This window comes from Falco peregrinus, chromosome 9, assembly GCF_023634155.1.
Source record: "Falco peregrinus isolate bFalPer1 chromosome 9, bFalPer1.pri, whole genome shotgun sequence".
NCBI lineage: Eukaryota > Metazoa > Chordata > Aves > Falconiformes > Falconidae > Falco > Falco peregrinus.
In genome coordinates this window covers 30,209,201-30,281,289 of record NC_073729.1, presented here as the reverse complement: position 1 = coordinate 30,281,289, position 72,089 = coordinate 30,209,201, and the positions used below count along the sequence as shown (strand labels likewise).

Sequence of the window (72,089 nt, the reverse complement as noted above, 5' to 3'; positions counted from 1 at the left end):
GGCAACAGTACCAAAGCTTACTGCTAATGAGTTGCAGATCTGCATCATAATTGAACATCCAGATTTCCATTTACAAAAGAAGGATGTGGTCAACAAGAACAAATAACATCACAGAGCCAAAAAAATAATAATTAGGAAGAAATTTGCGGAGTCAAGAGTACAGTAACTGACATAAATATCAGCCTAATTGCTGAAGACACGGTGCGTGAAAAGACTAATCAATAGGGCCAATGTTTCACTCTGTGTCTGACTCCAGAAATGATACGTGGTAATATCAGCTTAAATTGTACAATCCCCGAGAAATATTTACAATGGGGTTTTCATGCTTCTTTCCCCCTTTAAAAGGCAGAGTGCTTGGGAAGTTATTTTCACTCTCTCAAGAAATAATGCATGCACACACACACAAGCAAACAAAGAAGACAGAAAAAAAAATGACACAAATAAAAGAAATTAAGCTTGCCATAATGTCTGTGTTTCATGTTAACAGGCTCACTGTCCTGCTGGGTTGTCCATAATACTCTATCACAAGCACTGTCAGGGGCCCATGCTGGGTGGCTAATTAAAACAATTACAAAGACAAAGAAGGTATCAATAGCATTCCAAGCAGCAAACAAAGAGATAAAGTAGTGAAGATTTAAATCATCAATGGTTGATCTCTCCAGGATAGTTTTGATGTGGGGACCAGGTCCCCAACACTCTCTCTCCCCTCTCAAAACCAGGGAGCTGGGTGGTTCACTTTGTATTATTTCATTACAAAAGGTGTAGGAACGGTTAGTTCTTTAAGAGTAGTTTCTAAAAATTGCGGTGGAGTAAGGCTTTGCTGTTTGGAAGTTCCTATCTTGCAAACTTGGGATAGTTTTGTATTTGGTTTTACAAGATGATTTGTTTAAAGCTCACTAAACAGATTACGGCTTTTACGCATAAACCCCATCTCTTTTCTACCAGCAATTACAGGCATAAAATAGAAATGCTTCAGTTTTAATTCTAGGTTTTCACAGGTGGGGAGGATAAAGATATATCACAGAGGGAATCAATAGAAGGAGAATAGATGGATGCATAAATTAGGCAAGTTTCTCAGATTCCGTTAAAGATTTTCCCAAAAGTTTTGATAAAGACAATTCCACAAAGCAGTCTATATATAGAAAAATGGTAAGCAATCTTCAAGTGTTTGCAAGCCAAGCTGTAGTAATACTTTAGACAAACACGCTTACCTTGATTGAAGAGCGTAAACAGTAACAGTTGTTTTTCTCATACACTAAAATAAAGGCAGCTTCTTGAAAAGGGCTGTTCCATTTCATACAATCTATATGCCCCAGCACAAAATGTTACTTTGCAGAAAACCACTTTTCAACAAAAAGCTTTTAAAAAGCTTTTGTTATACTGATTTAGTTATCTACAAGACAGTTTACCCAAGGCTTACTAAAACTATACAGCAACGGTAGTTTTGTATAGGCAAAAAGTTATGTGAGTTTACAGGAGTTTCATTTGCTAAATTAATCAGAGTAAACCAAAGAGCAGAGCTGGGTGTGTCAGCTCTGTAAATGCATTCTGACTTCCATTCAGCTGTTCTTTTAATCATCAGGATAAAGAGCCAAAAACTCCAATTAGCCAACAAGAAACCTTGAGGGGCAATGACAGCTTTTTCTGATTGCTTCCTCTGATGGAAGAAAAGTGATTGGGAATGCAATAGTTAGAGAGAGATCAGCCGCTGAAATAAATAAGTAAATAAGTAAATAAACTGTTAACATAGAAAACTACAAATATGGACCATCTTTCTTAAAGAAGTGTGCCCTCAAAAATGTTTTTAATAAACTTGGAATAAAAACTTGCACTAAAGTGTCTACATAAATGTGCAGTTTCCCTCCAAACAACTACTGCAGCTGTTATTATGAAGGCACAACCACTCTACCCACGTTTGTAGACTATTAAATTTAATGAAAAATTAAAGACTAAGGATGGTAAAAGAGGACTTCTGTTTTAATGGAATTTGACAACTCGGTAGATAGCCTGAAAAAGCATGATTATTTGTGAAAGTAGCATCAATTTGATTTTGACTGCAGCCTTCGGTGTGCATACATTTTTCTATGTGCAATTCTGCACCGATGCTGAAAGATCCCCATAAGAGAGAACAGAGTGTAGTTTTGCAGCTTATAAAACACATTTTTACATGGGGAAGATTGTTAGTTTTATTGCCTGAGCATGCCAAAATGTAATGGAAGTGAAAAAGACACAAGCTCTGAATTAATCTACCAGAGGAACTCTCACAATTTATTTTGAGAGAACTGAGTGACAGGTAAGATCTATTTTCTAGCACATCCAAAACTTAGTATGACATTCTGAACAGGTTTCAAGAAATGATCATTGTTATTATTCTTTCATAGCAAAAGCTCCGTGAAACCTCTGATTTCTGTTGGGAGATTTCATGCTAATTTTGTAGTGACTTCTACATGAGCAGGATATGAATAACTTGAGGATTTCATAAATTAATGACTCTCAAACATCAGAAGGATTAAGTAGACACTAAAAGTTTTGACTACAAGCTTCTTTGCCAAACAGAAAAAACATGTTACTCTTAACGCAGAAACATAATCAAATTATTAATTCATTTAAAACCTCTAAATTTTTCTTACTGAACTGAGCTGAATTTGTTATCTGGAATCCAAACCCTGGCAAAACTGGCATCATTTAGATTTTATGGCAATCATTTTGTACAGCTCCAATCCAACCTCCTTCCAGATGTGTACGAGGGTTGTTACACCAGGCTGGTCCCTTTGGAAGTTTGACAACAGAAGGCGATTTCAACAATTTCTGCCATTCTGAGGGTAGCTGAGGAGGGAGAACAGAAAATGCTCGTCCTGGCATTACTGTGGGTCCCTGGGTGCCTTGTGGTCACGGCGTGCCCAGCCCATCAGGCTAAAAGCTGCGAACGTCCTCACCTGCATGTTGTATATCTGCCCCCCTTGACCACCTATAAATCCCACCACTTTAAGCACTTCTCCCATGTCATCATGCTGACTCCTGACATTGATCTATTCATTCTGTAGCTGATATGAACAAGAGAAGCAGGTTAGGTTTAGGAGTAAACGTCAGGTCATGGAATCAAAGTGAAGAAGGAAAAAAGGGAAGATTTGTTGGCCAGGTGTGTGTTGTATATTAAAGCTGTTGCTCCCATAGCAAAATCTTTTTGCTTTATGCATTCCCCTGTGTTTTCTTCCTTTTGTCATTTTTTACAAAGCCTCTCTTGGCCATTCTGGTTGTAACATGGGAAACATGAATTAGTTTTCTTAGCCATAAGTTGCAGATATTAGCAGAATTACATGATACAGCTTTCTGAAGAGGCTCCATCGGCTCCATTTTCTGACAAAACCAAAACCTGTCCCTGAATTTTATTAACCAGTTCAATTGCTTTTAACACATCAGGAAGAAAGACAAGGACTTTAAGTCCTGTTTGTATAATAATGGAAACACTGCGGTTTCTATTGGGGCTAACTCTTAAAACATCAGATCTTTTGTCTCTGGCCACCAGCAGTAGCTATATAATCCCTGGCCCACAATAGCGCTCTGTAACACTCGCCTTGGCTGGTGTCTAAATTCTTGCCAAGCTTTTCATCATATCCACAGAAAAGAGATTAAATTCATATAACTGCTAATGGCCATTCATACAACTGCTTGTAAAAGCTCCTTCGTCAAGCACATAGGTCCATTTTGTAATAAATATCTGAATCCAGAGAAGACTGCAATCTGCCTCCTTGCCCCTGCCTGCTACAGTCAGAGGTGCAGTCACTTATCGCTCGGTGCAGGACATCTGGCTGTAAGGCTTCCCTACACAAACCTGCTCTAATTTGCTGCCCCTCATTCATTAGGAAAAACACTACAAACAACTGTGAAGACACCCAATATCGACATATATTTGTTAACTCAGATTGTTTAATCTTATAGGCAAAGGGGACTGATTCCAGAAAGGAACGAAAACCTTTTAAATGCTTAGCGTTTCAGGAACTTCTCGAAGCTTTTCTGAAAGTTTTGGGAGCGTTTACAAATTCCTTTTTTCATGTACTAAAGGAAAACAGGATACTGTAATTATGCTTTTATTACTGTGATAAAGACAGTTATGTTTTTATGGAGGTATACTTAAGAAGTATATAATACAAAGTGTGATTCTGTGCCGATTTTCAGAAGAAGCATTAGAGCTGGGTGTTCAGATCCTATAGCAAGTTCCTTGGGTATGCATGTAACTTCATGTCGACACAACTGATTTTCAAGCATGCTGTTGGGCTGGACGGAGGGTGGATGAAATGGCCGTACACCATTGCCATGGTGCGTGGCCCTTGGAGGCCCTACTCACCTTGACTTGCAAACCACACACAAGACTAGTGCACATCAAATTAAGTTCACATTATGCCTGCGTTGTATTTTTCTGAGCACCACATGCTATTTAATCTTCTAAGGATTAAAATACTCTCATTGTACGTAATCATAATTTTGCTTTGGCAAGACTGGTCAGTTACCAAATGTTCTTGGTGGCAGAAGATATCTGAACTACGTGATAGCAAGAGGTGGGGAAAAAGATGGAGCAATTCCAGGTAAAAACCTGGCACAATTAATACTTCTAATGTTTGGGAGTTCACCAGTCAGCTTTGGAGATACTCTACAGGTGGGAATGAGGGCTAGAAACCTGAGCTTCTCCAGAAGAAGAGTTCCAGATCTGGTACAGGAACCAGCTGTTAAGCTGTGCCATAGACTGTGCCAAAAGCCCCCTGAGCAGCACCCCAAACTGCGAGACCCATCCTCTGCCAGAGCTTGGCCTCTCGGGGGCTGTAACTGAAGGCTGGCTGGAGCCAGGGAGGGGGGTCGTGGCTGCCCCACAGCCACCTGAGGGGCACAAGCCCTTAGGCTCCAGCCCCTGCTTCTAGGACTGCTTCTGTGTCCTGTCTAAAGATGGTTTTACAGAAATCACATAAATAGAGCGAGGCCAGAGAGCAGTAACTGTGCTTTTTCTTGTGAGAGAAGAGGCTGCCTGGCTGTGGGACATGCACAGCACAGTGGTTACCACTCATGACGGAGGGGCTCAGATGCAGTTCCATCGAGACAGACAAGGGTAGAGGGCAAGAACTATTTTCTCAGTAAGGGCTCTTAGCAATAAGCTACAGCACAGGAGGATACAACCACACCTGGTGGCAGCAACCTTTTAAACGAAGAGCGGGACCTCTCCTTCAAAGGGGAAGACATTTGTGATGCTTCTGGGCTTTCAGTTGTAGGTGAAGACAGGTACACAACTGCTGGCCTCCACAAGGCATTTGGGGTGTCCTAAAGTTGTCTTCAGCATTTCTTAGTGGCTTGATTTAGTGCTCCATGCTCAGCACATCTTTTTCTGTCCATCTTGTTGTGGGCTGCTGAGCTTTCTCCATGCAAACAGCAAGAGTCTTGCACCTCTTAGCACCTGAAAATTCATGCCAGAGCATCATGCTAAGATCACAGCCTTAGGGAAGATTGGATCTGACCAAACATCCAAAATGGATTTTTTTCTGCAATCCCAGAACTCTACATATATTGCTGATACAGTGACAAGTTTTCTGACTGTGTAACTGCTGTGAGTTTTTGTGCCACAGGGCAGTAAGAGTTTAGCAGTGTCTGTCTCGGCACTAATTGCCTTGGATCGTTTCAAAAGTCAGAGTATCCCCCAACAGAATTTCTAGGGGAAACAAAACTAAAGTTGCTAAATAACAGAAGAACTAAAGCTGCTATGTTTTAGACAATGCTAATGGACATCAAATTAAAAATTCCCTAAGAAATAATTCCTTCTGCTTTTAATAATAGCTTCAGAGTTAGAGAGCTTTTTTTATTTAATCAACCTGCTTAAAATTCTTGCCTCCAGCAGGAAAGAATCTCAATCAGAGGGAGACAAACATTCATTAAGCTTTGTACAATAAACCTGCTCTGCAGCTGAAGTGCTATTAATATCATTTTACAGAAAGGGGAAATGGAAGAATAGTGAGATGGGAGTAACTCGCTTAGGGTCACAAAGAGGTTCATGAAACCATGGTAGAGTAGTAAACCTTGAATCGGAGACCTCTACCACAACCCAGGGCCAGCATGCCCTCCCCCAGTGTGCTCTGCCACATCGCCTGGTGTTTATCATTAATTACTTCCCCCCTCCTTTAAAGCAATAAAGTTTATAAGATATGAATACATTGTTTTCTTGAAGATCTAAACATTTAACCCTAAAAATTGAATTCCAGAACACAAAAGCAATTCTTTTAATACTCATTTATTTTCTGAATTAATGAACACTATTAAATAGTGTCCAGTTCCCCAGTCCACCCCACTGTCCATAATCTTTCTCTTTCCCACCAAAGATCACTCTGAGGAATCTGACAGACAGCAGTTTTTCCTGTCCTGCCAAGACAAGTGTGCTATGGATCCTTACCAGGTGAAAAGAGACAAAATGAGTTGTAGGACAACGGCTTTGTCAATTTGACTTATGTCACCTTAGCTGCTAGTATGTGACTTGTGGTTGTTGTGTTTGCTGCTGGGAAGATACCGTACAGGTACAACAGGTCTCTCTTGCAAAAGCTACTAGTCCACTCCTATAACCATTTAAAATAATTTTACCGGTAAGAAAGTAACATGCAGACCAGATCCTAACTAATTAAGCATCTGTAGAATTGTAAGGAAGAAAAGTTTCTGTGAGAGAGGATGGAGCAGTTGGTACAATAGAAAAAAACCAAACAAACCCCGAAACAGTGGATTAACAAATCTGGTAGATTTTGTCACAGGTTTGTACTTTTGTAAAGTATGCTTTAATCTTGGGAAGTTATACATATATTTTACCTATATCAATAAGATGTATGTAACATACTATGATACACTGGGTGGACAGGAAACAGTAGGTTAGTGCAAAGATAGCTCAGACTTCAGCATCTGACAAAATATTAAGAAAACTATAATGACTCATTTTAGAGAAATATAATAGCTATTTAACAACTGTAAATATGGACAAAGGAGGTGAAAGATAGAACATATCTCCCAGTTTAACCTTTATTTTTTGCCAGATGCTCAGGGGACAGGCAGCAGGTCTTAATGCACTAGGGTAGAAGTTCTATGTTAAGGTCTAGCATTTGCAGCGTCCAGACCCTTGCTTAACAGAAAAGAAAGTTCCGGCTCCAATCCCAGCTGTATGGACATCAGTATGATGGATGCTACAGATCTGATTTAAAGATCACTGGAAGTTGTCAGTGGTCTCTCTTACTTTGGCAAAGTTCAGGATGGCACCAACAAGATCTGAAACAGAGGTAAAGAACCAGCTGTCCAAGGCCTGGCACTGGTTATCACACATCAGCTGGCTTATCATAGTTTTATCGCACTGCAAATGGAGAGTGAAACATTCATCAGCACTGTTTACAGGGTTTTACACTTGTGAATTTTATCATAAATGTGCCGCTGCTCAGCTCCACAGTCAGCTACAGCATCTTGGTGGATAAGGAATAAGGTTGTACCGGTCTTTGGCTGAGTCTTCAAGGTTTGTCCAGACACCCAGAACCCCCCCTGCAGCATCCTGCCAGCACCAGGAGCTGCAAGCACCCACTCTGGAGCAGCTACAAACTGGCCTGGCTACAAGAGTCTTCCACCAGTCTCCAGTTGTATCTATCCATACGTTCAATGCAAATACCTCAGTACAGACATTAAAAAACTTCACAGCCCTATTGCCAAAAGAAAGGTGTTACAACCAGGACTCAGATCAGGCAAAGTGGGGGAGAATAAGCAGTCTTCAAAGCAGAGGCTAACACCGTGAGGGGCTTCAGCAGCTCGGTGCAGGGCATGGAGAGAGCATGGAGTGGTGACATGTAAGAAAACAAAAGCTTTTAAAAAAAAAAAAAAAAGTAGAGTGAAAAGCCCTGAGATGCTTAAGGTAACCCTCACAATAAAGCAAGTGTTCAGCTGGGGCCCTCACCCAGGTACTATTCGACACAGCTCATGCCCCAGGAGCAGGCGCGCGGCTGGTGTCACTCCCCAGCACAACCAGCTGCAGGTCACCTCGCCTTCTCCTCTTGCACTTCCCACTTATGTAGGTTAGCTGTCCCTGCAGAAGGAAATGGAAACTAAAAGGACTTTTAGTTGACTTAATTAATGCCTGTAACACTAGCCAATTGACATCAGCACCTTGTCTGTCACTCGCTATAGGAGGGGGGAGATTTGTTAAAAATAACAGCCTATTTCCGTTTCTCCAGCCCCAGCTCCGCCACAAACCAGTGGAAAGAGCCAGGGCCAAGTCAGTTAGTGACATCTTAAGGCTACTAACAGAACTGGCTGGGTAGTTTGTTGGATGCATTTTATATTATAGAACTGAAGGACCAGTATATTGCCATTCCTCATCAGAGTACTTACAGTCAGAAACACCTGGGCATCGCTTGGTTAACATGCTGGTTACCCAGAGACTGGTGTTGAAATACACAGCTCACGAAGAAAGTTCAACTTATTTTAAAATAATAATAAACAAAAGTAATCCACATGTCTTTCTGATGCTAAAACAGAAAAGAAGCGCCTCTAAGCAGCATGGATGAAGGAAGTGAGTCTCCAACACATCTCTTGTCTTTACAGGGAGTATTTGCAAAGCCCAACTTCAGCCTCATGGTCTTAATTTCTTTGCGTATCAATGCAGAGAAAGAAGCTGTTCCGATGGGCGAGCCAAAGCTGACACTTCTGACTCAGCCTGGAGAAAACCATTTCCCTCCACTGATACGGAGCAGGCAGGGTGTGATTAGCCTCATTAGGCAATGGCCAGCCTTTGTGACTATCCCCATTAGTCTAGATTGCAAAGTTATAAATGGTGCTTTAAAACAAAAATCTTTTTGAAGCAATTCCTTTACCTTCTATTTGTAAGCCTCTAAAAGAGTTGTAGGTGCTTTACAAATATAACAAAGCTATTTTTGTCACCCTAAAGTGATAATCCTGCAAACTTCCCATCTGCACAAGGACTCACCGATATCACCACGACTAATATTTGGCAGGATGCTCCCTCCTGGAGCCTCCCTGGCCCCAGCAAGAGCAGAGAGGCTCACCCAGGTACTTCCAAACATCACTGCTCCTGGATCTCTCCTGTTCTGTCTTAGATGCTGTAGTTTCTGGAGCAGAAAAACTTGCCCCAATCATCATGGCTTGCAGTACAGCACAATAGCTTTAACCACCACTGATAATGTTATTCGCTTTAAAAAGATGAATCAGAGCAGCAGTAGGACAACCAAATGCGCCATAAAGTAACTCCAGCTACCACCACGGCACCGTGCCTCGGAGGGTAACAGAACCTGGATGTACAGCAGGGAACCTCAGCATCTTACACGGGCATTTGCTCAGTGACTGCTGTGTGCAGCAAGGAGCAGCTGGGACTGGAGCACACACATAAAGATATGATTTCAAGAGCGGTGGGAGCTGGTGTTTATATCTAGAGAGAGGAGGAAGGTGCATGTTCTCCAGCTGTGGCCCGTTGGTCAAAGCATGCTCGCTAAGGGTGAGAAGCAGCTGGCTGGTTCTGCGGGCATTACTCAGCTTGGCCTTCAGCTGAGGACGGTATGAAAAGAAAACAAACTACTGAGTACTCCACAATTTTATCAATATAAAGTCACTGACCTAATGCCTGCAGGAATCGTTACGGCTGCAAAGAAGAGGAGGGGTCTTCCAGAGTCACCGTTTATATATCATGTATAACACAGCTACACCTCAGCAAAACAAGCAGTCAAACCCTTTGGAGAATTCCAGCATTAAATTACTTCCTCCACTCTCAGAGTACCATAATTTATGTACGATACAGCTGAGAGAATTCAAAGAGCGAGCTGTCCTGGGGGATGTTTCATTTCACAGCCTGTGAACTCACACGCAGGCAGAACAAGCTGGTGAAAACCAAGAGGTTGCCCTCACCAAACGAGCCTGGCTCCACACCTGCTGCCTGAGCACAGCTTCACTTGCGCCAAGTGCAATGAAACTTTATTCACTGTTTTTATATACAGTACTGTCTTACAACCATCTTTTCAAAAGCTTGGCTGATCTTTGGAAGCTATTATTATATCGCTTGCTTTATATGCTGCTTATTTCAGAGGTTTAGGCGAGACAAGATGTCTGAGCGGTAATATCCTGGCTACAGTCTCACACACAAAAATGTATGATACTTTTGAGTAGTTCATCCATGGAAAATGTAAGGTTTAATACTTCTCAGCGAGACACACCTTTACCTCCCGTGGTAGAGATGTTGTTTTGGGAGCAAGAGTTCACAGGCTTTATCATCACTGACATCTAGCCAACCAGTTACGAGGGCATGTACTAAATCACTGAGTATGGGAGAATATCAGCCTTCCTATGTAAGTTTGAGTAAACTTGATCCTGAATCTTTACTAGAGGTTTTATTCATTATTTGATTGATAAACTCCTATGAGAACCTCCTGCACCAGCCAGGCTGGTGACTTGTACAGCAGCCTGGGCTTCCCCACTGGCACCACGAATGGGCATCCATAATAGGTGTGCAAGTGCAGACTGTGTTAGCATTTTTGTGGTTGATACATGAAGTTTCTTATTTAAATAACTGAAATGGTTACCCTTATCAATTTACCAAACAAACAACATACCTCAGTGTCTGATCCTTTTAAGCCATGGCTAGATTTTGTCAATCAAGTCTGTTGGGACCTCTGGCACACAAATGACAAATCAGAGTGTTACTAGAACTATTGACACACATTTTTAATACATAACTACTGTTGTTATATATAATCAGAGCTGATAGAGTTTAGCATAAAAGGGTATTTTAAAGTGCCAATAAAACCACTTAGCTTTTACAACACACTGCGTTTACTCCATTCCCCCCCTTCCTCCAAAAAAGCTTTTCTTTTGAACTAAGCAATTTATATATTGGGTCGGTGTTATAAAGTAGGTATTTATAGCAGATTTCAATGGAGTGGAAGCCGGAATAAAGGCAACTTGCTTTTAAATGCATCACAGAGGCAATTTTGCATTGATAAGATTATCAGCTGTTTGTACATAGAAGATGATGTGGTCACTGAGAGGCCTCACATGCTGTTTCTGTAACTGTAACCCAAATTACTTGCTTTTCTCACAAATCATTTGTACTTCAATTTTTCTTAGACTCATTCAATGTCCGCTGAGTAACATGTTCAACAATTAGGAGCCGAACTAAAGAATTTAACTGATAATACCACACTGTCTTCTTAATTTAATCCTTTTCTTTCCAAAACCCACAACAAATGCATCACCAGACTAGTGATAAAAGCAACTCTAAGTTGTATTATCACTATAAGATGATCACACATGCAGACGGTTGGCCATAACTTGTGCTTTGTTATGCCTCAGTGTTGCATTTATTTTGGAAATCGGTTTGGCATTGATGGCGTAACTCATCAGCAATACTAACCAGCCCCTTACTGCCAAACTGCTCTCAATTACCATAGTGGTACCTTCTTCCTTCCAACAAGCCAGCTCAAACCAGCAGGACTGGGGTCACATAAAATTAGTGAACACCCAGCTTTTGCCCAAGTGTGAATACAAAAAATTATATGCAATATTTAAATGGAACATCTTTACAATTAAAAGGAACAGGGTTTCTATTTTTGGGAAGTACACTGCAAATAAATTGTGTTTTTGTAATTGTTTTCCACTGGTAAAAATGCAGAAAGAAAGAGAGGAATGTTCTTAAGTTTATGGTATACTCTGTGTCTAAATATGAATTAAAATGATAGTCTTTGTGATTTAAGGAAATTAACATATTTATAGCATGGATACATACAAGATGGAAAACCTTTGAATGAACTGGATTTTCTATATGAATTAATACTGCTTTAATGGTGAATGTGTTTATTTTCATTTTTAATACTTGCTGCTAGTTATCATTGTAAATAGAAGAATTGTGTGTGTGTGTCTAGTTTTCCTCTAAATACAAAGTATTTCTATTTAACAAATGCAAAAATTGAATGCATACAATGGAATGTGCAGATGCAGATGCATGGCCAATAATAGAAATTTGCACATGCAAATAGACTAATTATGCATGCATGTGTCAACGGCTTGCAAAACAAGTATTTGAAAACCTAACCCAAAACAGAAAACTGGCACGTCAGAAAGGCAAAAGAACAAGTAATGCAAACTTTTTTTTCTGTTTTCTTTTGTATTACTGCTACTTTCTGTACCAGTATGTGTGACCAAGCATATTTTAACTAGTAATCTAACACAAAGCCTGCTGAAGTCAATGGAACGATTCCTACAAAGTTCTGTGGCCACACGAATAATATACTCAGAGCTTAATACAGACAGGACTTTGTATTTCTGTGCATGGATTTTATAGACCATACCTTTTCATATAAACTGCATCGATAGCTGGGTTTACTCTTAAAGACTTACCTACATGGGGAGGAAAAGAGGATTAATTTAAATTTAAACATTTTGCTGCAGCCGCTCTGTACTAGCTGGTGCTTGGTAACTCTGCCAGAACCAGCTAGGATTTTGCCTCGAGGCACTGGCTCCAGTGGAGGGGTTTCCCTCAAAAAAAAGGCACCCAGCCCCTGTGGCAGGAATCCCCCCTCCTCACTGCTGCCAGGTCCTGCCCAGCTGCTCCTGCTGCCGTGACATCAGGGACATTGGATACTAGAGCATCTGGAGGGGACAGGCTCAAAAAACATCCCGCAGCTTGGGTTCTCTTATGGCGCAAGGCTTTTTGGTTTGGGCCGTTTTGGTGCTGTAGCTGAATGGGTGAGGTTTCTGGGTCTGCTGGCTCTTTGCTTTGTACATCCCGAGTAAAGAAAAAACTGACTGTGTGTCAGCTTTTGTTAAACATGCTTTATGCACTTTTCTTAATTTTATATTGGAAGGGGGATATCATTTCACTGAGGGGGAGTGTTTGCTAAATCATGGTCCTGCCCTGTAGGACTGAAGGATGAATAAAAGGCAGGTGGGCTTGCCTGAATATGATACCATTTTACTATGGCCAATGTGCTGGTCAGCACTCCTAAGTTTGGGATTTATTGCAGAGGCTTTAGAGATCTGTAAAACTTAAAAGAAAAAAAGGAAAGAAGTAAGAAGAAAAATGAAAAAGACAGGCTTAGATGACCTTTACCCTATTACAGAGGAATATTGTGCTGTTGGAGTAGAATTGAAACCTAATTTAAACAAGCATTTTCTTCTTGCAAAACACTTACTATTGAGAAGTGCAAGGTCTGCCCCGCTCACCTTCCCTATCTGAAACATTTTGGCTCCAAGCTCAATGCCCAGAGGCTGGCAGGTGTCTCTTACCCCTTCACGAGGGCACCAAACGTGGCTAACCAGCTCCAGCATGAGGATGGAGATGTAAATCCCCACCAGGCTGTTCGTTTGATCACCACATGTGGAGGAGCCGTGCCAGGCGTTAGCATGGCAGCAGCGGTACAAACCGTCTTAAGTCCATAGAGCTTATACAGAGGATTTCAGAAACTGATATGAAAAAGCAAGTAGAGGACCAGAGGTGGTTTTTTTTTGCAGAACGTGTCAGTCCCTTGTGGTGGCCCTTGCTTAGGATAAACACATTTTCTGCTACCTCTTCATCACCGATTATCCCAAACTCTTTACTTTCCTGTTTTCCTTTGAGATAGGCAGACTTTCCTTCCTTGATCTCCTGTTTCTCAGTGGCTTCTACACTGAGCGTTTTCCCTTTTTGGCCCTTATTTTTCTTTCCCTTGAAAGTCTGGAAAATGCTGGACAGTGGCTAACTGGTATTCTTGAGTGTTTGGACACGAGGACTATGCAGGAGAAAACAAGCAGTGAGTATCTGTGGCTCAGTTTCCATGGCAACAAAGATTAAAAATGAGAAAAAGGCACCTGCTCATAGTTGTTGAGATGTTTTCGAGATGAGGACTCCCTTGTCCGGCTTTTGTCCGTCTCATGGCCTGTGGAAGCATAGCACAAGGACCAGAAGCACTCGCACTGATGCTTAGCAGTGGTCAGCAGCTCAGTCGGAGATTACAGCTCCTCTACAACATATTTTAGCATGAGACAGAGAGGTAGCACTGCTCCCTGACCACAGTTTCAGAGCATTTTATGTAAACATGGGGAGCAGATGGCGAGGCTGGCGAACGGGGCCGGAGTAGCGGTTACATCTGTAACCCTGCAAGCAGTTCCTGTGGTCAAGGACTCATCGCTGACTCACACAGCGGAACAGCTCAAACACACACTTCACCACTGCCATGTAAGGAGTCCTGGAACACAGCCGAAATTAAACAAGGCAGTAATGAAGTAAGAAACTCGAGCTGCTTTTGGACAACCTTTTATTTCAGTAGTTTTCTGTGGTGAAGAGCCTTTTCCAGAGCTCCTACCAGTAGGATGGCATCAACCACTTGCTCCATCCTCAGTGAGTGCTCTTCTCTCTCCACATGGTGTAGTTGGCATGTGAATATATCGCAGCCAGAGACTCTTGGAGAGTTTTGGGCAGTTCAAGCAATGAAGCCAATGAAGATGCTAACTATGATCTGATGGTAATGTGCAAGGAAAGGATAAGGCTCAGGGAAAGGGTGAAAGAGGCGAAGTAACAGTGGCCAAGCCTGTGGGCTGCCTCCGCAGGGTCCTCCATTTGTTCTGTGCTAAATTCAGTCATTCTATGGCAAAGATGACAAGCACATCATCGCTGAAGGAGCCCTCAACTATGCAACCCTCAGTGTCCTGCTGTTGCCTCACCTGCTTCCAAGATGAACGGTAGGTTGAAGCCTGTGTCCCTCCCACCGTGCCACAACCCCAGCCAGCTCACAAAAGGGATGAGGCGGTTGGCACGTTGCAGCAGAACCAGGCTTCTGCCATCTTCCTTAGCTTTATCTTCATGCCGCTTTGGTGATTCTTAGAAGGTCTGTCAAAATCCAGAGTCCACCACCCACCCAGGCAGAGGCCCAGGGCCAGCAGAGCCCCTGCTCCTGCTCCTGAAAGGCAGAACCACCCTGGTCCCGGTGGGAGCCGTCGCACCTCAAGAAACCAGTGGCCAACCAACACGTCTTCTCACCCCAATGCCACCTGGCCTGCCGCAAGGATTTAGCTGCAAATGTGAACTTGGTTTTCCAGAGAACTTCCCTGCTGTATCTTCATCAAAAGACTGGCTTTACCCTGGTGGCTTCAGTGCTTTGAACTTTACTCCTCAATCCAAACGAAGCACAAATGGGACCAATTGACACTGTACTGAACTTTTAAGGCTGACACGCTATTTAGCAACTTATTAATGCTAGATCTTTTGAGGAAAGTTTTCACTCACCATCCGCTCTAAAGAGCTTTGTCAAACTGTAACCATTTTAATTTTACTACAATTGCCCCTGGAGGAGCTGTTGAAAGTTATACCAGCTGTACATTTATTTTACTGTTTTTACCTCCCTTTTTTCTGATCATCAGTCTGTCAAGGCTATCAAGATTTACATTTAAATGTAAAACTGGACTGTCCACCAAATAGCCTTTGAAGCTATTAGCTGTGAAAGATAATCAATTGGGAATGGGCCCCTGCAGAGCACTTTCAAGCAGAGTCATCACCAAAAAGCAATTTTGCTGGCAGGCTGCTTTTTTTTTTTTTTTTTTTTTTAAAGAAAAAAAGTCATGAACATCCCTAGCCAATTAAAGTTATATCAATGGCTGATCTACATGATTTTACAACAAAAGCAAAATTTAACATTGTTTAGGCAAATTGATTGTTGTGATAAATTCGGAACTTTTTAGGAGGGACTGAGCAGCAAGGATCAATGACTTTTTCATAATCCCCCAGCAACTGTACGTACTTAAAGAAACAGAATGATCCAATATGCCCAGAGATAAGGAAAAGTGCTACTATTTAAGATAAAAAGCCTTACACCAGTCTTGTAAAAATTTAAGGTAGATTTTTACCACCTCTTTAGCTTTACAACTTTAACATGGCAATCTTACATTGTTGTTTTTCTAAAACTGTGTCACCATTTATAGTCCCTTTTCTTTATTAGGATAAAAAAGCATGTTTCACAAAGAACTTTAATCTATTAATTATGACTGCTAGGCATTATGCAGTTTAGCTTTATGCATTCCTGTCCTTTCAAATTTTCCTTCAGGCCATCATGGGATGGACTATCTCCAGTATCTATCTAGGCATTTGCATCTCACTCATCACTGAGGTATCCAGGTTATTCTCATCTTCACAATATACTTCTGAGGTGCACGTCACCCTCTCCAGGTGGAGAATTCAGCAGCACTACTCCAGTGAAAATACATATTACTAATATAATCATTAAATATGGCCAGCAACAGCAAGGGGAGACATGCTTCCCAAGTATGAAGTATGTGAAGAAAAGGCGGGGGATGCGTATTTTCTTTCAGAGACTGACATTTAAAAGGTGCAAACACAAGAACCACCAAGCAGAAGGGAGTGATGGCCGGGGGCTGGGAGACCCAGCAGGGGCGCAGCCGCCCTGCACTGCGGGCCTTGCTCTGCCTCACCTGGCCAGGGGGTCCCAGCCTCCACAAGCTTCTATTTTGTGATCAAAAGCAGAATGATGGAAAATTGCCTGAGCAGCTCTGAGCAACAGGGATATGCAGCCCAAGTCTGCTATATAGGGCCAGCCTGTCTTTCCAAACGCTGCCTATACAGACAGCACAAAGATTTTTAACAGCTCTCCTTCATTTTGAAAACTGTCAGTGGGAAAACTCAAGATGTTGGAGGTTTCTCCAAGCTTTGTTTTAGGTGTCTGTCACATCGGGTTCAATACATCGGAAGATGTTCATGGCACAACATGTTGTTTCATCCAGGAGCACAAAAAGGCATAAATGCATTCTGGTATCCTTAAAAAATAACCAAATCAAAACACAACAACATGCAAACAAACAAAAAACTCTACAGGTCCTCAGATAATTATTTTCCAGGTAATGCTCAGCTTTGACCCACAAAATTCGCCCACTCCATCACTAACCAAGAGAGCTTTTGCTTCCAGACATTAAAAGCAAGTTTACATGTTTGAAATTAGGAACTCTGAGCAATCCCCACAACGAACTCTGAGCAATCCCCACAACATCTCTGCCGAAGTTGAATCTGCAATAATACATAATTCCTGGTTTTTACGGAGGCAAAGCAAACTCCTGAAGCTTATGGAATAAATTATCTGATATCACAGTTCACAGAACTCAGTGGCAGTACAGCAGCAGACCCTGAACATAAGTGTTATTTGTTACTTTAACGGTACACAGCATTAAAAAAAAAAACCCCAACTTTACTTTGTCATGGATTTTTTTTTACTTCCCTACAACATTGTGAAGTCTCTAGAAGATGAAAGACAGCCATGTAACCAAATACTGTATGTTTTATGAGTCCTTCTCCGTGTCTAGCAACTGGAATAAAGACAAAGGCAGAACTGGATACCTGAGAGAAAAAAAAAGCTTTTCCTGTGACAGACTTTTAATTCACAATGATACCTGAGACATTATTTCCTCAGGTCACTATAGAAACCTTTATCACCTTATGAAAGGTCATCGGGATAAGTGACAGGAGACATCAGTTTCTCTTAACAATATTGGTTTATCTTCTTAAAATTTAAATAACAAGGCTAAAGATTTTCCAACTAGAGATGTAAAAAGCCATTAAGAGTATCCAGTCAATATTCCTAAATTATAGGATAGAAGCCTTTCCGCTGAGGACACAGCAAATGTTTTTACAGACACCAGAGTATCATCACATTGCAAAAAGGATGACTGACTACATTTTGACTGCAAATGCAAATAAAAAATCAGAAATACAGAGTAAAGCAAATGTATAAAAAACACAGCCCAAAAAAGCCTTTCCCCAGTTGTTTGTAATCTAGAGAAAAATGTCTTGGCTTGGTTCTTACATTTTTAAAGAACAATTTAAAACCCCACAACAGAAGGTACTTTCCAGTGCAGTCAGATCATAATAGCAATAAATAGCTCTGCCAAAACGATTGGGAAATATTCTGATTATAATTTTTTTAATTGCAAAAGCCATGTGTGTTCAATAGAAGGTTGGTTTTCCCCCAGCTCCCAAAAGAGCTAGCTTTGGGCCAAGTTCTGCTGCTTTTAGGTCTCATCTTGATCCCACTTGTCCAGGAGCATCTGCATATCCAGCAACCCCCTCTGTGGATGGGACAAATTGATGCTGGTTTTGAGCAGGAATCTGCCATTTTGATGCAAATGACAGCTGAAGTATCTATCGAAACCGCATAAAAGATACTAGCAACATTGGTAGAGGGTTTAATCCAGAGTGCTGCTGGTTTATTGTTCGGACTCTACACTGGGACACTGTGCAGGAGCTGCGGCAGAAGCCTGCCACCCTGAAACACATTCCAAGGTGTTCAAGACCAATTTTTCTTTGGACTTTGGATTTTTTTTTCCCTGCTGCATGTTTCTACCTCAGAAAAAGAAGAGGGAAAAGCACATTCTAGCAGGTCTTGCAGAGGATAAGCCTCTGCTCACGTGATACTTGGGTCAGTTTTAAAAAGCAGTGGCATGGAGTAACAACAAAATCATAAAAGGTTGGGAAGGATGCAAGAGCAGGGGGTTGCTTTATTTGAAATGCATGCAGGCTACACACCACTGCTTGGTTAGCGTTCTGGCTAATGTTCTTGCTCCGTTTACCCTCATTTCTTTAAGCAGCCATAGGGATCTGTATTCACAAAAGAGGGAGGACTGTAACGCACTGTAAACTCCCAACCGGGACCCCACCAGCAAACAGTGTAAAAAACATGAGACTGTGCAAAGAGCAAAACTGCAAACGAGCGTGTGGAAGGAAGCTAACGGTGGAATATCGAGTTGTACATTTCCCTCTTAGAGCTCGTTCAGTGCAATGCAGTGTAAACATCATCCATTTTGTAACAAGTGAGCACAAGCGAGAAGGGCTCCCCGGCAGCAGCCTGGGCGGCCTGGGCGGCCGGGATTGCTCGCTCCGTGCCACATGCGCACAGGGAGGGCTTGGAGATCCCCACGCAAGAAGAACAACATCTATCCCAATATTTCGTCCTCAAACGAGACAACTTGCCACGGAGCTCTGAGGCTATGGCAGAACTCCAGGAAGGTACACTATTTATTTACCATGTGCTTGAAAGTAAGCAAGCTCTACAAGAGACACTTGTTACGAATTACCATGCTCTCTCAAGGGATAGTCTTGTTGATAACATGAAGAATGAATTAAATGAATATCTGATTAAAACAATCTGCTTCTGCCAGCTCCAAAACACAGAGACCATTAATGTCATACATAGAAATAAAGCCACAATATTGGAACAGAAGATTGAAAAAACAATTGCCCCCATGTTAGCCTTGGTTATCAGCTGCTTTCTTTGTTTTTGGTTTGGTGGGTTGTTTTTTTTTTTTTTTATTTGTTAGGGTGGAGGAGAGAAGTCTCTAGATTGTTCCCTTCATCATAATGCAATCAGCTAAACAATGTTGAAGAAGCAGCACTAAGCTTTGTCTATTCATTCACACCATTTTGTTATCTTTCCTGTTTATCTTAGAGACACACACAGGACAAGAATGAAGGTTAGTCTTTACAATATGACAGATCTACTGGTTTCCTATTTTAGAAGGTAAACAAGGCTTTTTGTGAAACTGAAATGCAGATAACAGAGCTGTGTAACATTAATTGTGACATTAGATTGAACATGAGATTCCTGGACGTGGTGGTGCATCCCCTGGGTGCAGGTCTGTTGGCCAAGTGCAAACACAGATAAATTGCAGGTCAAACCATCAGCTTTGTCAATAATGGTGTATTTTTATCTTTCTTTCAGTATGCAACAATTCTGCAGCTGCAAACTATGTACAGATTAAAATTAATTAACAGGGAGTAAAAAATGATCAATTTAATGTAAATTGTGAGCCATAGAACTGCTTCATGGGCTTTTAACAGTAGAAAACTTTGGACGCATTCTTTATTTGTGGCTTTTTATCTGAAGTGAAAGTAAGATTTTTACAGCCAAGCGTTTTGCAACGTCGTATAAAAGTGGATTCTGAAATGTTTTTACCGGGCAACAAGTTACAAGCAGGGAACTGTTTAACAGGAAACTAACACCAAGCAGGTCAGGCCACACTTAGAAGCTTATCTGGATCTCTAGCACCATCTATAGAGGACACAAAACACGTCATGCTCCTGAAACCCTGCACGCGGAGCTCATTTATACCAACAAGGATATGACAATTAAATGTCTTTAGTTGCCAAATTGTAATGCATTTGCACTTAAAAGCTTGTAGGCTTGGTAATATTTTCTACACCCCGAAGCCTGCCTACCTTATCCACCAGTATCAGCAGTTAGTCTAACTACACCCAAACTTTGATCTTAAAAAAAAGACTACTAACCCCCTTTGCAGGATTGTACAACCACCAGCCCCAAAGCCAGAGCAGCACGCCTGCCAGCTCCTAGCCCATGGCCCAGGCAGAAATTTCTCATCCAGCTGGAGGACCTGGAAAGCTCCATTCCCAGGGTCTCCAATGTACGAGGCCCTCAGCTGGGATACTGAAACTCTCTACCCACGTGGCTTGTAAAAATTAGAACATAATTATCCTTGAGATTGCCACCCTTCATAAAGATCAACCAGCAAGAAATATTGGGAAAATGGCATCTGAGCAAGCAGATAAATGCTTACTATTGAAAAAAACAAGTATGTTGAGGGCAGATCAACTTAGATTCTTTCGTATTACAATAAAGGGAAAAATATAATACCTGGTATTAAAACCTAGATCACCGATGGACTGGTTAATCCTATTCAAAGACGTAGCAGAGGTTTTGAAAGCTGAGAGCATAATTTGCTATCACCATTTGTGTTGCTCAGCGTTGTAGTTTGGCAAAAAAACCCACAGTTGGAAGAATTCTCCTGCCCAACTCAACTCTAGTTTGATCTTGGTTGTAGTTTATGATTTACTTTGCTATGGTAGTGTAACTGTGGAGCAGTGCTGGACCACTGAGGTGACCTGAAGGTGCTCCCTCCCCCTGCAGATCAAGTAGACTTGGATGTCCCCCTGCACCGAGCCACCCCAAGCTTGCCCTCCTGCAGCTCGGCTGTCCAGCACACACGCCACAGCCTGGGCAGCTCAGCCCCGCCAGGCCCTCGTGTTCCTGGGGAAGCGACTCCAGTGCTGCACATGGTCTGGAACCACTGTATGCTGCATGAAAAATGTGTATTTACCGTTACCCAACTGAAAGTTGCCCATCTTTCGCCACTGTTTACAAAAACTATTGTTACAGAAACGCTGTACACAGCCTGATGGTGTAGACCAAGCACATATGTAGACATACATTTGGAGATGGGTTAATAGCGAAGAACTGCTACTATGCCATGCATTTTAACTCAAAGATAACACAGTGTTTGATCTATGCTGTTCAGCGATCATTTAAAACCTGGATATCAGGGACCACATATAAGATGATCAAGCACTTACCTGTGATGCCTTTTATCTTCAAAATGCTTTACAAGTAGTCTCAGCACAGCTGAAATGTGATCACAGAAAACCATCCGGTCTGTGCTATAGGTGCAACAACGAAACAATGACTGGGGAGCCACAAACCAGCAATGCCAGCATTAAAATTTAAAGTATCTAGGCTTTCAATTTATTGTTCTCAATGAATGTTCTGCAGTGATCTCATGTAGTAAAAGCCTCCCGCCTACTTCTAATTTATGTAAAAAAAACCCCACAGGTGTACTCCATGACTTGGAACTGGGTCTTGTCAAGTGCTTAAAACACCTGTCTGTAGGGAAGAGGTAATTAACAGGTGACAAACCTGTATCACCAGAAAAGTTGGAAAAGCAGCATAGGAAATAATAAACCCTGAAATACAACTGTCAGCTTAGAAATTTTGCTTTGTAGGGCAAAGGGCTAGGAAACAAGCCTTTAATAATGACTTTAATTAAGCACTGATGAACTCTGTCCCTCTAACTGGGGTGTGGTCTTTTCTGATATCCACAAGCTTCAGGCACTGTCAGACAGTTCAGATCAAAAGCCAGATTTTTAAACCAAGGTTATTTGGAAGGTTTTTTTGTTTTTAAAGGATATAAATTTAGAATCAAGGATTAGGAAGGCAAAAGAGATACGGATCTTCAAATATACAATTTCCTATAAGTAATGAAGACAGTGATATTGGAGCATTAAAGTTTGAACAACCCTTATTTCAACAAAATCCAAAGGTCACATTTTCAAAAACAACCTGTACGACTGTACTTGTGAGTTATGATTGCATTTTCCTACTCGTCATTCTAAAGCAGGAAGCCTTACACTGTAGATAGAGTAATACCACACAGGGAAGGAGTGGGGAGCATCCCCCCCACCCCCCAATAAAGGTTGTAGAAGCTAAAAATTTCAAACACGAGGCCTGTTCAGAAAGCAGCCCTATGTATAAGTTTTCCAAGCATGTTTCTAGCAGATAAAGCAATCCTTCAATGTCTCCCACTTGCAAATACTGTGAAATTTAACTTGACTTTGATTCCCCAAGAGGGAATCTCAGAGCTGGTTTTGATAACGGTCTCTTTTCAGTCTTCATGTATGTTAACAACTGTCCTTGGGATGCTGTCTGGCTGTGAAATGATCTCCAATTTTTGTAGATCCAGGCACCTACAGAGCCATCTATTTTCTCAAGCTGAGAGTCTGTTCTTTAAATAGAGAGCTTGGTAGTGAAGATAATATTAGCTAGCACTACAAGAATGCTCACCAGATAGGACTATAATTGCATAGTTCAAAATACAGCCTAGAATTCATTCATTATAGAAACATCCATCATATAACGGTAAATTACTATCTCATTGTGATCCAATCTGAATTTATGCCAGAGTTTCAGACCATAGATTAGAATCTATTCATTTTATATTTCAAATGGAATTAAATGTTTTTCTTTTTCCCCTTTAACTTGAAAGGAACAGAGCCAAAGCGTAATGCACTTTTATCACCCATGCCACAAAAAACAAGCAGCATCAAAATAAAAACAAAATTTAAGAGTGTTTGTAAAAAATATATTTGCAGTTGTTTTGCTCTTTAAAACACAGGTGCCTCTGACAGAGATCACTGTGCCATATACATAATTTGCAAGAGTGTTCCTGCTAACAAAGTTAGTTATTACTGATGGATGGACAAAATTCTTTTGTTTGCCACAAACAATCACCTGGTCTTCCGCATTAAGTATTTCCAGATTAAGTACCAGGTGCTAGCAACCTGTACAGATATTAAGGAGCAGCCCCCTTAAATTTTACCAGGGCTGCATCAGACCCAGCAGTAGACATTTCTTACAGAACAACAATCAGCCAGGTGCAGTTAATGTATACATAGCATGTAACTGAAACGGACTTCACTTAAAAATAAACTGCAGAGTGGCTTGGACTGTTACTTTTTCATGTGTGCATGAAAGAACAAGTCTGCTGTGAAGGTAGCTCATCGTAAGATGAGGCTTTCTCAATTTTAGTCAGCACAATACAAGAATCATATTCTGGGAAGCTTAGGGCTTGGTGAAATTGTCAACAGCTGCTTTGATGCTTAGATTTTACAAAGAACACAGCCTCCAATTTCAATAGAGGCACATAAACATACACATCCTCTCTTTCACATATAAGATGTATGTTTCCACATACAGACAAGCAAAATGTGTAACTGCAAGGTATTTGCCTTTGTAGGACAAATCCTGCATTCCCTTACGTCCTATGCATTTCTGCTGATCTCAGCACTGCCTCTGAGATTGAAATTTGTTTAGTAACAGTACTTTGTGACTAATCCGGTATGGAGTCTGCTGGACACAGCAAAGCTGTATGGGCTCCACTTTGAATGATAGAATAGGTCTGCTTTGGGGTGTCTGTGTGAGAGGATGAAGAAAAGATAGGAGGAGGGGGAGCTGAAGTGGACACTGTTATACTCTGACCTCCATCACTAACCACAGTCACTTCTGTTGCTCCTTCTTGAATCAAAGCATTAAGGCCTTCTAAGTCAGAGCAGCTGATTCCAGAGCTGGTGATGAAAGCTTGGTTTGCTGAGGCCTCGTGACTGCTGACGGGAGCAGCAGGAATCAGAGTCTGATGTAAAGCACTTCCATCGCTTTGGTCATGGGTTGTGAGAAGAACTGCTGGTTGTGCCACAGGCCCTGCTTCACTTTGAGCTATGGGAGGCGGAGGTGGTGCCAGCAAACTGACTTGGCCCAGAAGCTGCAAGCGGCTGTTGGCTGAGAGGTCTTCCTGATTCTGGCTAACTAATGTAGGAGGCATAACATTCACTGATGCAGCCTGAACAATACTGTTAGTCTGAGGGACCTGATGACCCACAATGATCTTGACCCTTCCCTCATTGTATGGAGAAACCTGAGCAGCCTGAAGTGGGACCTGGAGGTGACTGACAGTAATTGGGGCACTGGTGTGCCGACTGGGATCCATCTGGAGCTGCAGAACAGCCAGTTCATTATTTTTAGATCCATTATACATACTGTGCTGCTTCTTATGACTCCTAAGAGAATCTTCTCGGACAAAGGAAGCATCACACAGGTCACACTTAAATGCTCTCTTGGCATCCAATTTGGCAACTTGCCTGGAGCCACCTTGCTTTGGCCTATCTCCTTCCTTCTTCTCCACAGTTTGCTTCTTGGTCTTGACTTTGTCGCCATGAGCCTTCCTCACATGAGTTGTCAGATTGCTCCGCTGCTTGGTATCAAAGCTGCAGAATTCACATTTGAAAGGACGATCTTTGCAGTGAATTCGCTCATGCACTTTCAGAGCTGCCTTGTTGGAGCAAGAGTAGTTGCACTCGGAACACTTCACTGGTTGTTCTGGCTGATGAGTTCTTATGTGGTGCCGAAGGCTTGTTTTGTTTCCACACTGAAATTCACACTCTGGACACTTGAGAGTATTTTCCATGCTGTGCTTGATACGGATGTGTGATTTCAAGTTTCCTTTCATGGCACACCGGACCTCACAGAACTCACATTTGTAAGGTTTCTCACCAGAATGCACACGCATGTGCCTTTTCAAGTCTGAGTTGATTTTAAATTTAGCAGGACACATCTGACATTGGAAAGGAGCATCTCCTGTCAACAAAACCAAGAGTTAAAATTAAGATAAGACACCAAGATTCACTGGAGAGACCAATACTATGATGAATTATGTACAGCTGATTTGTTCTAAATACCTGTAAACTCCCAACATATTTTCAAGATGTAAAGAACTTTAATGGCACAGTATTTATCATCTGGTCTGACATATTTGTGTGCAAACTCTCCACAAGCATGCTTGCCCACACCTGTTGCTTTTTCATGTCTGCATCTGTAAGATACTCTCTGTTTTTGGTTCATTTTGTGTGTAAAACTGTTCAGTGTGCTTCAGAGAAGGGACTGAAGCTTGTAACTTGTCCCTCTTTAGCAACAGTGGATCTCAACTAGTGTTTAATAAAAATAAACACAGTAATTTTAACAGCTGCTATATTTTTGAACCCTTAAGAAAACAACAAACACATCTACTTCTCAAGTTTACACTACAAGATGTACAGGGAGGCTTGCAGGTTAACTTTAAGCATAGGTAAATGGTAGGCTACTGCAGAAACAGATACTCAATGTGCACTGTTACTGCTCAACCTTTCCTTACTGCCTCAACACATTCCTTACTGCCTTTCTTGTACATTTGTTCACATGGTGAGTTAGATCAGCTGATAAGAAAAACTGATTACTTTTTTTGGCCTGGTTCATGTGGTATGGCACAATATTACTGCTGGCACAGGAAGGCAGTGGAAACTCTTGTTGAGAACATAGGGAGATGCAGGGCCAAAAGTCCATACCTAGGTCAGTGTCAGGTAACTGTACAAATATAGCATTACTACAGTTAGAGAAGAGGAAAAAAACCAAAAGGGATCACAGCTACAGAAACGCAACTGGAAAAGACAAATGTGAGACCAATGAAACATGCCTGCAAGTATGTGACTCTAGGGCAATGTGCTTACACAGAGAAGTAACATTAAGCTTTTGTTTTCCTGGCATTTCAGCAACCAGGGAAGAGATATTTGCACCGTGTTTCATACGTAACCACTTCAAGAAAATTTAGTATCAGTTTGTATTCATGCAAACGGTATAGAAAATATTCATAAGTGCTTTTTTTTTTTTTTTTTTGAGAGCAATGCTGATCCAGAAACCTAACAACAACAGTTGAAAGCCTGTCAAATTCTTAACTGATAAAAAATGGAAAATGAACCAGAGTCATCTGCAAGATCTCTATAAGCCTATTTATGTCAGACTACCTACAAGAATAACCATTTGAACTGCCGGGATCTAAACCGCTATTTTGCATTTTCTTTATTTGCAGGCTTGTGTCACAACATGCATAAGCAAATTAAGCTGTAGCTCTGTTTAGTCCATAATCAATTCAGGGTAAAGACCAGTGACTCTGTTCTGAAATAATTTAAAAAAACATCCAAAACAAACCTACCAACCCAACTAAATAACTGTTCACTTTTTCTTTTTAAATCTAAATATATAGTTCTCTAAAATCTACCTAAAGACTTCATGCTCAGGTATTTTATTTTGAAAAAGTAGAAGACTTGTTTTTTAGGTTCTAAGACACCCTTGGTGGGAGAAGGAAAAAGAGACTGTACTTAGTTCAGCAAGCATTTCTCTTCTTTAATAATCAAACTGCAAATGGATTTATTTTATAAGTTAATATTTTATAGAGTTTGTGATAGCTGTATAATTTTGCATAATTTACTTATCCAGCTACATATGTCATAGGTTTAGCTGCATATTTTTCAAATCAAGTTGTGGCCTACTGTGCTAATCCATGTATCTGTTTAATAATTGAGATACATGGTGTATTATCTATATTAAACAGATTTTTATTAATGAAGATGCACTGTTTGTTCATCTAGTTTATTTTAGTCTCAGCTGCACGCTCAGCTACTGAATTTTTATCTGCTTTGCTCATGAAGGCACAGTATGTATTTCAATGACTTAATTTTCACATACAGGATGGCAAAATGTATGAAAAAGAATTAATAATTTTACAGAATATAGCAAAGTATGTTGGTTCAGTTCATGTAAAGAGCGATCTATTACTTTTCTTTATATTTCTGTTCATACATAATTGACACTGACAGAATATAGCTCAACAAAAAGAGTGTGTGATCCTGGAATTAATTGTAAGAGTAGTTTTACTCAAATTAACAGGAAACTGATCTTCAGATGACTAGTTCAACAAGTAATGCTATGTAGATGATCTCACTCTGAGCAATGTAGATTAGACTCACCTTCTAGAGAATGACTAATTCCAGTAAGCAATATATTCTACATACCAGTCTTACTTTTCTCCTAAAACTGGCTGTGTGCATAACAGCTTAGTAACCCAACAAGAATGAAACAATTACTTTCAACATTCTTGTGCCTCCTTTCAGCAAATCAAGAAAATATTTCTTTACAAAAGAGGATTGTTTTGAGGAAATGGATGAGACAACAAAACTGAAGACTTGAATTTTAGCATAATTCAGTTGCTAAAAATACAACAGACTGACCTGCCGAAAAGAAAGAAGGTAGCCTAAACCCCCTTTCCCAACTATTGCAATATTTAAACTCACAAAAATCTGTCTGCTGGAAATACAAGAGAACCATGATCATCCATATCTTCTCCCACAGCCAAATTCAGAGCATACCTGTCCATGTCCATAAATGCACAAGTATGCACACTCTTGTATGACACGCGAAAAATGCAATACTGTATTCTCTGATGACTGTGTTTACTAACAGATAACTCCTCATAACAACCCATACTATTTTGACTGACCATCACATCATCTTCTCCAGCAATACAAAGAGGGAAATTTGTAAAACAACTGCCTGGCAGTCCTGCCTATTCCATCACAGGAGATTTGTGAAGTATAAAAGATTCTTTTCTGCCAGAGACAGATTGGTTTAATGCTCCCCTCCTTCACAATGCACAAGGATTTATTTTGAGTAGATAAAAGAAATAAATCCCCATCTTGCACACATCTGAACTAATGTTGTTCAGTACTCTAATTCAGAATCAGATGTAGGATAGGTTCAAAGCTAATCTAGTAATCACTGAACCATAACCACCTTGCAGCTAAAATTCACAGAACTAATCAAATGTATAAAACACAACACAGAAACTAATGCAGTACCCTGGATTAGGTAAAAAACATACAAAGACAACTGTATAAAGACAACTGTACAGCAGTGTCTCTGCAGCAAATGTATTCTAGGAACAATGTATAGAAGAGAAATCTGATTGAAATGAAACTTTGGCAAATAATGCAAATATAAAATGATACAATGTTTCTAAGCCTGGAGGCTAAAGCTTTCTATCCATACAGCAAAAATGACATGGGCAGAATACAGTTCCAGCTGCTCATACTACACTGTTAACGTCCATCAGTCTGCACATGGAAGGTACCACAAAGAAAGGTCTACAAAAGATGTAACTTCAATTGCTGATTACTTGATAACTTACTAATCCAAGAAAAAAAAATTACGCAGTAGAGGTTTGCGCTGATATAACTAGTTCAATTTTAAAGTAATTTCAGTGTTTCTAATATAGCAGACCAGATTTGAGAGACACAAGATAGGAACCTAGATGCTCTTAATCAATCAATCAGATCCTTCAGTTCTACTGGTTTGAGAACATCTAATATGCTGTTTCAAAATAATTTTAAAAGAAAATCTACCAAGAGTCATATCTGTCTTCTGATTATTTCCAGGTACTTAATAGTAGAGCTGTATCGCTCTACTAGATTCTGTACCCATGAAATTCACAGAAGCTAGATGCCTAGGTGCTTTTGAGAACTCAAATAGGCCCTTTCTAGCATCTCTTGATACCTCTGTGCCTTTTGAAGTCTTCCCTATGACCTTCAAACTTTTACAGATCTCAATTTTAGTATAAACGTACCTGTGTGGGATCTGAGATGTACAGTTAGCTGGCTAGAGTTGCGGCTTGCATAAGGACAGATCTGGCATTTAAAAGGACGCTCATTGGAGTGAATGCGCTGGTGCTTGTTGAGGCTGCTGCTGTCAGCAGCTGCATAGTCACAGTGTTTACATTTGTAAGGCTTCACCCCAGTGTGAGAACGCATATGCATCTTCAGCTTATCTTTACGACTAAAACATTTGTTACAAACTTCACATTTATGGGGCTTGTCTCCTGAAACAAACAGAAAAGCATCAACAAATCAAGAATTTTTGTACTATAAGGATGTTGTTGCAATAACAGAACCCAAAACCTAAAAACCTGAACACTTAAGAGAAATGGGACTAGTTTTCAAAAAACTGACCCTGGATTTTGGCAGCCATCCTATCAGCTAAGAACTCTTCTATGCCCCAGAAGGCTGCATGCACATTGCAACAAATTTAGAGGCCCTTTGGAACTTTCTCCCTGTATAACTCTGAAATTGTTGTTTAGGGGAAAGGGAGGTGAAATGCTGGAATCATTGTTCTATATGAAGAACAAACTAGGTTTATGCACTACCACCACACTGCAGCCTGATAAACACATGGTCTGCACCCCCAGAAATTTACCTGTGCCTTAAATTAATGCACAGTGTTCATGTCTCATAGCTGCAAAGTGGTACTGCTCACAGTTGAGCATGCCTTACCCAAAAAGGGGCAATCCTCCAGGCACAGAGAACTACAACACTAGAATGTACAGACATACATGTACCTTCTAACAATAGACACATTATTTTGCAGGAAAATAGCTTTTGGCAAAAAACAAAAAGGAGGAAACCAACCAAAAATAAAATATAGCAACTATAGAAACCTGTGTGCGTTCGTAGATGACGTTCCATATCCTTCATGCCATAGGAAGTCTTGAACTGGCAACCTGAAAATGGTAAGATTAAGATCATTAAATTAATGGAAAATCTAACAAAATATATTACTACCATATTCCCACAATATTCTGGGCATTACATTTATTTTCAAGAACATTTTCTGCAAAGTTCAGTATTAACAGAAAACAATTTTATCATCTTGTTTACTCACATCTACTTCAAATAGTGACTGGCTTACCTATGAACTTTAGTTTTCTAACGTTTCCCCTAGGAGGCAATTCACTCCCTACATTACCATTTTCCGTAAGCTTTGAAACAAATTCCCTGGAATCTCTGCCTATATTTGAGATGCTCTTTACAGTACACAGGGGATGCTGGGGGGGCTAATTCATTCCATGTATAACTTCAATTGGGAACTTGGGTAACAGCTCACCGTTCAGGAATTCTGTCCCAGTAGGAAGTGCTGCAGTTTGAGAGCACAGAAATGAATGCTAAGCATTTGAAACGTGCCTTTCAAATGAAGGCAAGCTTATGAAAAGAGAACACAACTTCTGCTACCATTAACTTGACTACTCATCTACACGACTGTCTCTGCACACGTCTTCTGAATCTTGCATGGTTTTTACTCTTTAAGGTCTCCAAACACTTTGGCTCAATCCATCCTTATAAAAACACTGACCAAACACAAAACATTTAACTCAAAATGCTGTATGTTTCTCACATACAACAACACAGTTAGCAAAAAGGTAACAAGACTCTGATCTTACATTGCTGTAGGTGTAGACGTGGGCCAAAGTCTATACACAAACCCACTGCAGCATCACCAGAGTATACCACAGTACAGGACCAAAGTCCAAGGACATGTGAAATCAACAGCAAAACTACTACTGGTATCAATACATCACACCCTTAGTAAGGAGGGTTGCATTCCAGGTTCTGCACATCTTAACTGCTTAAGACAGCCAGAGCTACTGTGCCTATCATTACATGAAACCTACTGATCTTAAAATGAAAAGGAAGAAGGTAAGAGTCCACAACTTACCTGGATAGCAGCAGTTTAGCTTCTTCTGTGTAACTGAGGAAGTGGATTTTCTTGAACGTACTTTTGGTGGTGCAGAGACGATAGCAGCAGTTGGAGGCTCACTGCTCTCACTGGGCAGGTATGTTTGATAGCCATGCTCAAAAACAAACTCTGGTGCAGAAACTAAACACATAAAAGACCTTTATTTGAGAACATTAACTTCCCCAATCAGAAAAATCTAATAAGTTTCTAGGTTCATTAATTACTTCTCTGTTTTTTCCAGCAACATTCCTGTTCCTGGGTTCCTATTCACCTGGCAGAGGGGGAAAGGAAAAAGGCTTTTCCCTCCCTTGCTATCCTGCTATCAGTACAACCCTATGCAGGCACACTTGTCTCTCTCTGAATCATATCTGACTGCACCATTCAGTTTCTTCCGAAGTTCATTTTTTTCTGATGGCAGTCCTGGATTTGCATTAATAAAGGTATGTTTGTTTTTCCAACACTGGCTGTGCTACAGTCCGAAGAAGAAAAAAACTGAACTTATTTATATAGCAAATGTCAAAAGGCATCACATAATTTTTTTTTAAATTGTTGACGAAGTTCGGCCTCTTTCAACTATACTCTTTTTAGCTGTTACAAGAATACCAGGTGAGACTCCCTCAGCCAAAGTAGCAGCTTTTAAATCAATTAAACAACACTATACCCCAAAAGTGCAGAGGGATATAACTGCCTTCATTTTAAAGATGAGTAAATATGAAGCAGAAAAATGACTCATCCAAAACCCACACTGAGTTGAGGAATTATAATACAAAAATTCCTGGAAGCGAGCCCTAAATTCAGTGTGTTTCACTGCTCTTCCACATTCTCTGCCCTAATCTATCTAATTAAAATAAAATAATTTGGATTTTAGTAAGGTCTCAGACCAAAATAAAACAGAATATAACTACATATAGAAGGGCAAACCTTCACACGTGGAACAAAATTCTAGTTTTATTAAAATGTCTCAAGGATCAGGACCTCACTTGAGCCTTCACATAAGTAGAAATTTTGAGTAATATTTTCCCCGCCAATTAGTTGGGGGAGCAACGTTAGGGAATGCAGTGTTCTCACATAAAAAGGCCTGGATTCGTGCCCGACAGCAATTCTGTGTCTGTTTTTCATCAAGAGCACTCTTAGAAAAATAAAATGTATAGTAATTTGATTATTTTTCGTAAGTATTGACAATTTTAATTAGTTTGTTCACGCTGGTTATACAACAATCAGACTTACGGAATCTTCTAAATGAACTCGTGTATCTCAATTAGCAAATGAAGTACCTATTGTCATACCAAACCCACCAAGGCAGTGCAGCATGCCACTTGTTTTCCTTCCTTTGCATGCAGGTACGTGATGACTAAAACTTATTTTAGCTTAGTGTGGTGGGGACAAATGAGCAGAGGGCTACGAAACATTGCTGCTTTGCACAAGCTGGGTGCTTCGAGCTCCTGGTATGCAACACCGCAATACCTGTGATGGTTTGGGTCTCCGATGCGATGGTCCTGGTTGTGGTTTGTGCCTGTGTGGACGGCACTGTTTCTTCCGACACAAACTGGACCGTACTGGCGGCCCCAGCTGTCGCACTAGTGAGCTGGCAGCCACTTTGCTTGTGCCCAACGAATGCGTCGAGGTTATTGAACTGCTGCTTGCAGATGCCACAGATGTGGATGTCAGGGGTGAGCTCCACCAGCACGGTGGTGCTGCCGGGAACTGGGGGAACAGGAGCACGGTCAAAAGCTCGTCCTGAGGAAACCGGGACGGCTGAGGCCGCCCCAGCCGACACATGGCCACGCTGCTGACCCTGCGGGCCCGGGGCTGCCCGGCCAGGCCCAGAGCCCCCCTCCTCCCCGCGGGCCCGGGCTGCCCGGCCCAGCCCAGAGCTGGGGGGGACACTCAGGGCACGGCGGGGCCGCCCATGCCCGCCTCCCCGAAGGCCTCGGGGTCCCGCGGGGGTCCCCGCCGCCGCGCCGCGGGGAGAGCACTCGCCCAGCGGCCGCGCCCCGCGGGGCTCGCCCGGGCCCCGCCGCCCGGGCCGGTGCTCCCGGCGGCCCGCAGCCCCTCACCGCCGGGGCGGCCGCGGCGCTCACCCAGATTCCCGGGTTCCCCCCCCAGTCAGGTTCCCGGGCTCCGCTCCCGCCCGTTTCATGCGCTACTCAGGTTTCGGGGCCTGGGCAGGTCCCGGCTCAACTCGGCTTCCGCCGCGCGGGCCCCGGAGCGCGCATACCCCGCTGGCGCGCAGCGGCACTTACACTGCACAGGGCCGGGGAAGGCCGGCGCCGCCCCCCCGCCGCCGCCGGGGTTCATGGCGGCAGCCAGCCCCGCACGCCGCCTCTACCACCGGCAAGGGGCTTATTACCGACGGGGAACCTCTCCCCCCGCACCTCTCGGCCGCCGAGCAGGGGCGGATGTGGAGGAGCCGAGCATGCTCAGTGGCAGCGGCGGGGCTGCGGCTGTCCTCACCGACCGCCGGGCTGAGGGCTCCCGCCGCTTCCCCACCCCCCAGCTGCTCTCCTTTCTGCCGGCCTGACGGGCAGCCCCCGGCGGGCCCTCACAAGCCAAATGCCGATATTAGGCCCTGTGGCCGCCAACGCGGGGCCTGCGCGGTCCGTGAGGGGCGAAGCGCCCCGGCTGAGGGGGGGGCAGCCCGCCCCGGCCCGGCGCTGAGGCGGCCCAGCCTCCCGCCGAGGCCTTCGTCTGAAAATTGGGGCTTTAGTTTGCCTCGCAGTGCTTGTGTGATTTGGCAACGAGTTTGCGCCGACACTGGGTTTTACATCTTGGGGTGGTAGAAGCAGTGAAAACTGCCTTGTGTTTTGACTTTTTGGGTCATATTGCTGGTCTTCATTTTTTTTGCTACCACAACACTAATAACTATGCAGAGAGCTAAAGGGATTGCACGGGCATAATTGCCAGTAAACCACTCTGATATTCCCGTTCTTTCATCAGCCGGCCCTCTCAGGACCTCTGGTTTTACAGGCCGTTTGCCTTGCACGAGCCCTCAAGTTTTTCTTCAGTCGTGCGCACCCAAATCTCACAGATAGTTTTGTTAGTAGTGCCAGATAAGAAGCTGACACCCACTGAAGTTACTAGAAAGCCTCTCCATTGTTTGGGTGGGTTTCTGGGTGCAGACCTTGCTGTGCATTACAGGCAGAGTGTTCCTCAGGCTGAGGTTTGGAGGGAACTCTCCCCTGTAAGTTGACAGCCATTTTTATGGGGAATTGATGTGTTTTGCACCAAGTTCATTTAGTGCTTTGCAGCAGCTGACTGAGTCAGCCATTTTGGAGTGCCAGCTCACGAAAAGTTACGTTGCTTTGCTCTATATTAAATATGCAGCTATTCAGGAAAGACCCACGGCATTATGTGTATGCTGAGTAGAAAATGAAAATTTGGAAGTCAGATAGCCTTTATTTTGGGTCAATGCCTTTTGGTACTTGAATTTCACCAAGCTGTAAGACACAAAAAGCTCTATTTGCATGCTATCAGTAAAGACTTAGTTTGGCAGCTGAAGTGTCTCACAGACACATTCCATCTATGTGCACTTTGCATCCAGTTCAGGCTCCTGCTGCCTCCAGACTTGTGTTAGGCACCGATATTTCTTCTCTGCTCTGGGGAGTGCGCAGTAGTGGGGAGGAAAACACTTACCTGGCGTTACAAGGGTAAAGTGGCAGCAGAGGGAGGAAGGTGGACTAATGTGGGAAACTGGAGATTGTGTAATCTGAATGAATGTGAATGGGAAAACAGACTATTAATTCTGCTTTCTGCTTGCAAATTTGATTTTGTTGCTGAATGGTTTTATAGCAGTGTAGATGTAACTGTGTATTCATTAATAAATGCAGAATATAGTTGCTGTATGCACTAAACATACCCAGAATTTCAGATGCCAGTTCATATTACACTTGAAGTTTTATTTTCCTGGGAAAGTGGTGTCCGCTTGACATTTCCGTTGACCCATTTTGCCAAAACAATATAGCACAGACATGGGATTGTTAGGGGGCCAAGATAAGACACAAAAGGTGATAATCCTAGTTCCGGCCTTTGAAACATGCTAAATGTGTTGGTAGCACATCGTAGTGCTGGTTGCAAGGATCAAATTTATCTCACTTAAAGACCTCAGGTATATTTTAATGCAATTTTAGATTAAAAATTTTATTAACGCATTAAAATACTAACAAAGGAAACCAAATAAACTCCACACAATGCATATAAAATGTGGAACATTACTAGGAGTTTCAAAATTTATTCAGGACCACCCCTCCCAGCCCCCCTTCTCCTCCAAAATAATAAAAATTAAGGAATTTATATTGACTCTGGAAATACAGATGGTTTTATGTTAGCATGGCTACACAGCCAGCACCTATAAAGCATAGCACAGAAATAAGAGTACAGTTAGTGCTGATGAGACTGTTTTGGGAATATATCCAAAAGAAATTAAACCTTAGAGTAAGAGCAATCAACCCAGATCTATTTTTCTGCAGTATAGATTGAGCTGTAGAACTGTAAGCTGACTTTTAACTCATTTTGCTGTTTTTTCCAGAACACTATGACCCATTTCCAAAGCTGACAGAGCGTCTGCCTGTCTCTCTATTCCACCAATTATAGTTGCAGTCACAGGTGTACTTTGGAGTACAGCATAACTTATTTTTATCTCTTTCTCCCTCGTTTTAATGCCTTTTCATTAGGATACAAGCCTGCTTGACTTGATTAGGAAAGAATAAGCATTGCGGTTTGTTAAAAGTGAATTTTCACTTACCAAAGACCAGTAATGACAGGCAGGCTGTGTGCCCCCTTTTGACTGCCAGAACAAATACAGCAGGGAAAGAGCATTGCAGCTGTACTCACTGATGTGCTTGCTCCTTCAGCCTGGGTGTCAGGGTAACAATATTTAATTGATACAGGGATAGTCTGAGGTTGCACTACTGAGTCAGATATGAATGGTTTCATGTCTGGTGTGTTACCAGCGCTTTTAGAAACATTTGCTACATTATTCAATTGGACACTATTAATGGGAGGTGTTAAATTAACTTGCAGGAAAAGATTCAGAGCTAACTGTACTGCTGCAACTGGCATCTGAAAGAGGAATTCCCTCCACCCCTTCCATCATTCCTTCCAGCTGTCTTGCAAAAAGCGCTTGGTCAGTAGCAAACTGCTTAGTTCCCTGTGCTGGCAAGGTCTGAAAGCAATTGGAAGGAAAGTGCTCAGTCTTGGACTGCTCTTGCGTTGTTCTTCCCATTTCTGGTATTTCCCAGCATGCTGCAGATACAGCTTGGCTGGGAATTTTCAGGCCTTTTTTCATAGGGGGAAGAGGAGATGGGGCCAAATTAATACTTGTCTTAGGGACATATGAATTTTGATAATGACTGTGCTGGGAAAGATTTTTGAGGTCCAGGCAGCTACACGTGGTTAAAACCAGAGGAAGAAAGACAGCTGTACAAGAAGAACCAGTAGCTTGCAATGCAGGCGCCTGTTGTTCAAGTCTTTGGCCTTTTATATCTTAAGGGACTGTTAACTGTCAAATAGCTCTCTCTGGGTTTTGTTTTACATGCATGATTAGAAGAAGAAGAAGAGAAAACCCCAGTCAATAGGCACTGACTTCAATGTAATGCAGAGCTTGAAATACTTCTAAAAATGCTTCGTTTCTTTGGGATAACAGCCACTGTCAGATCCACTGCTATTTACAAGAACTCCTGCCATACGGCACTTCCAAATATAATCATGTAAGGACCTGTCTTTAAAAACTTTGGACTTACAGTTATGTCGCCTCTTTGCATAAGACCTGCGTAGTGAAATGTTCTCAGAAGCACACCAGTATGTGCATAACATAGCTTGCAGAGATACCGGTTATCGGTGCACATTTACAGTGAGAGCTCTTTGAAGCTGGCACTACTCACTGCTTGTGTTTCAATGGAACTTAGCCTGATAAAGACTCAATTCTGGCTTTGGCATGAACATTGAAAATACCATTATTATCTTATTAATAACTAATAACACTTACAGATCAGGACTTTATTGAACGATGTTCTGGACAGAGAGTTTTCATTTTCCTGCATGAGGATTGATGTCTGAGAGTATAACACCGTACTGAGCACTTGAGTCATCGAGCAGAGCTCTGCTGAGATCACACTTGACACTATTTCCAGCCTTTAAGGCATAAATCAGTATGCATGTGTAATCTTCATCACCCTTAACCTGACTGAAATGAAAATACTGCAGTGCTTCAGGCTCCCTACAAGTGCAGTGCAAGCAAACAAGGCCCAGAAAAGACAAATGTCAATCACGAGAGAGAAAGAAAAAAAATCAGACAGAGGCATAAAAAAAGTCAGGCCTCATCAGAGCCTTGGAGACAGGCGTTCCTGGGCACTGTGTTGGACAGCCGTGGCCTCAGTGCTTTCCTGGAGACAGACATTTATGTACGACAAGAAATGTGTAGACTTTTACCTTCATACAGAGCTTCCATCCACCCTCCTGTCATCTGAGATCACACAGGGGCAATGTATCCTACCTTGCAAGCTCGGAGGAAAAAACCCCCACAAACCCGAACCCATTGAAGTACTGGGAAGAGAGTTATCAGTTGAGCTAGACAGGAGAACAAACCCTGACACAGAGAAAGCCCTTTAAAATATTACGTGATTTATTGGTCCATTCACAGTAGATGGAGGAAGATGGGTTTAAAAGAGAAAAAAATTGATGGAAACCAGAGGTATAAATGAACAGACGTACCAATAAGATGTGAAAAAAACCCCAACCGTATTGCAAGAAAAGAAAAGTGGTCACTGAAGAGGGGAAGCTTATCTCTCTTGAAGGCCCTGGCGTGAAAACATCACAAGTGACATCGGAATGTGGCCTAGGGGACAGACAAAAAAGGAAATGTAAATTGTAATTAAAATTTTCAGACATTAAAGATAGAGACAAATGAACGGTGGGTTTAGAGAAAAAACCCAGGCAATTAAAAGAACTTAAAGATTCAAACCCAATTTTTAGCATTTCATAATTATATTGATGGATAATGACATACACAGCAACATAAATCCACTGAGCTCAAATTAATTATGTTAAAATAATAGCTAATCTGTCTCTGTGTTGATAACATAATTATGATGATGTTTTCAAATGTTTCAAAATAATGCCATTTCAGTTCATAATGCAAGGTGGGTATTTTGCTATTTAATGTATTTGCTATTTATACAATATTTTCAGTGGCATTGCTTTCCTCTACAATAAATAAAGTCTAAATAATCAGTTAGTACCTTAAGATATTTCTTACTGCTGTATGAACTGTAAAATAATTCAATATAAAAATATTATTCACTGAAAAAGCACATTGACATGTGTGGTTAAGCCTCAAATGAGTACTGTAACAAAATAGAAATGTATTTTTGTGTTGAGATGTCTTAATTATTTACTGTCAGAAAGCAGACCTAAATCCACACTGGGGAAATTTTCAGGGTTTTATGGGGTTAACTGCGCTACTATGATACACTGTCTTTCACACTGTCTTTCATGTATGGAAAATACAGTTATGATTAGAAAAGGTACCTATATTGTTTCAGGATTGAATTCAGATTCTTAGGGAGTTTCTGATGATGTGCAGTTGCTTCTCAGCGTGAACTGTCCCTTACCGGCTGCCTGGCAGCCCTGGCTGGTGCAGTCTCCTCGCTCCGTTACCCTTCATGCAGATGGAGGTGCGGCAGGACCAGTACGTGGGAGCAAGTGACCAGTGGGAGCAAGTGACCAGCTGCATCAGTGGACGTGGACCTGAGCTCTCCTGGTTTTGTCACTGCCGTAGCTGGGGCACAGGCAGGCTGCAGTGGCTTGGGGCTTTGTGCATGAAAGTGCTGTTCTGATAGCAGGCTCTGGTTATCCTTAAGAAAATGTTCTATGCCCCTTTTTTCCCCTGAGAGTTGTGTGGGCTTCAGATTTTTGTGGAATTGGAATATCCCTAAACTATTGTAAAATTGTTGGATTTTTTGAAGGCTGGTAATCTTTTTTCCCCCGTTAATCTGTTATCTGCAATTCACTTCTTTCTTTGCAAACCATTTCTCTGCCATACCTTTCCTTCCTTCCTGCACCTCTTGTATCTTTGCATTTCTGTTTCAATTCTACTTTTTTTCTAAATGCAAATTGGCTTTTATCATAATCTGAACAAACTTCTAAAACAAACTTACGTTATTATGATGATGAATGTCACACCTGAAAATAAACTAGTTAATTTATGCAATATATTTCAGCACATTTTTATAAATATAGGAGTACAGTAAAACCCCACTGGGACAAACATGATAACAAATAAATGCTGGATCTAAGATTGTGTAGCTCCAGTCTAATATTTAGTCATTTTTATTATTATATTTGGGTTAAAAATGGAAAGCAACACCAGCAGAGGGACTCCCTTGATACTCAGTGGAGTTTTGCCTGCTCCCTAGCAGGGCATAGAGGTAATTTTATTCTAGAAGCTTTAGAATGCTTTACAAGTAATAGAAACCAAGTGGGAAAAGCATATTCCATATTTTAGTTCTGACATTCTCATAGAAAAGAAAATATGTAAAAAATTAAAGATTCAAAATACTTGCCTGTGATTCAGTACGTAAAGACTTTCTGGTGTTTTTCAGAATTCCCTTGAGACCTATAAATGCTTCTGAGCTAGAAGTACCCATTGTAGCTATAGTCACTTACGCCACTTTATCAACCTAACGAGCCACTGAGTGATGCTATTCCCAGGTTCAACTCTACTGGGGAGGGAAAGTAGAAAACAAAACTGAAATTTAGACAGAATGGAATTCCTAAGAGCCAGGACAACTAGAATTTATTAATTCATACACTCCAAAGCTTACCAAAAATAATCTTGTTCCTTCAGTTTTTCGCTATAAATCTTACCATCTTTCACAAAGTCTGTGCATATAGAAAAGACTGCAGGGTTTCAGTACAAGCAATGCCTGTCAGTTTGCCACAAAACCACCTTTATTGGGTTGCCTCTTCACACAGCTGTGGTTTCTGCAAAGGTTCATAAAAGAGGAATGTTTTACTGACAGTAAGAAGGACTTCTGCTTGTATCTTGGTTGTTAGAGAACAAACCTCTCCAACTTTTAAATCACAAGATTTCTTCAGCTAGATTAGTTGATGATAGGTAAAAAGAAAATCCCTAATTATACATCGGTTACTAAATACCACGTCCTGGGCATGGGAGCTACAGCTCCTGACAGCTGCAGGTTTTTCTTACGAGGGAAGTCCTATGCTGAGTTTACTGGGATTATTCAAGTGAGCAAGAGCAGAGTTTCTTTTTATGCTATTGTAGATTACATTTGATATTGTTAGAATGATAACCAAAGTATGAGAGACACTTTGTTTGTATGCAAATTTTAATTAACTCGGCCCTGACACAGAGAAGACATATGACTCCCGATCTTCTTTGTCAGAAATAGCGTGCAGAGAACTCTGCAACTGAACTGTAAAAACATACCGCTATTTTACAAAGCATCAGAGGATATTCCGGCTAGAAAATTCTATCTACTTATCTTGAGTTATCAAGTTATTTAGCTTGGTCAGTCCTGATGCAAAATGATAATGGTGATGATAATTAAAAAAAAATACTGTTTTTTCACCACAACTATTCTTGAGCTCTGTACCATCCACTGTACAAGAAAATAATTTAAAAAATTTAATCCTTCTGAAAGAAGTCATTAGCTTTGTCTTCATGTGACAAGATGTTGCTACTTCATTTTTTCAGGCACTGAAAAGATCATGAAAAGGGTAACAAACATGAGGGGGCACCATCTTAAATTCCTTTAAAGTAACATCCGCATGCAGAAATCACAACTAGGGAAATACTATCTGGATTTCAACTGCTACTTATCTTAATTTTACAATTAAATCTTTTATCATGATAATATTCCCCATGGCCATACGGGTTTGCTTTCCGGGAATCCTGTAACAAATCCATTGATCTATTGTCAGGCTTCCTGAGTTTCAGAGCCTATGGCAGCATATTCATTAGAAGCAAATTTTATGTTTACATTGGAAACTTGAACTTAAGAATTAAATTTATTCAGTCAAGAATCAGAAACATAAGATCTTCGTGAAGAAGGCAGAATATAATATTCTTAAAATATATTTGCTCATAAAGAACTATAGTATGAAATGTATCTCCACAAGCTATTTTCTGAACAGGGCCCCGGGGGGGGGGGGGGGGGGGGGGGGCGGGGAGCAGCGGAGCCTTTTGATGATAAGCTCAGAAATAGACAAAAATGAAGTATCTGATAAAAAAAATTATTAACTCAAATCTGTTGAGTGACACACCTGAAAGGTCTTCCAGTAATGATAAAACTGTGATGAAAATGAACCTTTCATAACTAGGATCTACTTTTGAAGCAAACTGGCTCTCTGTTTCTGTTATTTTTTCATGATTTAATACAAAACATACAGAAAAATAAAACCAGAGTCATATTTTCTGTGTTTTTCTTGGAAAATGCAATGGGAAACATTATCTACAGCATCCTGCCTTCTCTCCCTTTCTCCTTTAGGACCAGCACAGCTCTTAGGATTTGCTGAAAAATCTCTATTTTTGGAAAAGCGTTTTGCATGGGTGTTAGTGTCCGGGAGAGGGTGCTGTTAGGTTGTAGTTGTAATTTTTTTTTCTGTTTATACGGAACGACTGATAGAATTCAGTATACTTTCAAATCTCCTTCCACACATTATCTTATTTTAGGCTCATTAGTGTGAAATTCCATTTTAAATAGCATAGCCTAGCTCTGAAAACTTCAATACCAGCATAAATTCTTCCTCAGCTATATTAAGCAGAACACCTAACAAGTTTAAATTCCAAAGGTCCTTTGTGTCCCTTGACTAGTTGTTACCTGTATCTTACGACATAAAGGTAACTTCGGGTAATATAGTTGCCGTTCCCTGGGGTTTTCATAAAATTCTCATGAAAATGAGATGCACGTCTTGCAAGGATATTTCTTTGAATGGTCACAAATGCTCACAAAGGGAAAAAAAAAAATATCTCTGAAAACCAAAGAAAGAAATAAAAACACATTGCACACCCAACTTAGTGATTTTTCAGTTTAAAATAACTTGACTATCATTATCTAATTAACAATCACCCCCTTCTGGGAGGTGAATATGTTTACCTGCATTTTGCATGTCAGGGGAAACTGAGGCAGAGGGGACTTGGCAGCTGTAGCCAGGCTGCAGGCAAACACCCTCCTTCAGGCCCAGCTGCCCAGGGAAGATGCTGTCATTTTCAGGTCCTTGTCACCACCCCTGGTGGCTCACGTAGCTGCTTCCAAAGTGAATTTGTACTTGCACCCTCATGGCCACAGCTCCCATTTCAAAGATGAGGACTATCAGACACACCAGCTTAGGATGTCCTGTAGTAATTACTTAAATGGGGCCTGAGGAAGATGAGGGCCCACCCTAGGTTGGTGATACACACTTCCAGCCCCTTTTTAATTGCTGGGGAAGGTGATAATTTGCCTCCTTCAGGATCACACCTGCTCACCCAGCTCATTCTCTACATTCTCAAATGGGCATTCAATTCCAGGCAAGATTTATCCTGTGCGATGGGTCAGCATAAAGCGTACACACTTGTGTCAGCCTTTCTACCCAGGATTGACTTTTACCCCAAGTTAATCTTTTGACTCTACTGCTAAGAGAGTTGGAGAACTGCACTGACCACTTCAAGATCGTAGGTTGAGCATCCTCAAAGAGTGGCAGCAGCTGAGTCAGAGCAGCAGGTGTCATTGTCAGGCAGGGATGAGCAGCAGCACATGGGGCAGTCCTGAGGCTTAGGGACAGAGGAAGACTTACTGTTTATGGAGGTTTAAGATTTTCTGTTGCCAATCCTTCAGTCACACCAAAATTCAAAAAGAACTTGATACCTACAACTATTTGTTACCTAAAGGCCCTTCATCTTAACCATCTTCCAAGTCTAAGTTTGTGGTTAGTAACAGTAAACAGCTACTACCCACCCTATAAAAAGTATTGTTTTATTCAGAAAGCTTGGAGAGCAAGCTTAAATTTATAATTGTTACTGAATTAGATCCAGCACATTCTGTGGGCTACTTATTTAATGGTATCTACCTGGGATTCCTAAGCCACTCATGCATATATCTAAGCTTAAAATAGTTGGTTGCCTTTTACTTTTTAAGGAATAAAACTACCCTGCAAAGTTTTCTAGCTGACATTCCTTGAAAATCAGCAAAAGTTTGTGCAGAACATTTCGGGGAGAAGCGATCAACATTTTCTAGAATTTATGGGACGAACCACCTTTGTGTGAGGTTCACATTAGTAATGTCTCCTATTTATGTTCAACAAAACCTGAACTTGCACATGTTGTGGTGCCTTTGCTTCTCAGTTTATATTGCAGCTGTTCTGTGCAGTAGGTAAAACAAAAGGTTTTAATTAAAACTGACATTGCTGCACCTTCTGCTGTTAGTGACAGTCCTGTTGAAAAGTATCATGAGAAGTGTGGAAGCCCACTGCAAGAGCCTGCCCTCCTGTTTGCATCCCAGCATTAGTGTGCCTCTCAATCTGGCAAGTGAAAACATCCCTTGAACATTTTTTTTTTGATGGAGAATGACTTTTCTGACAAAAATCGTTGTGCAAACAAATATTTTTCATTGCTAATTTTGGGCAAAGACTGAAGGAAATAAAGATCACTCGGTGCTTTTGAAGCTATCAGCCAAGAAGGACATTCTCCATCAGTTCCCAGCAAAATGTTTCCAGCTTTTCAAGGAAAAATAAAACGGGTTCACAGATTTAACTTTTCCAATTAAAAATCAATTTTTCACAGAAAGCTGTTCTGATTAGTTTTAATGAGAGGTAAGCAATTGTAAATGACATCCTGTGTCTACAAATTATGCATTTGGGTTCAGAGCTGCCCTGCAGCCTCCATTTAACACCAGAAGGACCTGGTTCACAGTCTTGTCTTGTACCACTTTGACATTTCAAGGATTCACAGGAGCCGGTTTACTGCAGGGCAATGCCCATTAACCCTGCCTAGCAGGGCACGTGAATTCTCAATTACATGATGCCGTGCGCCCTCTCCCCATCCGTTTTCCCATTTAAAGCTTCACTTTTCCCTTATAAAGGAATTAAAATATTTACAGGAAACCATTGCATGGTGTAACTACAGAATCAGGTCTAGTGAGGGACCCAGCAATCTTTAGCTGTAACAGTGCCCCATATGGACTTCATTAGCCTATAATTTCCTAATGTATGTCAGAGATGAAGCTGAAATGATCCTGAATTGTGGGGGAGAAAGCCTGGCTTAAAACTACATTTTCCCTCCCACTCATTTTGTGCACTCAGCCAATTAAAAAAATTCTGTTCCTGATTACATTATTTCTAATTGTAAATATAATTATGAATGCATAAACTGAGCCACTGAGGCATGCATTTAATTCTGAAACCTGAAGTCATATTTCTGCCAACATATTCTAGTGAAAAGTCAAATAGCAAAGGGTTTCCTGCTGTTAAGAAATTGCAAAACTTCTGTATCGTCCATTATTCTGACAATGATCATTTTGATTTACTGCTGCTCAACAGTGTACTCAAAAAGCAACCCAATTCAGAGAAGAAAAACATATCAACAATGCTTTAAGAAACATAAATTATTGAAAATATTATTTGAGAGCCTGTAGGGATTGACTTTCTTCAGTGTCCCATAGTTGCCAGCTAGAAGGGGGATACTGGCCACAATGGTGAGTGGAGAGGGTCTAGCTGAAAATGGGATAGTAGGCTGTGGCCGCAGCCAGTAGCAACATTTGTACCTTTTTATATGTTCTTATGCTCTTGATTGTACAGGCAGAAACAGAATGACAATCCTAGCCTGGAGGAGTTTACAGCCCCTGTAAGATCAAAATCCAGTGAACTGGCAGACAAGAAAATGAATGAGATGACTTACAGAGAGATTTCATATTTGCTTTCACAATTCTGTTTTGTTTGGGGGTTTGATTTTTTTAAAAAAATCGAACATTCAACTGCCAGACCTTCTCCAAATCCACTGTTCTCCCCCTGACACCAAATCCCACCAGTTTGGAAAATGTTGTAATCTGGAAAGCATGAAAGGGAGTATGGAAATTCCACAGCCACTTGGTCAATCCTTAACCCAAAGGCATTGTTCAGGCTGCAGCTGCCACACCATGCTGCGGCGGCGGGAGCGCCCCAATGATGTCCATGATTCCTACATATTGTTCAGAGATCACTCTGAATCTCCAGTATAAATAGCACAGGATAAACCTCAGGGCGTTTTTTCATGTTAAATGGGAAGCCAAACAAAGCAGCCACTCTTCATAGATCAAGTGCATGACTGATGAAGAGAGAAAAAAATACAAGGGCTGACCATCACCTATTACCACTTCATTACATGTTATTTATGTTACATGAGCATTTGGTGGCATCAAGCAGGATCCGTGGCTTCACTGTACAAGGTGCTGAACAAATACAAGAGACAGTCTGTCTCCTTAAAACCTTGCAAAATAACTGTAAGATGGCAAACAAGTAAGACCATATGGACATGTAAAGCAATAGTAGGAAGCAGGAATCAGCACAGCAGTTCAGCATGACATGAGTTTTGATCTGCTTATGAGTTGAATGGATTCAGGCTACAGTTGATAAGCTTATCTTGAAGTAAGACAGAAGTTCGGCTGCTCAAATTCCTACCGTTTCACTGCCATTATACAGCTGAAAGTCAAGAACTGTCAAATTACATGAATAATATCTATCCATATTTAATACAGCGAACTGTTGACAATTGCCTCTCATCCTTCCCTTCAGTGCATGAGCCCCACGAAACAGTTAGGAATGATCAGACTGAATACAGGCAGATCTGTGGCCACATAACCATGCTCCAGATAAGAAACTCTGTGTCTAAAATGGAGAAAAAGAGAAGATAGCAGCAAACACAAAAAAACAGAGAGATAATTCTTTCTGGACCCCAGCAAGGAAAAATGTTGGAGATTGTGCTGACACTACTGATGTTACAAATACTCTGAGGCTAAGGATAATGCAGACTACACTTTTATTTCCCCGTCCCCGTTTAGAAACAATCACATTATATCTTCTTATAAGATATGAGAAAGATTGTTATCTCATATAATGAAAACCAAATGACAGGCAGATAAACTTAGTAGCTGTTTATAAAGTCTTGTACAGTATTCTCAATGGTATACAGATAAGGAAATCACATAATTGAAATGGCTACAAACAGCATTAAGAAAGCATATAAGAAGAAAATAAGGAGATCAAATGCAGAAGGCAGACAAATTTTAGATTACTGATGGAAGCATTCTTGTAAGGCAGTTTGATTTCTCCTGGGAGTTGAGCACCTACTTCTCCTCTAGGCACATGTTGTCTGAACTCACAGCCTCATTCCTTCCTTCAGTGACCCCCCATCACCCTCACCTATCTTAGAGGGCTCCGAGGCTTGACGACACAGCTCCTGGAACAACCGACAGCTTTGCCTAGTATTTTAAACTCTTTGCCCTTTAATGTCTTCAAAGCTCTCTTTGCTTGAGCATCTTCAGAAATGGTAATTGAAAGGCACTCGCTGCTACTTACTGTTCTCTTCAGAAACTTGAAAAAAATAAAGTCCTTTCCTATCGAAATAAACAGCAATGTATTTTCTTAACTTTCTCAAGTACAGAAATACCAGGGAAACATTTTTAACTGTAGGTAGAACAACAGCATGAGAGTTTCTGCTTCGGGGCAGATTTAAAGTGAAAACACATTGTTAGTGTGAGATTTGCTGGAGTTCTTGGACCTCACAGTCGAGCACAAGCAGAGGACCTGTGTTGTGTACTCCAGCGCAGCATCTCAAAGGAGCTAGAATTCAGGTCAGAGTGGAAGTCCTTACACTGCAATAAACTTCTCTAATTAGAGGAGAAAAAAAGGATTCAGCTGGACAGATGAGCGAAAATCAGGAGAATCTTGAACAAACATCTCAAGCATTAATCATTTATATAGAAAGAAGAAGGAAATCATCAAAATAATTGAGCAATTGCAGACAAATGCCACAACGCCTTGTATTGCCAAAAACTCATCATTGGAAATGTATACGTCTGATTTCCAGGTTTATTAATGAAACAAAAAGGCATCTACAATAGATAAATAATACATCATATGGAATTCACACAGTCTATTTATAATAGAGATCAGTGACACCTATCAACTCATATTAAATCACATCATGCATATTTTGCCTAGTCTGCACTTTGTCAATCTCTGCTTCCCATTTCGTTGCTGTAGTAGCTACATTTAACGAAAAAGTAAGGCACAGACCAGTTGAAAGAAGTCATTTAAAAAATCCCTGAAAGAATGTTTAAAAGAACAGCAAAGATCAGCCATATTTATATGCCTTAATGGTAATGGTGCTGTATCCCCTTTTAATTTTTACAGACATTTAATGAATGCTGTTCTGATGTTAACAGCTGTATAGCAGGTATTTAGCTAACAGATTGGCAAATCAGATTTAAGTTCATACAATGAATTGAGGTCACAGAATGAGTCAGTAGCAGGTTTGGGATTCAAATTGGGTTATCAACGTTCTGAGCTGTAAAACTGAATTATCCTCCATCTCTGACCTGTGTCCTAATGAAAAACCATGGGATAAAGTGGGTTCTTTGAAAAAGAAGTTTATTCTTGAGTTCGTACTAACATCACCATTAAAACATAACTTGGGTTTAGAAACATTCTTCAAAACCAGCATAAATAAGTTATTTTGTGGAAGAATTATTTACCATAAGAAGAAACAGAAATTTATAAATCAGTTCAGAGACCTGTAGGGAAAAAGTTATTAGTTACATCATCAGAAATGGGGTCTAAGGAAGCTGAAAAACCTGGATTTTACATGCAGCTTTTAAAATATAATTAGTGATCTAACATAAATAGACGTCACTGGCTGTAGTAATGTCTGTGGCAAATAAATAACAGTCGAACACAATAAAACTCCCTGTAATGTACTCCGTTGTAATATTGATGGCAGCATATGGCACACATCTGACAGCTGTTAAACAGATGTGGCAATTAGCAAACCTTATGGTCATGCTGTTAAGATTATTATGCAACACGTTCTCCAGTAAAATTAGATGACTTCCTACTTTCTGTAGCTTTACACATGTGGAGTGCTAGTCTAATGTCCCATTTAGGCAATATTGTTAGCTAATGTCTCCTAACCCATATTTTTTTAGTTGATGCCTCATAGAAGATTTAGAGAAATCCAGAATTTAAACAAGAACAATATCAATTCAGCTGTGTAGCAGATACTTCAATTATAATAGCTAATGGACAAATTGAGAGATAAAAAGACTTTTCTATCATGTTGAAATTCAATGAACAGTTTTCAATTAGGCTCCGAGTATAAAAGGGAAAAAAAGAAAGATACTTTTCCTTGATGTTAACATTGCGGGAAAAGATGAGAGTAACTTCACTTTTTCATTATACAGAAGAGGTGCATATAATGATGCATATTTAAATTATAAATCAGGTCACTATCTGCCAAATGAAAGCAATATCAATTAGAGCTAGGGTGGATCAGGCTTTAAAACTCCTTATATTTAATGACAAAAGTATGACTGTTACCCTCACCCAGCCAACAAAGGGATAATTTAAGGCAGTAAGAAATCAAAGAGTGATGTCACAAAAATAAGCCCTCACAGCTTTTTGGATAGTATTATTATAATTAATAGACTTCCAATGACTTTTTTTTTGCGGGTTATAGGCTTTCACAAAAGCATTTATTGCAGGCATAAAATATAAAACTCTAAAGAGTGGGTTTGACTAAGGTTGACTTGAGGGTCCTTAGCCTTTCTACTACAGTAATTCCTGTAAAATCATAGTTTCATTTATAGGCTCAATTTATAACGTTGAATTTATGCCAGTTCATCTGATATCAATCATGATAATAGCATGATCTATTGTATGTCACTTGTGCTAATGCAAATTAAATATCATTACATTACAAAAAAGCCCTATGTTAAAATAACATTAAGTGTGTAACTTTAACCAAAAAAATTAAGGCTGAATTAGCAGTTTGGGGTGAGCATATATACAGATAATAAATGTAAAACCATGCATATCTTATATATGAAATTATATACATGCTGAAAAAGGAAAAGCTAAGCAAAATATAAAATTGATTAAGGCTTGAGTAGCAGGATTAACACTGATTTTTCCCCCTTCATTGTAGTTAAGGTCGAGTAGCAAGCAGTTTATTATCTTAATTTTTAACCACTGTGGTTTTCAGACTATTTGTCACACGAGTATCAGGAATCAGGTCTTAAAAAAATTTCAGATCTGCAAATACAGTCCTTTGAATATCTCGATGTTTTTATCACACTCATCATTATATGTATGTATCTGGGTGTAAAACTATCCTATTCATGTCAGCTGAAATTATTTATAAGTACAGGTATATAATATAGTTTTGAGATAAAAGTGTGATTTTTTTTTTTAAATTGTGAAAAAATTGTTTTCTTCTTTTTGTTATTTTTAAGATTGAGTAAAGTCTGTGTTTATACTTACCTGCAGAAGTGGCAGGACACCCTATCCAGATTAAGGAAGACACATTTCCATGCATAATTGCAGGAAATTTTCCACATAAAATTTGGGAATATCTGAAATATTTGTGAAAACCTTCATGCTAAACATTTCCTGCAATTTTAGGCAGAGTAAACGCTTATCAGCTGTATCTTTGTGTGTTAGACATAATTTACACAGCTTAAAACACCTAGTGTGGATTGTTGGCATTTTCTTCTTGAAATGAGGAATGAGATCACTTTGCTTGAAAACGTTGTTTGTGAATTCTCCTGGCCTTGGAAGTTCTGCAGATCCTATTACATTTCTTGGTTATAGATTAGACATGGGTATTTATTTTTAAAGATAATTGCAATGATAAAATGTTGCCCATCCTATTATAGCCGGATCTGTGGTGCTCTACCATGGTTCCAGTAAGCTCCTGCTGCAGACATTATTTTTATTACTCTGTGATGGTTGTACATACCTCCCTTTTGCTATAATAACTGAGCATTTTGCAGTCATTAGTATACCCACCTGTTTATTGATGGTTATTAAAACATCAGAAAATGCTATTGCTTTCCTTTACTGGTAGGGAAATGAAGCACAGAGAGGGGCCCGAGTCACACAGAAAGCAACTGTGGAGAAGCAACCATGAACCTCCCGAATCCCCAGCCAGTGCTCCCTTCCTCTCATCTTTCTGCGAACCTTCATGGAACAGAAGCAAATAATTTTTCAAGTCGTGGCTGCTCCCGTTAAGCTGAGATTGACTCATGTTTTAATGGGATACCTTTCTTTCCTTCCTGATACCTGGAAGGAAGGAAACAAAGTCCTTGTGGTATGCTCTGTTGTGGCACTATATTTGGGTTCAGCATCTCTGGGCAATACTTTTCCCATCGACCAAGTTTTGGATGATTAACTACACTCCTTATACGTGCATCGAAGAAACTCAGAAGATCAACCTAACGAAAGACTTTGCACATCTTCTGTACGCCACAGACTGCTCTCTGAAGACATTCATTATTACACATTTTTCCTCCTTCAAATGGTGGCATTGCTTGTCTCAGCGGCAGAACCGACACTTTCCTTCACCATTCATTGCAACAGATGTTAGAGATATTCTTTAATATTGGAAGGAAAAAAAACTCCTAATGGAGATCTTGGCAAGTGAGTGAAAGGAAAATAGATTGTTTTAAAATATAGTCATAGGTCTTTTAAAATATATATGCTTCGACAGTGATTTGGTAGTTTAAAAAGTCTATTATTAAATTTGTTTTAAAATATCTGTTTACAAAGTCTTATATGCTTCTTTTGTTATCTACTTTATGTATTAAAATGCTAGGCTTTCAATTGCATTTATACATACTTCAACCTACTTTCATGTACATTTGAAAATTTTACCCAAAGTTAAAGTAAACTCAGTGCTTGTGCTGAATTTAACTCTTTGCCACAGGATGAACCCAAATGTTTAACAGCTTTCAAAAAGGTCTTAGATGTTTATTTACATTTATAAATGAGTAATTTTAAGTCTGTCTGTCCCTGAAATAATAATTCTTCAGATGATAAGGCGACCAGTAAATGATACACACATGCACTTTTGCACTTGGTCTATACATCTGCTTAACTTTAAAGAAGTGAGCAAATCTCTGCTCACATTATGAAAGTTCAAACATACGGAAATATCTGCTAGGTTGGGAATGCAGTTATGAAGGAAACCCTTTATTCCCATGTCTGCCCAATGCAAGAAGCTTCATAGAATCATGGAATCATTTAGGTTGGAAAAGACCTTTGAGATCATCAAGTCCAACTGTTAACCCAGGACTGCCAAGTCCATCACTCAGCCATGTCCCTAAGCACTGCATCTACGCATTTTTTAAATACCTCCAGGGTTGATGATTCCACACCAATCTGGGCAGCCTGTTCCAGTGCTTGACCCTGTCCAATGCAAGCTCCTGCATGACCACCCTTTCAGTGAAGACATTTTTCCTAATATCCAATCCAAACCTCCCCTGGCACAACTTGAAGCTGTTTCCTCTTGTCCCATCACTTGATACCTGGGAGCAGAGACCGACCCCCACCTGCCTACAGCCCCCGCCGGGCAGCTGTAGGGAGCGATCAGGTCCCCCCGAGCCCCCTCCTCTCCAGACTGAGCCCCCCAGCTCCCCCAGCCGCCCCCCAGCCCCTTCCCCAGCCCCGTTCCCGGCCCTGGACACGCTCCAGCCCCTCCGTGTCCCTCTGGCAGTGAGGGGCCCGGCACTGAACACAGGATTCATGGTGCGGCCGCACCAGTGCCAGGTGCTGGGGGACAGTCCCTGCCCTGGCCCTGCTGGCCACACCGTCTGGGACACGAGCCGGGCTGCTGCTGGCCGCCTTGGCCACCTGGGCAAATGTTAGATAGTGACAGAATAGACCAGTTGTAAGATTTTTCTTGCAGTTTTCTCTCTATTTTAAGGTAGTGGCTGGTGTCAGGGACAAGAAACTTGAACCACGCATCTGGTTCCAGACAGAAATTCTGCTGTGGTAACATGCCCAAAATGATACCTTAGAATATGCAGAGTTTTTGAGGTAGCTTCACTCTCCAGAGGAGGCTGACATACCAAATCAAACCCTTCTAAATGCACCCTGGATTTTCCATGAATTATTCAGTCTGCAAATAATTTATTAGGTGAATTTAACCCCCTTTTTCTGTTCATAGATTGCCCCTAAGCATTTTTAGTTTTCTTTCTGAAATTATTAAGTGACTACTTTTTATGGATAGATTTTAGGACCAGATTCTCCACAATGCTAAACTGTTTGGATCTGCCTGCCGCTGCATGCGAGGCACCTCTGTGCCGTTGCATAGGTGTGACAGGTCTGGGGTTTTGCCTGCTACTCATAAACCTCAAAAAAGAGTGAGGAGACATGGCAGAGTTTTATCATACCTAGTTCTCTACCATAGACTACCTTTTAATGACTCTAAACTTGCAAGATGATCCAGCAGCAGAGGCAGACGTGACTGTGACTATTGTGACCCCCAGGACGGCTGGTGGAGTTCCTTCCACACGCTCCAGGAGAGCACTGGGAATCCTGCCCTGTGTCTGTGAATTGATGCAAACAGCTCACTGAGGGTATTTGACCTGAAATACAATCAAAAGGCATTCTTTTCAGTAACCTCCTTGAAATGCTGCATTGCTGTAAATAAAAATAAGGGCTTAGGGTATTGAAAATACCACAAAAAATGGCAATAACCATCTGACAGTGCTCATTTTCCTATTTGACAAGAGGAGCAGGAATGTGTCTTTAAGTAATCGATAGAAAACTCAAGAGATAGCAGTAAATGAGTAACTGTCCAAAACTCTTAGGGAGGTCATAGATACATATTTCTTCAGGTTTCATATTTGGTTGGTAGAAGCAGCAAATGCACTCACAACTAATTCCATTCATTGGGAAATAAGAACAGAAAGAAGATGGAATGGAAAAGAGCAGCATCAAAAGTGCCAGCACCAGGAAGAGATAAAACCAAATCAGTATTCAAATTACATGCATGTCTCAATTTTGCTTTGTTATTGTGTCACTATTTTGAAAAGCCCAAATTATGCTCATAAAAACTTAAGCTATCCATACATATGTATGAAAGTATTCAGCTTCAGCAGGGCTGAGACAGACAAATCTGGTAGTGGGTTTCTTTTCAGGTTGTGAGAAGCAAATAATAATCAGGTGTAGTTGAGTTGTGTGAGATATTGGAGTCCTGGAACCACCTCCTTTGTCTTGTTCTTCTCCAAGAGACAAGGAAGAATATGAATGTATTCTGCTTCCCGTCTGGGGAGTCATTCCACTTTCCAGTGAAGACAGTGGGAAATTGTCATTGTATTCAGTGCATGGAACCAAAGTGTTAATATCCTGCTACAATCATTCATGCTTGCCCACGGTGCCTACCACACATTCCTCAGGAGTTAGAAGATGAAGTAGTTCACGTAGGATGGCTTTTAAAAATGCAAAATTCCATACATGTTGCAGAAAGTTATAATGGCTGTTTTTTAAGACAGGACATAAACCCCATCTCACATTATCTGGTATGTCATGGGTCTCCTGGTGCCTCTGGGTGCAGATTTCTCAGAGCTTTGGCCTCAGTTGTCATCTCATTCAGGATGGCTCACGCTATCCTCCCATCTTCAGACTAGAACGTGAGTTGTGTTAACAGAGATTTAACAGATCTGAGTAGATGGGGAATTTTTAATCTCTTCAGAGGCTATAAAATTAGTAACCAGAGATTCAACGCTCACACTTGTCCAGTTAGAGAAATTACCTCTTAAAAACACTCTGTGTATGAATACACATTTACCTTACCTGATACACAAGCGTCTCCCAAATAGTGCTGCTTCTCACAGACCAGTTGAAGAGCCTCCTTCCATGCTAGAGCACAGGGACTGTCCACCTCCTTGTCCTCCTCAGAAGCCTCTCTAACATTTCAGCGTTCTCTTCTCTAGATCTTCAACGTACAAAACAGTTTTATCACATTGCCTTAGATGAACATTATTCAGTTATGTCTACCCCAGGCATTGCCTCTGGAGTGCTCATCTGGAGAATGCTATTTCATTATATGCTCATTTTTCAAATAGTTTCCATTTATGTATGATCATTGCAACTGTTCTGCAGAGTCTTAAAATCCAGATGTACAATAACCTCCCCTTAGTGTGCAGGTAACAACCTGTGCTCATAAATTGGTTACAAATCAGTTGCCAGAGCATGATTTCATATCAGCACTACATCCCTCACAAACACTAGTCAGAATTTCTTGGTATTTACTTTATTAAGTCTAGGACTTGAATCTTTTGCCTGGTAGAAACTTTGGCTTAGTGAGTAACATTTTTATATATTTTTGTTTTATTTTTGTCTGCTAGCATCCAGGACACTGAGTCACAGATCAAGATCCCACTGAGCTGTACAAACACAGATCATACAGACAGGGCCTGCCCCAGAGAGCAATATTTTAGAAGGGATTTTATAAAAATAGAATTAAAGCTTACCAAAAGGCCTGAGAAGACAGCCCATTTATACACCTGCAGCAATTACATTTTGGCAGAATACTCTTGAGATAAACGTGCATATGCAGAACTTCCTTGCTGTGATGGAGAACGTGGATAATAAGAGACACAGCTGCATTGTCTCCTCAAAACCACTCACCTTTGAATATAAAGTGTGAGGATACAATGAAACAATAATATTGTTTAGCAATTCTGTAGCTTTTTAACAACTTCCAAGGACTATAATACATTCGCCGATTAATCCTCACAGCACCCCAGTGAGGAAGGTGAGTTACCTCTACTGTGTACATCTTCCTGGCAAGGCAGGATTGTCCCGTGCAGTGCATCATCCAGCACATTCTCTGCAGTGGAATAGATCTCACCTTGAAGGAAGGTGTGGGGTTTTTTCTCCTTTTTTTATTTTAGGATATTCACCTTAAACTTCTCATTCTATAAAACTGGGAAAAGGTTATTCACAAGGAAATGTATCACAGGCAGCCTAAAATATGGGCTAAAAAGTGCTTGTATAAAACAGTTGTGTCTGATAAGAAAAACGATGGAAGCATATGCTACAGAAAATAAAAAGAAAGAAAGAACTGCAGATTAAGGTGACTAGAAATAATATGTCAGTGATACCCGTGTCACCAAAAACTAGAAGACTGATGATCTGTGTGACTGAAAGGAAGCAAGTGGGCGGCGAGAGCAGGAAAGGGCTGTCAGCCATGAAGATAATGTTACAAGGACCCACGCTTTAGGTTTTCAAAGCTGAGTAAAGAATTAAGTTGCACAGTTCCAAATGAAATTAGTGGAATTTGTATGTATCTCAAGTAAAAATGGCATATGGGGAGAGGTTTCACATAAAACGTAGTATAACATGGAGTATTCACGATGGACAACATTAAGTAGAAATGACAGATGCTGAAGGCAACTGGTGAGCAAATATCCAAATTAAGACATCTATCTACATCTTTGCTGTTTACTTTTCCCATTCAGACTGACCAGATGAATTAACTCATAATTAAGGGTTTGAGCTTACCCCTTTTAATCTGCTTTAACAGAAGCCAAAAACCAACCAAACAAAAAGATACTGGGGATGACTGACTCTCCCAACTTGTGCACCTTCACTCCAACTCTGTTCTTAAAACACTGCCATTTTTAAAATATATTCAGTGATGTGGCTGATAGTAAACATGAGCAAGTGGAATTCATCCGTTTCTAATTTGGACACTAAAGTGTCACATATTGTGAATGTTGAACAGGTACCTATGATTTTATTCGGTACTGCATCAGGACTCTTTGGTCTCCTTTTCCTACAAACCTCTTAAGGGTCTTCTCTGTGCTGTCTCTCATATATGAAAGGCAAAGGATTCTCAGCTTCTCACTCTTCTTTCTTTTTCCTTTAAAGATCCATTTCTGTTGGGACTTCTAGGCTGCCCAGTGTTTGAAAGCCAGGGTGATGGTCAGTCTGAGAGCTTCAAGTCTAGTTTATAGAATTCAAGGAAAATCAGCAGAAATTTACAAAACCAGTAACAAGTTTATTAAATGCATATATTTTACTGCTTTCCCTAAGTTTTGTAACTGGATTGTCTTGGCCTGCAGCCCCCAGTTTTGATTAGAGAGTTGTAATATAAATATTCAATAATAACAACCATAATAAAAATGGGTAATGTAACTCCACCCCTTCCTTCAGGAAAATTTTATTCCACTGAATGATTGCAAAGTAGCCCCAATTTTAAGTGCCTCTGCTTCAATCTTCAACATATTTCTTAGGAAGATTAGAATATTCTCCCCTGTTCTGTGATGAATTAACTGTGTTTGGTCGTATTTTTTGAGGGGGGCAGGGGGAATTACCATATCACTATATGCACAAGAGATCAAATGTATGATTAAAAATATTTATAATACTGATGTGGAAAAGAATGATATGTTAAACAGATAAGCATATAATAATGCATGTCTTATCCATAAAATTTAATTTATCCCTTGGGCAGGGCATAAACTTTGCTCAAGAACAACATGTTTTCCATCTATAGATTGCAGAGCTAAACTGCTTAATTTTACAGCAAATTGATCACTGCTGTAATATTTCAGGAGCAAAATGATCCTCAACAGTCAGTTCAGTTTCAAAAGCCAAAATTTATAGTTCTGCTTCTGATTTAGTGATAAGGTTTTTTAACATATTGGGCATTTCATCACTTTCTATCGGGAGTCAGCGTTGAACCAACAAAGAAATATTTTTGAAATCAACAACAACAACAACAATAAAAAAAGGGACGTAAATAATATACATCCAACTGACAGAAGAGTTTAATATTCCCTTCAGACTGGTAGGAAATTACTCAGATTCCTGTCCTTGTAAACATGTGTCCTGGCCCGTACAGGAGACGGGCTGTACTGCTGCAGGGGTGGAATCATGCAGGCTCCAGAGCCCAACTACCTTCCCGAGTGCTAAAGAAACTATTTCATTGATTTTCCCAAGTGGCTAAACTTCATTTTACCCAATGCAAATAAAATTTATTAGATCTAAAGTTATTTGACACTTTTGATATGTTTAAAATAAATGTAGAGAGATTTAATGATGTGAAAGTTCATGACTCAGTAAAGATTGCTCCCTAGCTGGGGTCTTAGGATAGACACCTATAAAATCAAATTATTATAATCACAGGAGTCATGAGAAAAAAGTAGGCCCTGCTGAGCTCTATTCACAGAGTTTTTGCATTCATTATACTCCTTCTAGTTATGAAACAAAGGGACGAGGTAGGCTGAAATCTCAAAAGGTTTTATCAAGTAATTCTTTGCAGCAGCATTTTGTGATTACTACAGTGAATTTTTAGAAATCCAATTTGTATGCCAAGAGAAGAGGAAAAAGACATGTCTTCTTCATTACCTCAGTGTGGTAATAAATGCTCATCTTTGAACACTAACCCCCAAAATTATGGGCACCGGAAAAATAAAAGTAAATACGTGGATTGTATTTGTTCCGTTTATCAGAGAGTGTTATTCAGCTACCTCTGGAGTAAGTTACTGACAAAATACCCAACTTAAAGACATTCTCTGTGTTGAAAAGGTCAGTTTTTAAAAGGCTAACTCCCACTGACCGATGTTATGTGTGATTTAGGAGAAAACAGCTCCTAAAAATCCTCCTTAAACGTATATACATCCACCTCCTCCGTTCTGATACCTAATCAGCAATACCGCGTGGTTGTATTTTGGGGAGTGTCATGTATTTACACACAGGAGAACATGTATATGGCTGTTTTATAATCAAGAAGATTATTTCCCAAAGCTGCTATTGCCTTTATGCATATATCTGCACACTGACCTGGGACACACTGAATGGGGACACAGTAATTGGGTCGTTTGCTTGGGCCTGGTATTTCTTTGGAGGCTTAAAGGGTAAAAAGTCTCTGTGCACAGTGCAGAGTGTGATGGTATATTTTTCATGTTTGTGCTTTATAATAAAAACAAGAGAAAGGAAAAGATCAAATGCCAACTTTTTTTTTTTTTTTTTTTTTTTTTTTGTGAGGAAAACAATAATTATGGGTGAATATTTCACCTGCAGTTATTTATAACTGGAGTTTAGATCAGGGAGATATCTCAATCCTTGATGGAAGCTCACAGTCGGCCGTGCAGACGCTTTGTCTGGCCACAGTCTGTTTGGCTCAGTGGGATTATCCTGGGGAAGATGATGCCAAGCACTCTGGCTCCCTTTAAAAACTGAGGCAAAAGATTTCAGCTGCAGGCTCAACTAATTTAAATGCACATGTTCTTCTTCAGTCAGTTACATCCATTAGTTGATCGAGCAAGGAAACCTTCCCCACGTTTCTGCTAATAAGCACTTACGCAAATATTTTAGAAACATGGATCTGTATTCTCAACTTGTGCAGTTTTACTGAGAATAGTGGATAAAAGGTGATTTATGTTAGCCAATATTTCAAATGCATTTTCTAAGGCTCAAAATTCAGCTCTTTGGAAATACATGCAAGATTTCTGATGGAAGAATGCACTTGAGGTTGTCAATCTTCTTTTAATTAGAGTTAAGTATAGGAAATCCTTTACCAATCAGTTGCGATTAAAGAAGAACTGGCCGTGGATGATTTAGTGGATTTGTTTTACTTTGCATCATCTTCCTCAGATGGTTTTCACATAAAATCCCTTCTTCAGGTTTTAAGCTTTACAGTTGTGCTCAAAGACCTGATCAGCTATCCTGCAGCTGAGTGCTATAGAAACCCATAGTAAGAGACAGCATGAACAAGTGTGAAATCTGGGTTGTCTTCAAATTAACTCCGTGTCCGCATGCTCAGAACTGTCCATTTGCAAGTAGCCTCACCAAAAACCATGAACACATTGGTGGTCATAAATGACGTACTGTAATTATGCTTGCCAATGAATGCCCAGCAAAATATTTTAACAAATGCTTGCATCTGAAATGGGTGTGTCTGCACCCAAACCTCAAGGTGAAAATTAGGTGAAATGGCTGCATGCTGATCCCCCAGTCTGAAATACAAAATATCTATCAAGTCCAGGCTCTTACGAAAATGGGTTCACATTTGCTTAGTAGGTTCATAAACCCTAAGCAAACATTTCAGCGAACCAGCTCACAGTTTTGAAAGTGTCATCCCAAACCTGGTTTCCTATCAGAGACGTTTTCTGTGCTGTAACAGCAGTAAGTACAGGGTTAGCTCCCCTTTACCTTTTCCCTTTTTCATGCTTTTGTGCATTTCTTGGGTTCTTCAGTTCCCTCCTGCTGTATTTCAGGCTGTGCGCTCTCCTCGCCTGAAATCCTTTCTGTCTTTATCTCTGTTATTATTCCCTCTAAACTTTCTTTGTTACCTGCTCTGTCTCCTATTATTTCTCCTGTGTCATCAAAAACTGACTCCATACAGTCTGCCAATTAGCCTTTGTCTGTCAGCACATTCATCAGCATCCCGAAGAGTGATGGTGAATGGCAGCGCATGGAAGCGCTATTTGATATGCAGCTGTGTGTCCTTGCGCATAGCTATACCGTTACTGATGAAGTGGTAGGATGTGGCTTAGATTTCCTAGAGCCAAAACTTTTCGTAAGAAGCAGATAGAATTAGTAACAAATGAAACAGAATGAATTAAGAGAAGCTGTTTCAAAATTAACAGCTAAGTGCACAGAACTTTCCTGCATTTAAAACAGACTGTTATGAATATGGACCTCCTATGTATGCAAAGTGAAAAAGCCTGACACAGATATTTCCAGGAAACAAAGAGAATTAACGGTGTAATCTGATATTACATACCTGCAAGTGAGTAATGCAAATAAAGCTGCTTCTGTACTTGTTACAGGGAAAATAATATGACTTTGGTATAAAACACGCATTGCATTCTTTTGTGGAAATACATAAGTATGCATTATTCAAAATTCAAATATTAATGACCACATAAATATTCTATGATCTTGGCTATTACTTTCAGAACAAACATTTTAATTTTAAGATGTCATATTTGTAAAAGCTGTATTTTGAGTAAGAGCGAGAGAGAGAAAGAGAGAGGCATACCCTTCTAAAGGTGTCTCTGTCTTGCCACAGTGTCTTTGCTTGCTTACCAAATACATGGCACGTTTCAATTTCTTTTAGCTCTACAATGTTCATCTGCTTAAAAATTTACAATGCTACTATTGGAAAAAAAAAAAAAAGCATAGGAAGAAATAAAAAGCAAATGCATAGGTGTGTGTTTGGATGAACTGTGGATGTCTGAAAGTGCATGCCAGTAGGTAGAATTAGATTTACGAGGCTGGGTTTATGTGTGTAAGCTTTAAAGCAAACTTCAAGGGTATGTATGACCAGAGCAGTGGGATTATATGAGTAGCCTATAAAACTACATCCTCCTATCACTACATCTTTCCTAAGGGACATTTCCAAACTAATCAGAAAGGAAAGCAAAATAATAAATTATAAAATATTAAGCACAAATGAGAGTTTTGCCTTGTCTAGACAGTCTGGATCAGATTTTCAAAGGAAAGCTATAAGAAAATTTTATACATGCCAAAAGTCAGCTTTTGTATATGCAAATGGATATTTATTACAAATGTTGCAAATGGATTTCCAGATACTGTTTCAAAATCAGCCTGCCAGATCTGAGTGAGCTAGATTTTCCAGGGACTTGACACACGCCCTTGCAGCCAGATTCCCAGAAGAGCTCAGCAGCGGTATCACAGTGGGGTGGGATCTGTGAAGCACTTTGAAAAAGCTGGCTCTCACTTATTTAATTAAATAGAAACATAGTGCTTATGGAAATCTCCAGTTCATTGTAATAAACATATAGAACCTGGCCCTAAGGTGTTTTGAAAATTTGCACGTTAAGCCTTACCTCTATTAATAGTTGTTGATGCGGATCAGTTCCCAGGGCTACCTGAGGAATGGAAGTGCCTTGCAGGCTGTTATGGTGGCACCTTGAACCCTTTGAGGGTCTGGAGCACCTGCTGAAGGTCACTCCAATGCTTTCTTGTGAAGCACGTCAAGTCCCAAGTGCACAAACTGGCATGGCAGAGAGAAAGACCAGCCTAGTATTTCTCCTAGAAGGTCTTTAATCATTCTCATTGTTCTTGGCTCCTGCTGCCAGAGCGTGTGGGGTGAATAGAGGCTGCAGCTTCCCCACAAGCACAGGCGAGCAGGGGCACGCTGCCTGCCAGCGATGCAGCAGCTGCTGCGTGTTTCATCCTTGAGGTCCTCTGCCGGGTCCCGAGGAGCCGAAGTCCGGGGCATTGGGCAGCCCCTGTGCCTTTTTAGCTCTCTCGGCTGTGTGTAACACAGCACAAAGATCATTCGCATGGAAGACATGCACCTGGGGTCTTCTGCCCACTGTTTCATTTACTTAGTTGTAAAAATACAGTCTGCAGCCTCACTTTATATTTAGAAATCACTACGCCTCAAAAGCTTGTTTTGTTTTGGCTTTCTTCATCAGCATTCATTGGTTCGCACCCTTAGCATCACCCTTTCCTCGTGGTGGGATGGGTGTGCTTTGAGAGCGTTCTCTGGGAGGAAGAAGCCATTTCGAGGAGCTTAGCGGAGGCTCTGATTTTCAAAAGAGTTGGGATTTGGATGTATAAAAGAATATCTAATTAGTGCGCATATGTGTCACAGTGATAAACAGGGATAGTTACAATCATTTGTATGCACAGAGGCAAGAAGTCGCTTCTAATACTGTTAAAAATATTGAAAAGTCGATCTCAGAAAGGTTTTCACAGGGGCCGGGGGGACTATTTAAGAAATGAGATGCCTGGAGAAAGATGTATTGGAATAAGATTTTATGACAGCCTGTGCATCCAGATACCGCTCGCACTTTGGTGACCACAGGAGTCACAAGGGGCTGGGTGTAAACTGGGTGTGTGGCTCGCAGGTGTGCCCTCGGCCGCACAGAGCTGGAGCAAGCTCAGGAGCTGTGGGAGGCTCCTGGGGTTCCCTCTGGGCTCCGTGTCTTCCTTCACATTCCTCCTGCCTTGTCTCTTTTTAGGTAAAGTGCAACCCCCTGCACAATGAGGATAGGCCTTGAGCTCCACAGGGCCCAAAATTACATTTGGTTTGCTTCGGGTGAGCGTCCAGGCTGCACCCAGGTAACGAATCCCTGCGGCTGAGGAAAGTGGTGAGCCTTTCCGTTCTTGCCTGATGCCATGCAGAAATGATTTTCCTCATCTCCGCATGCTTCTCTCTCACACAGTTTGTGTGAACTGTGAGGTTTTCACTGATTTCCTTATTGCTCTGTGCCACCCTGTTTGTCCACGCAGAGAATGTGTGCATATTACACCACATTTTATGTTACTGGGCAAGTTTCTGTTTCTTCAGCTTCCTTTACATTGTTTACAAATTCTTGGCAGAAATCCTGCTCAGCCAGTGACTGCTTAGCCAAATTAAGAAATGCTTCTTGTATTTACTCTATAGAGAAGTGCTGGTTAGTGTCCTCTATAAAATGAGTGATCAGCATACTGATAGCAGGAGCTTTTTATTGCTTAACACCGCCCGGGTAAAGCCAGACTTCAAGCTTGCAGGAATAGTTCTTAGGCAGTGGGGCTGACTTTTTGTTCATGCTTTTAGCGTCTGAAACTGCTGCTGACCAAATGGTGCTCAACAGAGTCACACCTCGAGGATGTGTTTTCATTTTCCTTATAGTTACTATTGTGTTCTCAGAGCCTGGACAGTCTCTTTAATGACAGTTTATCCGCAGGTTCCATAAAACCAGTCAAAACCACTGAAGAAGGAACCTTCAGGAACTTTGCATGACCACAGGCAGGGTGGGGGGACTACTGCTTTCTTGGTGGGTCGCTTCCTATTAGCAGCTCTTTGGTGGACGTGGTATTTAACACCAGATCGACTCGGCAGAGGATGCTGAGAGAAACACAGTGGTCACCAGGTGCTTTAACTGATTTACAAGCCTGAAGTTTGTATTAGGGTTGCTGGATTCTGCTTTAGGTGCACAGACTGGCAGCTTGGTCTGCTCAGCACTAGCCAGGGAAATTGAAAGTCCAAGAACATTTCTGACAGTATTTCAGCCCCAAACGACAGGAGCTTGCAGGGAGCGGCTGCTGCTGCTGGCAACTTTCACTCACATCCAAGTCAGAAGCAAGAAATAAAAGTCCTTCCACTTGTGAATCTCTCTCAAAATCAAAATCCTCCAGGGTGGGTTTTGGTCTGATCACTTGAACCTGATTTAAATATGAATTCAAAAGTATTGATGACTGGATATCAGGTTCTGGCCCTTCCAGTGTCCCCTGTAATTCTGACACCGTTGGCTTCTTCCCGGCCAGATTGCTGCGGTGTGTCAGTTTTCTCTGCAGCAGGCGGCACACAATTCTGCCTTACATTTTACCTTTGCATTTTCATCTCCTGTAATTCCTTCTGATACATTTCACCACATGATCTTTAGATAGGGTTTGCATTTGCTCTTGGGCTGTTTCTACTGTCCTACATATGTCAGTAACTTTTTGCAGAGTCAGACTATCTTCCCCGAAGAATTTTCTATTGTCATCACTTTGGAGCCCCACTATGGTTGCTGCCCCTGTTAATTCCCTTAAAAAGATACTCAGTTCTGTGTCACCAGCAGGTCCGTATTGTACTGGCTATCCTCCATGAGCTACTTATAGCTCCCTTTGGCACACAATATAGAACACATAAAAATCATATGAATTCTTGGGTGCTAGATCACATACATCAATGCAGATACTAAGATCTTGATTTACTTTTATCTGGTTATTTGTGTAAATGCTAAGCATTTGATATAAAAGCTGTTATTTTCCGTACCCCTCAAAACAAGTACATGCATTGCATTCTTTACACATTTCTGTGTACATGTTTTTTCAGCCCAGAATTGTAACACTGTACATTATAGAAGAAAGATTTTCATAGACACAAATGGGAATTACGTGTCCAATTCAATTGACTTTTAATTGGAGTTGAACAACTACAAAGCCTTTGAAGAACCCTGCTACACTGAACCTCTTAATTTAGCCTGAACCTGTTGATGAAAATCCCAACTCCTAAGCAGCAGCGGGGAAATGTTTCCTTTTGCTCCAGTAGCCATGCTATCATTCACAAAATGTCCAAGGAGTTTGGTCTTAGTACAGTTCATATCTGGCTGAGAAATAAACTTACTCTGATTTTTTTACCTTATAGTCAAATAATACCGAAATGTTACTACAGTTAGCATGAAAATCAAACACCTCTGTTTTAGAAAATAAGTTATACATGTTTCCTATTACTAAGAATCTACCTGTTTTGTAGTAGAAATAGACAATTTCTTGCTTAGAGTTGGGATATTTTGAGTAAAAAAATATTTTAAAGTTATTTGTTCAAATGATAGAGTTGTACACATTATACATACCTTAATAAACCACACTTGCTGATTAAAATAATTATAAAACTTTTCCCAATTATTTTTGAGCTGTAATCTCAATACATATCTAACTCTTTAATGTATCAGAAAGGCAAACATCAAACCCAAAAATGTTACTGGTGAGGAGTCAAAAAAAGGGAAGCATACTTTGCCTGCTCTGATGATGAAAAGATGACCAGAATTTTAGAGATTCTGGCTTAAGTCACAGAAGATTTTTTAAAATAAGGATAAGGCAGAAACGCATTTTTTCAACTTTATCTCTCATTGTTCCCTCAAATCCTTCACATGTCACAGCATTATTTTAAGGCAGCTTCATGTTTGCTTTTGTTTCTATTAATTTGGTACCTGAGGTAGTGGTGCAGTGGTTGGTTTTCAGGTGCTGTGTTCAGTTCCTGGAAAAAAGGCAGTCCTCCTTGGGTTGATAATACGTCTGGCACCTGCACATGTACATCAAACGCATATTTTACTTTTTTCCTTTGTATTCCACGCATACAGCAGCAGATAAGACTAGACAAATGCACTTTCATTGACAAAGACTCAGAGAATGCTTTGGGGTGGAAAGGATATTTGGTGATGGTATCTTGCATAGTTTGTCCCCTCTGCACCATGGCAGGATTGATTGCTTTATCACTAAATGATCCCTGATGGATGAGTATTGGGTGTAGGCATCAGTTAAATGTGAGGATGATAATTCAGTTTTACTGATGCCACTGAAAGGGGAAGTTAATCTATTAAGTTGTTTAGAAGTTTTACAATTTCCCATAAAGTGTTTAAAGCAGAGCCTCTCAACCTTTGCCACTGCATGACCTACTCTTTCTTCTTATCCTCCTTTTTATCCATGCATATAGCATGGAATTAACCTGGTGGCCTCCAATATAGCATGGAGGGAGGCAAGGTGATTTTTTCCCTGGTTAAGGACATAAAGGACCTCATATACAGATCAAAAAGAATGGAGAGATTTGTTACAAATTATAGGGGCTAATAATCGGATGTGGTTTGTGTCACATCTAATATCTAGGCTTGGACATCACCTCTTTGGGATCATGGTCTTGGTTCGTGGCCTGGGTCAGGGTGTGCTCCCAGGTTTGCTCTCATCTGCATGAGGTTCTTGCAAGACACCTCCTTGTGACTGCCTGTGTGGGCTTCAACCCGCTTGGCACGGCCGTGCAGCCTGGCACGCTCAGGGGCGCAGGGCACCATCCGCATCGGAGGTTGGCTCCTCTACACTGGGGAACATGAATCCAAGCGCTTTGCAGCGCTGGCTGGCTGGCACGTGGGGTGACATGTGGGCAGCAGCCCAGTCCGGTCACCCTGGGCCAGGGAGGAAGAGAGTGAGAATTGGGCCTCCTGCAGACACAGTTTCTTTGCCGGGACGATATTGCTCTGTGCCACCTCAAAGGCAACGCTTGTGCAAAGCCACCCCAGCCCCAGAATGATGAGGCACAGGGAGAGATGCAAATGAGAGAAAATTAGAATAAAAGAAATTAATATTTGATGCATACAAGCATATGCACATAAATATAAATACATCTATATCTAAAATAAAATAGTTTTTCCCCAGAGTGAGTGAGCTATGTTTGCTGCTTGGGTTGTGCCGTCACTCATGAAGATGATGCAGTACAGCCTTTTACCCACGCCGCTGCCACCCGTTCTCCCACTGTGTCTAATGGTGATTAGGAAGGTCCCTGAAAGCTCAGCAGAGAAAAAAGCTAGAGGACAGAATTATAATAATGGAGAAAGACAAAGATACAGAAGAAAGGGAATGGATATTATCAGCATTTTACATTTTTGTGCATGAAGCCATACAGCATTAGGCTGGTTTGAATAATGCAACTGACAACTGTCAGAAGAAAATTTGCTGGTGTTGGACTCCACCCCAAAGTATCCAATTTAGTGCGTATCTGACATAAATGCAAACATCTGTTTGAAATGGGCCAGGGATGAGATTAGTGAGAAATTCAGTTGTGCTGGGAAACCAATGGCAGGGTACCCTGCTCTTTGAAGATCAGTAAGAATTACCACAGAAAAGTTACCTGATTTGCCAACAAGCTACCAGATTGCTGTTTCCTCTGTTAACTGGGTTAGGAAAGTTTTCGGGGAAGATGAAAATTGACTAATGAAAAGGTGAGAAAATATTTAAAAAGAAACATGCAAGCCAAACAGTTGGCTATTGACAGGATGGTGCAGTAGAGGATGAATCGCTCAGACAGATAATGGTCACAAACCAAAGCTCCTCTGTGGATAGTTTGTCCTTTTAATGAGCTGAGCAGGCCTTATCTAACACGTGCTGAGTTATCACCAGCAGTGGAGGATTAGGTCAATTAATAGAGATACCTGCGTACTTTTTTGCCTGAACAGGTTTTCCCTGGAAATTACTGATTATGTAAACCAATTTATTGTGTGGAAACGTATCAGTTTTGAATTAGTGTTTGTCAGGACGATTTCTTGAGTTTCAAGGAGATTTTATGTTCAAAAGCAAAATAAACCTCAGAACCAACGGTAGGTAAGGCACTCACCAGCCATGGAGATGCACGTTCAAATGCCTCCATGATGTTGGTTCCTTGGTAAAATTCATCCGTTGCAGGTTCTCCTTCCACAGAGCAAATACAAAGGCAGAAAAATTAACTAGAAATCAGAATATTTGGAGTATTTCTTCCAGCACAGAAAGTATCAGAGCTTTGCATTCCCTGTACCTGTTTCAGCTACATTGCAGTGAGAAGCAACCACTGCCCGTTCACTCGTGTCACCTTTTCTTTGTAAAGCTCGCTGCTCTCTCTGGACTTTACAAGAAGAAAGGAGACCCTGTCAAACAGCCACTTGCTCAGGTTCAGAAAAGAAAAAAAGGATTTGCTTCCGATTTTGTTGCCAGGTCAAGCAGAAATCTGGCACTGTTATTCCCCTCTCAGCAGGCTAAGAGGTGTGCTAATGGATCCAGGAGACCACAGCACTAAGTTGGTTGCAAATCATACTCTGTCCATGAGCATGCGCTGGTCAGACAAGTGGGAGGTAGGCAATACCCTCATCACATCTATTCCAACAGCAGCCACCACCTGTTACAATCCCCCTTTCCATCCTTGTGCCGGCCAACACAAAGTTGAGTAATTGTGAACAATTTGAAAAAAATCAGTGTTTGGTCTTGAAGACACAAAGATATTGTGTCCTCCTCCCCCAGACATGGACTTTCTTCTTAAGTGGAACCAGATAGTGCTGTTCCATTCCCATGGGCTTCACTAAAACTCATGCATGTGCAGGTGAGCATTGCCCTGGAGAATGTCTTCTTAAATCTGAGCTTACTAAATTGATACAAGCAGGACAGTCTTTTGGAATGGTAATTTTGCTTTCTGAACTAGCATTTATTTGATCTCTGTATCAATGCTTACCCACAGATCATCAATGCACTGGAGAAAACGTGTGGGATCTTCAGAAACAATTTTTAAGCAGCAATAACAAAATCAGAATGATGGTCGCTATTCAGGGAGCAAACAAAGCTTCACTTCAGAGTAAACATACTGGAAAAATAAATCAAAATGCCTAAATGCCTAAAATTGCCTGTTAGCTCAAAGTCTTAATCCATCCTTTGCAGACCTCCAGATTACTCAATGGAGAAGAGCAGAAAGAATCAATAGAAATTACAATAAATAAATTCATGGAGTAAGATAGGGTTCAGATGAAGTAAAACTCTGACTGCAACTTTGCTTCAAACTAAGCAGAACCTTTTTCAAGTTTCAGAAAAGTTTGAATAATTTGTTCTAGAAGTGAATAAAATTTCAGCGGTTTCTTTTCTCCCTGATTCAAGTGGAGATTTTAACCAATATAGCGAGTGAAACGTTGTAAGTAACAGAGAACATGAAAGGACATCAAAGGTTCAAGGAATGAGGGAAGAGTCTGAGATGCAGAAGCTGTGGGTTCAGTTTGAAGCACTGTTCCTGAGCTGCTTAGAGACTGGGCAGAATAATTCATTACTGAAACCTTGATTTCCTTTTTAGCCCTTATTTATTTAGAATATAAGACAGGCTGGCTATAGAGAGGGGTGCACTGAGTCCCTTACTACTACTGTAACAAACCAGCGATAATAATAATAATAATTGCTGCTTTTTGTCTCTGTGTGACAATTCCAAGTTTGCACTCTCAGGTGTAGAGGGTTATGTTCTTCTATATATACAGTTCTACAATTATTCAGTAGACTTGCAGATTAAGTGCCCAGCTTATTCCTGTCTACACTGATATTTACACACACTCAAATCAGATAAACAGTTCTAAAATTCTGGCTCGGCGCACATTACGAGTTAGGAGTTGTAACTCAATCTGAACCCATAAAGTTTTTGAATTCCTCTGCCCCCCCCCCCCCCCCCCTCCCCGCCCCGTGAATCAAAGGGAGTGAAATGCTGAGGCTGTCCAGCATTTATAGCTGTTGGTTGACAGCTGCAGGGCACAGCCCCTGGTACTCACACACCCAACACATTTTTGTTCCTGAGCCAGCCAGCCCTTCGGTTTGGTGGCTTTGTCGACTGCGCATCTTCCCCTCTGCGCGGACGGCGCTGGGCTGCGCTGGCTACCGCTGTCCTGCCACTGCGGTCTGAAAAACAGCATATACACCACCAGATTTTCATTTTTGCTCAGGGTATGAACATTCCTCTCGCAGGGAATAGGAGGCATCCTGGGACAATAGTCTGCTGGCATCCTCGCAGGAGTCCTTGGGGAGCTCAGGTGTGTGCTCGTGGCACACATGCCATTAGAGGGCAGCCAACACTGCTCCAGTAGCCTCTCCCATCATCTGTTTCTCTGCCATGTTTAATAGGCTTTGTCTGGTTCAGGGCAAACCCCATTAGGCATGAAAAGGCAGAGCTATGTAAAGAAACTTGCACTGACAGCCTGTTAAATGAATAAGATTCTGCAGGATAGTGGGATTCAGCTGTTTTGGAAAAAAAATATACACACACAGACACACATTTTACATTTTTTCGCTTTTTTGTCAGTATAAAAATAGGATCTCAGTTTGCTGAATGTATTCTTAGCTGCACTGTGCTATCATTCACTGCTAACATCGCAATTGCCATTTTCTCTTTGTTGGCCCAACCACATGAAGTAATACTCCCGTGGCATTGTAAACCACATCATTTTTTGCCAAGCCTTCTGATTCTTTGATTTTACAGACTTAGGCAAATACATCTTGCTAAAAAATACTCCTGGAGTTGCAGCAATTAATGACGCAAGCGGTCAGTTATACCTCTGAGAGCTCAGTTGCATGTGCAGGAGTTCAGCATCTTCCAGAGGACTGGCTCAAGCCCTGCGCGGCCGTGCTGCTCGAGTCCAGGCTTTTGCACTCAGTCACAGCTAGTTCCATCCACGGTCATCAGGCTTACAGGTTTAATATGAGACAGAAGTGTGAGAATGACAAAGTAACTCATATAGTTACAGACACGTAGATTAAATAATCTAAGCATCGCATGCTGCTGATGTGAAATCAAGGCAGCTTTTGCACTTGTAATTTCTTTACAAAAAATGTTTTTGTTTCTTTTTTTGCTTAAACCCATGGATAATGAAAACTCAGTTTTTGACAAGCTTTCCTGTGCAGTGAATGGGATAAACGTGTTTGACTCTGGCCACAACTCCCAATGATAGTGAGAGGCTTGAGAAAAAGGGTCCTTTAAGTGCTTTTCTGTTTCTACAGATCTTGTCACCGACACTGCACGCAGCTGGTGTAGTTAAGATTAGGACTGCAATTATTTTTTGCTGACTCTGTCAGTTTGAGCTTTTCTAGCAGAATTTCTCTAGAGGGCAGTAAGGATTCAAAGCTGCCTCAGTGCAAAAAAAAAATAAAATATATATATATATTTTGTAGAAATGACAGATCATCTTTGCACAGCAGTAAAGGTTACAAGAGTGGGTGCACATGTTGCAGTGTAGGGTAGAACAGCTAAAAGCACATAAAGCATACTGTACACTCTTTCTTCTCATAACATCACCCAGACTGATATTTCATTGCACATTTGTATTCTAAATTACTTAAAGTATTCTGCTTTTAATCTTGATAAGAAAGGGCCTTTTTGTTAGGGAAGATTCGGTTTGGATTAGTGGATGGTATGATAACAGGGAAACAAATTGGAAAAATAAGTCAAGGGTCCGAAAGGAAACCTTTGGTAAATACCCTGCAGGGCTGGGACTAGAATTGCTTTTGTGACTTAACGTGCTACTTCCAGAAAACTGGGGATACCGAAGCTAGACCTGGGTCCGAATACAGTGTGTGTGATCATTCTCTGGCTCCAGCATTATATTTAACAGCGGCAAATATAAGAGTGCATGTATAATACCTGCTGCGAAGGATATAATGCCTGCTGGATTTTCACAAATTAGGTAGGCTTACTGGTAAGAAAGACATGAGGTAGTACTGAGGGTATGAATGTTTTGGAGCTCTCCTGCACCATCCCCATCATCTTTGCACACCCTACTTTAAAGTGATGCACCTAAGGAGATTAAATTCCCTTTAATACCTTATAAATCTCATATATCACTTAGGAAAACAGTGTATAATGAGTTCCACACAACTGCTGTTTCTAAGAGTTCATAGCCCTTTCCTCCTTGTTTTCTCCATACATCTAGTTTTGAAGCCTCCAGAAACAGAGCAGAAGTTTTGCGGGTCAGGTCCTTCTACCTTCACTGTCAGTGGGCAGTACCATGTAACCTCCCAGCCAGGAGGGCGAGAGGAAAAAGGAGCTGGGTCTGTGCCGGTATATTTCCAATCCTTTGATGATTATACTGCAGTAGTAGCTCCGAGTTGATCTACTTAAGGCAGCCCGAGCTGCACGTGTGGTTATTTGTGTGTTCAGTGCTGTCCTAATGAGTTACAAGTGCCTGGGTGAGCTGGAATGCAGGGACAGAGTCTCTCGCCCTTTCCAACAGACCTGTTCTTCAGACTCTCCCATTCTTTTCTGTCTCTATTCCTATGATTTTGTGGCGTTGTACTTTAAACCTGGAAGGGCTCTGGGAGTATTTGATAAAGTCCCTCCAAGACAACACTCACATGACAGACTAAAGCTTTCTACTGCATCTGCTTTTGTCCCACTGGCCACGATATAAAGTAAGAAACTTGTATGATGCACGCAGAGGAAATTCAGTTCTTGCCTTCATTGTACTTAAGCCCGCTGGGTTAGCAGAGCAGAAGATCCAGAATAAAAATCTTGGATAGGGTTGAGGAAGCTAAGGTTCAGTCCCACACCAAAGACCATGTGGGAAGACAGGTGACCAGGGATGGTTGTCAACAATTATAGCATGGCCAATACTTGACAATAAAGTACCCCTAACTTAATTGCAAAATTGAAGCTGTTTATTAAGCTTGGTGATACCATGAATAACAAAAGATCTTTGTGTACTTTAGTGATACCTTTACATAATAGCGGCTATCTCTATTTCAATGTAATAACCATTTACTACTCATTTTGTATAGGGCAGGTGTGGTTAAATTTGATCTGTGTTGTTTTCAGCCAAATGCAGGCCAGCTCAAGTTTCTGCAGGTGCCCGTTTTGCCCGTACAATGAGGCATAAAGCTCAGAGGTACGAGAGGTATAATCAGACATAAAACTGAGATCCAGTTGTTTATGGTACCTAAACAAAATAGTTGAACCCTAAAATCTGAGTTCACATTGGTGTGGGGATTTGGAGAACCTAACTGAAAATGTGGTTTACAATCCAGTAATTCAGGGGAGCCAATGGATTTCTTATCTGTGTTATATCGAGGTTCCCCAAATTCAGTTTGCTCAGAAGGGTACAATAGCAACTGCTACTGCTTGCTGATTTTTTATTAACTTCCAAGGCACATGTAGAGACGAGGGCATGTGTCTATCCCTTCCTTTCTCACATGTGCTGTATTTTAATACAACCCCCCTCCTTCCAGCAGCATCTTTAGACCTCCCAACTACTTACATCTTAACTACTT

The 72,089-nt window shown here is 40.9% G+C and overlaps 1 protein-coding gene and 1 long non-coding RNA gene across 5 annotated transcripts; both read right to left on the bottom strand.

Moving 5' to 3' along the window:
* Positions 1–21,833: 21,833 nt before the first annotated feature.
* ZFP64 (ZFP64 zinc finger protein) lies at positions 21,834–33,294 on the bottom strand. The gene is made up of 6 exons (XM_055814524.1): positions 33,047–33,294; positions 32,268–32,507; positions 30,783–30,944; positions 29,728–29,790; positions 28,861–29,112; positions 21,834–25,007 (listed from the first exon to the last, which is right to left on the bottom strand). The coding sequence occupies exons 1-6, from the start codon at positions 33,099–33,101 to the stop codon at positions 23,707–23,709; spliced, it is 2,073 nt and encodes a 690-aa protein (XP_055670499.1). The 5' UTR covers positions 33,102–33,294; the 3' UTR covers positions 21,834–23,706.
* An 18,234-nt stretch (positions 33,295–51,528) lies between these two features.
* On the bottom strand, positions 51,529–68,481 carry LOC129785199 (uncharacterized). 4 transcript variants are annotated; one of them, XR_008748866.1, is made up of 4 exons: positions 60,641–68,481; positions 54,601–55,784; positions 53,628–54,464; positions 51,529–52,417 (listed from the first exon to the last, which is right to left on the bottom strand). It is a non-coding gene; the product is annotated as an uncharacterized LOC129785199 (long non-coding RNA). The 4 variants fall into 4 exon arrangements; XR_008748868.1 differs by having other exon boundaries at positions 51,529–53,769; positions 54,308–54,464; XR_008748867.1 differs by having other exon boundaries at positions 51,529–54,464; positions 54,601–54,754; positions 55,623–55,784.
* Between the last annotated feature and the right edge of the window lie 3,608 nt (positions 68,482–72,089).

What these genes read in the sequence shown, in the direction of transcription:
- ZFP64 (XM_055814524.1), bottom strand. Translation starts at nt 33,101, where the DNA reads ATGAACCCCGGCGGCGGCGGGGGGGCGGCGCCGGCCTTCCCCGGCCCT. An exon ending in CTTCCCCGGCCCTGTGCAGT is followed by an intron (nt 32,508 to 33,046) that starts GTAAGTGCCGCT and finishes CTGTTCCCCCAG; the next exon opens with TTCCCGGCAGCACCACCGTG. An exon ending in GGAGACCCAAACCATCACAG is followed by an intron (nt 30,945 to 32,267) that starts GTATTGCGGTGT and finishes TTATGTGTTTAG; the next exon opens with TTTCTGCACCAGAGTTTGTT.